The 65,178-nt window shown below is 45.0% G+C and overlaps 1 protein-coding gene and 1 long non-coding RNA gene across 14 annotated transcripts; both read left to right on the forward strand.

Annotated features, from left to right (window-relative positions):
* The first annotated feature begins 9,826 nt into the window (after positions 1-9,826).
* Positions 9,827-12,433, forward strand: LOC132467854 (uncharacterized). Of its 2 annotated transcripts, none has more exons than XR_009528103.1 (2): positions 9,827-10,088; positions 11,660-12,433. It is a non-coding gene; the product is annotated as an uncharacterized LOC132467854 (long non-coding RNA). The 2 variants fall into 2 exon arrangements; XR_009528104.1 differs by having other exon boundaries at positions 9,827-10,084.
* A 10,964-nt stretch (positions 12,434-23,397) lies between these two features.
* Positions 23,398-60,259, forward strand: LOC132467743 (trafficking kinesin-binding protein 1-like). 12 transcript variants are annotated; one of them, XR_009528062.1, is made up of 18 exons: positions 30,474-30,969; positions 31,727-31,921; positions 42,375-42,451; positions 44,374-44,490; positions 45,136-45,236; positions 45,841-45,949; positions 46,395-46,473; positions 46,815-46,945; positions 47,146-47,220; positions 47,731-47,868; positions 48,331-48,407; positions 49,124-49,369; positions 50,146-50,486; positions 52,463-52,996; positions 53,202-53,322; positions 54,946-55,057; positions 55,543-55,642; positions 56,435-56,452. XR_009528062.1 is itself a non-coding variant. In XM_060065268.1 (17 exons), the coding sequence occupies exons 1-17, from the start codon at positions 30,954-30,956 to the stop codon at positions 56,738-56,740; spliced, it is 2,775 nt and encodes a 924-aa protein (XP_059921251.1). In that variant the 5' UTR covers positions 30,470-30,953; the 3' UTR covers positions 56,741-56,880. The 12 variants fall into 12 exon arrangements, 10 of the variants coding, with proteins under 10 accessions (XP_059921250.1, XP_059921247.1, XP_059921251.1 ...); XM_060065268.1 differs by lacking the exon at positions 55,543-55,642 and having other exon boundaries at positions 30,470-30,969; positions 56,435-56,880; XM_060065269.1 differs by lacking the exon at positions 55,543-55,642 and having other exon boundaries at positions 30,473-30,969; positions 54,955-55,057; positions 56,435-56,880.
* The last annotated feature ends 4,919 nt before the right edge of the window (positions 60,260-65,178 follow it).

The raw sequence follows: 65,178 nt of genomic DNA on the forward strand, positions 1-65,178 counted from the left end.
TTTCTCCTGCGGTGGACCTCGCTGAGGCCTTCGACCTGTTCAGGGCCGGGGCCCCTGACCTGGACGACGACGGCGGTAACGTCGACGACGACGCCTCCCTGGACGACGTCTTCGGTGACTCGGCGGCCGGTTTTTCCCGCTCCCGGGTTACAACCGCCACCGTCGTCCAACGCGAGAAACCGCGCCGGATGGCCGATCTCTTCGGGGAGATCATGGGTGAGGCGGCGGCCATCAAGGGGATTCCCATGCCGGCCCCGCCTCCCACTGCGGTCAAGCCAGCCGACCCATCGAGAACGACAGTCAAGCCAGCCGACCCAGTTTTTTGCTGTACCTGTATACTAGCCATTACAGTAATGGCGCCTCAGAACTCGCCCCCGTATCTGACGATATGCAGGGCGAGTGCTTTCAGACTTTGGCTGTAGCAGTCATTCCACAGGTAAGTTATTACAGTTCTGTTTTAAATTTGATAATATATAAGTCTGCATGTATTTTGATAGTTTGACGCAAGATATGTTACTGTTCATAAGTTAATTTAAAGTGAGCATTAAGCCACATGGGTCCGTGCTGGGCTGTAAGTGGGCGGAGGGCTGCAGTTTTTCCCCGATTAAAATAACTAAAGTTAGGATACTAAAAAAGCGCCACCGTTAATCAACTGACGGCAGCATAGTATAACATGTTTTTGTTCTCTGTAAAACTTTTAGTGGCGACACTGAAGAAAGTTAGCGTGGCTGCAGGTGCAGTACGCTTTAAAGGCACCCAGTGCAACTTTATGTAAACATTCAATGAAAAATAAACATTCAATTTCTAGTCTTTTTTACACGTAGTAAGTTTCAATAACTCCATACCATTACATATCGACATTCAAGGAGCAAAGATGAGACGTCGTTGTGTGGTGAGAACTGATAGAAAATCGTAAACAACAACAATCGCCGGTGGGGAGAAGCCATTTTTCCATTGACTGGAAGCCTGCTTTATTTATTGTAGGTTACAAAAAATAAAGAAAATGGCGGCATTGTTGTTATCGATTTTGTATCAGTTCTCACCACACAACGACGTCTCATCTTTGCTGCTTAAATGTCGGTATGTAATGGTAAGGAGTTATTGAAACTTACTACGTGTAAAAAAGACTAGAAATTGAATGTTTATTTTTAAGCCTCGAAAGTTGCACTGGGTGCCTTTTTAACTAGTTTTATCAGTCACATGCGGGCTAGCCGATTTTGTGTCCAGTGTTGAAGGACAATTCCGGTATTTCGAACATTGAGCCCCCTTTCTGGTTGTTTAGGATGAAATAGAGTATTTAACACCGAAATATTTGAATATTGGTCCTGTCTCGAGTTGGCTAATTTCGAATCGCCCCTGGCTGCTTCACAATGGTTGTCTATCTGGGCGTACAAAATACCCCTAAACGTTCGTTTTTCAGCTGTGAAACTCATCGAGTGGTTAGTGGTGTTCGTTGATGTTCCTTATCAAGTATTGTAGCGAAATACGGTTTCTGTCGTGTTTTTATTTGGCATTTTGTAAATGAAATGGAAACTGGACCGAAACCGGAAGCCTTGTAGTCTTTTCGCTCGGTTCTAGCCCTACTTTTGATACGGAGAACCGAGCGAAAAGGCTGTGTCCCAATTCAGGGGACGCATCCTACGAAGGTGTGGCCTACCTAGGCCGAATCGAAGGCCGAACGCCCTTTGCCTTGCGTGATGACGCGGCAACGTTTCACAGGAAACAAAACAATGGAGCCAGACACTTCTAATCTAATTCGTCTAACGACGATATGAAAGTGTCTACCGGGAGAGATTTGGCCATATCGTTTATACGGAGAGAGAAAAAAAAAAAAAAAATGGCGGTGGATGGAACTGCAGTTCACTGCAGTTGCGCCACAACGGGCCCTGCAGCAAAGTGCTTAGCTGTAAGACATTTAACTATTCCCAGAAGAAGAAACTTCACCAGCCAATGTGCTTTCAGGTAAAGTAACCTGCACGTAATTTGAGGTGAGGAAGGCAGGAATCATGGCGGAGGAAAGTGAAAGTTTTGCCACTGCCTACCGAGCAGGCGGAGCCGGAGGCATCCCAATCATTGCAACACGAAGAGGAAGAACTCGTTTCTAAAAAGGGTGCGTCTTCTGTTTGGAAGTTCTTTGGATTTAAAAAGGCCGACAATGAACAGAAAACTATAGTTTGCAATACATGTCGCGGGACAGTTGGTGCCACGTGAGGAAATACAAGCAACCTCTTCCATCACCTAAAGATGAAGCACGCCCAGCAATATTATGAAAGCCAAAAAATGCGCGGCGCGTCCACCACTCCAAAAATAAAAGCAGCACCTCAAGAACAAAAGAAGTTGGAAGATTCGTTTGCAAAAGGCACGCCATACGACAAAAAATCCAGAAGGTGGAAGGAAATTACGCAGGCCATCTCGACACATGTATGCAAAGACATGGTCCCGATTTATACAGTTGAGAAGACGGGATTCAAAGAATTAGTCCGCACCCTTGAACCAAGGTATGGAATACCTAGCCGCAAACACTTTAGGGAGGTTGAGTTGCCACGCTTATATGGAGAACGCCGGGGCGCAATTGAAAAGGAGCTACGTAGTGTTCTCTTTTTTGCTACAACAGACATGTGGTCAAGCCGCACCACACAGCCTTACATGAGCCTAACGACCCATTATATTAAAGACTGGGCACTGTGCAGTAAGTGCCTGCAGACCTATTTCCCGGAGGACCACACGGGCGAAATGATCGCCCAAAACCTCAGGGAAGCGCTAGAGTCGTGGGGATTGCAAGAAGACCACCAAGTCTGTAACGACAGACAACGCCACAAATAACATCAAAGCACTCGAACTGAACGATTGGACAAGGTTACAATGTTTTGGACATCGTCTTCATTTGGCCATTGGTGAGTGTATTATTATTATAATAATAATAGAAAAAAAGCATTTCACCACTTCTGCTACTTCTACACATTTCCTACTACTACTGCAGCATTCATTTTAATTCAGAAACATATATAATTATATAAACAGAGGAAACATTTTACTGCACATGAGTACTTTTACTGACATTTAGCTGATATTACATACTTTGACTGCTTGTAATGCAGGACTTTTACTTGCATTTAATTTTTGTATTTTCACACTGGTAAAAGTACTTTTTACTGAAGAAAAGCATCAGAAAACTTTGTCCACCACCACTGATTGAATAATATGAAAATGATCATTTATATGCATAATGACAAATTGATAAATGCATGTCTGCTGTCCTTAATGTGTAATAATTGAATAATTTTCTTAATTAATCTCTTCCCCATTCTATGTTCACAGAGAGAAGTGTGAAAGTGCCACAGGTGGAGCGCGCGTTGGGGGTCTGTAAGAAAATAGTAAGCGCATTCTGCAACTCTTGGAAGAGAAAGCGTGAACTTGCAACTGCACAGGCTGAGCTGGGCCTGCCTGCACACCAGCTCATTACAGAGACTCCGACAAGATGGGGATCTCGGCAGCAGATGATCGAAAGGGTCCTTGAGCAGGAGAAAGCGTTTTCTCCTGCTCACAGGTCCTTCGAGCGGACAAAAAGACGATGCATTTGGCTTTAACATGGCAGGACATTGAGGTGCTTGAAGCTGTCAGCAAAGCGCTTAGCCCTCTTGTGGACTTCACTGATGCACACAATCTGTAGTTACTCCTTGATATACAAGATTGACATTTGCACAGTTTATTTTGAAAGTGTTTATTTTTCTTTAAAATATTTTTCATATTTGTATAAGAAGTTCAATGTTTACCTGCTATTTGCACAGCAGACAATTTTATTTTAGAAGTGTATATTGTATTTTTTAATATTTTTCATATTTGTATTAGAAGTTCAATGTTTACCTGCTATTTGCACAGCAGACAATTTTATTTTAGAAGTGTATATTGTATTTTAAACATTCTTGTGATGCTGTGATTTATTTTTTATATTGCACTGCACTGACTGAAGCAAGGCAGGTGTGAGACTCACCTGTTAACTTGAAAAAAAATCTCATTTGTATTGAAGAAACAGTTCTATTTTTACCACCAGCTATTTGCACAGCACATAACTTTATTTTATAAGTGTATAATTAGTATTTAAAATATTTGTGTGATTTTTATTTTATATTACACTGCACTGACTGACAGCCAGGCAGGTGTGAAGCACACCTTTAAAAAAAAGTTATTTGTATTGAAAAAACAGTTCAATGTTTACAAGATGTTTGCACTATATGACACTGCAGTTAATGACAGATTATTCGTTACTTACTCCTTTGTAAGCATAGAAATTCAAGTTCAAAATAAAAGAAAAAACGGATCAAATGTGAAGTATGGTTATTTTAAGCCATTTATTATTTTAATTTACTTAAAAAATACCATATCGTGATATATATCCATATCGTGATATAAAATTACTCATATCGTGATATAAGATTTTGTCCATATCGCCCAGCCCTAATTCATACATTGAGAAATAAGTTTTGAAAGGTTGAATATGTACTTACAATGTTTAGTCAGTTAATCATTTACATATTTATGTTACACAATTATTACTATTTACATGTTTACATATTTAACAGTCAGGATATTCTGTTGAATCTGCCTCTGATTCCCTCACGTTTACCTCAGGGAAACAATATCAGTCTAAATTCTAGCTTCTGATTGGTTAGTTCAGTCACGTGATGGGTCCGAACAAGGAAGTGTTACAAAATAGATTTTTAAAACTTGTAAATGTATTTTTTTTTTGTAATGTATTTTTTCAGAACTGACTTTTCAGCACTGACTTTTCAGAGATTTGACCACACAGGCGCAAGCTTTGAGTCACGTGAATATATGTCGCGCATTCGTTTTGAAACTCCTGACAGTCAAAGTCTGAAGAAAAAAATAAACGTTCCTGGGGAAGGGACCATTTAGCTCTAAACCTAATGGTTGCTCTCGGCTGACGTACATTCCAATCACATTCTTGTCATCGGCAGAGCACTGTCAATCACACACAGCCCGGTGAACGGCACATGTGATTGGAATGTACGTCAGCGGAGAGCAACCAATAGGTTTAGAGCTAAATGGTCCCTTCCCCAGGAACGTTTATTTTTTTCTTCAGACTTTCTTCAGACTTTGAAAGTTTTTTTTTTCTTCAGGAGTTTCAAAACGAACGGCGATATTTTTTTTATCGCGCGATAAAAGTTTCGTGTTAACGCAGCCGTTAACGCCGATAACGGCCCACCCCTAAAATATATATATATATATATATATATATATATATATATATATATATATATATATATATATATATATATATATATATATATATATATTGGGGAGCACATGCTGTTATGACCTGAAATGGTATATATATATATTACCATTTCAGGTCATAACAGCTCCCCAATGTACCTGTGCCCTATACCACAAAGCTCGCTGAACATACCCAGGCTTTCTTGGGAAAACCTGGCTCGACAGAGCCGCAACTCGCAATCAGAGTTAAATGGTACCACGAAGCTCACTTTAGATTCAATTAGTAGAACCAGGTTTTCCGCTTTAGGTTCAGTGCGCGTTCACGTGAAAGGGGCGTTTTTTCCGTCTATATGAGTATAAGTGAAAAGATTCTGCATATTGTGATGATTTAAAAATGCATAAGCAACGTCCATCCTGCCTTATTCTATCATTTAGGGAATTCACTTTAAATACACCCTATTTAAGAAATGTATCGCATGTTTTCGACCGCTGAGAGGTAGCGGCTGTAGCGTAGTGGATTAGTATACGAACCGAACGCCAGCGACCGGGGTTCAAATTCGTCTATCATCATGCATTTTACCCCCATAGATGTGGTGCCAGCACGGCCTTGAAAATATGGGTTCAAGTTCGAAATAAGCACAAAAATATAATTCCATAAGCTTTAGTGAATAAGTATTCCATTTGCATGAGAATTAGGACTTTTTAAGCTTCACATAAATTCGCGTCACTTGTAGTGATGGGAATTTCGATTCACTTAGAAGATTCATAGTCCTTTGAGTGAATCACTAAAAAGATCCGAATCTTTTGAGTCCTTTGAATCTGAATCAGTTGAAATTTTGTCGCTGAATGAGCCCAGCAGCCAACCCCCTAGTGCCTAATGCGCACGCTCACAGCAAACCACTGTAATGCAGTTTTGAGGATATCCAGGGGAAATACGCAAGAAGGACTTTCTCAGCGCAGGCCGAACATTATGGAACATATTTGAATATTAAAAAAAATGCATTGCAAACATCAGAGATGTCGCCAACGTGACTGCTATCTGAATTAGGAAAAAAACGTATGGATTAATTTTTTTTCTCTTCGAAGCTCGTCAAACACAGAAATATTCTGAGAGTTCACATAGTCAGCAAACAACTTTATTTTTAATAAGCCACTTTCATTTTAGAATACAATCTCTCGTAAAATAATGCCTTTGTAACAAAAGAGTTTAACGATTTACATTCAGTACGAGCCCGTCCCATTTAGTATGAGTCCGTTGAGTTGGTCTTTCACTCAACAGGATATGAGTCCGACCCATTCAATATGAGTAATTTGAGTTAGTCTTTCACTCAACCAGATACGAGTCCGACCCATTTCAACTGAGTCCTTTGAGTTAGTCTTTCACCCAGCCGGATACGAGTCAGACCCATTTCATCTGAATCCTTTGAGTTAGTCTTTCACTCAACCGGATACGAATCCGACCCATGAATTCGCTCAGTCTATGGATCTGGATCTGTGTACAGCTCTGTCTACAGGAAGTTCTTATTCAACCACGCAGCTGGCAGCTCCGGGTCCGTATGCTTAATCTAAGTTACTATGCAGATGAAAAACGGATGTGTTAATGTTGTTATAGACCTACAGTTTGATGACATTCGTGCATCGTTTTAATAATGTCGTCCGTAGCAGCCAGAACCGAAAGATTCGGGTTAATTTAGACCACAGACTCGTGACTCATGGGTGAATGTAAGGATTCGGTTCTTTGAATCCGATTGACTCAGATTCAACCATCACTAGTCACTTGGGAGTCGAACCCCCCGTGCAGAAATTCAAGACTGACGCGCTACCTGCACTCTAGCACTCTGTCACTGAAACACAATGCGCAACAGTAATCATTGTCTACATAAGGTCCAAAAGGACGATCAAACAACGAACACCCTCTGATGAGAATCTGTATCTCTCATGTAGAACCCCAATTTCGTTGTTTGCACAATGACAATAAAGTCTGAAATCTGAATATCGTCAGACAATGCCAAGGGATCGGTTCTGTCCCGTAAAACCCTTGTCTCCGGAGAGACGCCTGTACGAGAAGTGCGCCGGGGAACACCCACAAATGGTGACGCCATTGTCAGAGGAGGGGCTAGGAAGCTACGCACGCCGATTTAAGTAGCCGATCTCCGGCTAGACTAAGCCGAAAAACTGCTCCCGACCAGGGGCCGTATTCACAAAGCATTTTATCTTACCGCTAGGAGTGCTCCTAACTCGCGCTAAAACATTTTACGTAGGAGTTTTTTCTTAAAAGTTATTCACAAAGCCGCTGAGACCTACTCTTACTCAGGATAAATCACAAAGAGTGAACTAAGAGTGACGCGCCGTTGCTATGGATTACGTCAATTCTCGTGCACGAGTTTAGAAGCAGTCAGTTCGGTGATTGGTTGTTCAGACGAGCCCACTGAATCACCGAAAAACAAGGAAATAGCCTAGGCTAGAAATGAATTCCTATTAAGTAGTTATAGTGCAGTTAGCAGAATACACGCATGATGACAATTTTGTGCAGACCACGATAATGACGTTGTAGTCTGCACGTTCAAGAGAGAGAAAGCAAACAATAGAAATACGTAAAATAAAAAAATAAAAGAAAATAAATGTTATGAACTACACAAGTGTTGACTGATTTGTGTCAAGGTGTTTACCTAAAATGTGTTTTCAAAGTGATCCCTAAATGCCTGTCCACTCATCATCATCATCATCATCGTCTGGCTGTGGAATGTTCCTCCGCTTGCAGAGGTTGTGTAGAATGGCACATACAGTGATTACTGTGCTTGCCCTCTCTGGGGTGAGGCGTATTTCGCAGTGGATGACATGAAACCGACGTTTCATCTGCCCAATTCCTCTCTCCACAACATTTCGTGTATGTTTGTGTGCTCTAGCATATATGGAAGAAATCAGTAAACAATAATAAATATGGATTCAACAAATAAAAGGCGTCAAAGAGCCAATACGATGTGTTTTACGCATAGGACTAAGCGTAATCTGCGTAATCACTTACATGTTATACTTTAACTGTGCTCCCGGTTGTGGATTGAGGTAGGGTGTCTAGAGCCACGTCTTGCACGGATAGTCACTGTCACCCAGCAAGTGACACCCAACTGGTACATCTCAAAAAGCTGCCTCAGACCGCTCACCATTAAAATGCGCGAATCATGGGTAGCTGAAGATCCAGGCCACTTTGCAACAACATCCAGTAGGCTATGTTAAAATTTGCATCAAAAACAACCTGCGTGTTGATGGAATGCACTTTCTTCCTATTGACGAACACGTCCTCGTCTTTTGATGGCGCAATTATTTTTATGTGCGTCCTGTCAATAGCACCGACCACACCGGGCATACCTGCAATTGCCATGAAGTTGGCTTTGATCCTGTGTAATTGTTGAATGTCCAAAGGCAAGTTTATGGCACGGCTGACTGATGGTTGCGATAATTTTAAATCGTCGGCATTGCTGCATTTCCCCTGTTGCTAAATAACGTAGTGTGGCCAAACATTTTATTTCGGAATTTATCGGATTATTCCTGTTAGTCGGGGATGTTATTGCATCGCGCATTAACTCCACAACAAGTTGAATAATCTAACATTTCGTCTCGCAGGCATTTTACGATTCTTTGTGAATCGTTAAGCTCTCCTAGACTTAGGTGCTACTTTTAGGCCTAAAATACTTTGTGAATTGCTCTTAGTGAAAAAAGTTAGGAGTCCTAAATTTAAGTGACACGCCCATTATTTTTAGGAGTTACTCCTAAATTCGCCAGTTAGGACCTACTTTTAGCCCTAAAATCCTTTGTGAATACGGCCCCAGGTTTGGTTGCGAGCATAAGTCACCATGGTGATACAGCGACGCTAAAAGAGATCGACTTTCGTGGTACAACTAACCCAGGCTTGGAGCTCAACATACCTCGCTAACCCTCTAAGCGAGCTTCGTGGTACAGGGCCCTGGTGAGCTGGCTGCATTGTTGTGTTTACCTGCTTGTTTGTGTGTCTACCTGCTTTTGTGTGTGTTTAGCTGCTTGAGTGTGTGTGTTTACCTGCTTGTGTGTGTGTTTACCAGACAGGCCCCCCACAAAGGAGCTAGCCCAGGTCATGGGGAACCTGAAATTCCAGGTGAAGGGACTCAAAAAGCTGAAGGTTGAAGCAGCAGCCACCTCCCGGCTTGAAGAGCAGAAGCCTTTGGGCCGCCCTTCAGGCTGGAACCCCTTCCCTGGCCAGACCGCCCCGGACCGAGGCCAGACCGCCCCGGACCAAGGCCAGACCGCCCCGGACCAAGGCCAGACCGCCCCGGACCAAGGCCAGACCGCCCCGGACCAAGGCCAGACCGCCCCGGACCAAGGCCAGACCGCCCCGGACCAAGGCCAGACCGCCCCGGACCAAGGCCAGACCCCCGATGAGGGGTGTGTGTGTGTGTGTGTGTGTGTGTGTGTGTGTGTGTGTGTGTGTGTGTGTGTGTGTGTGTGTGTGTGTGTGTGTGTGTGTGTGTGTGTGTGTGTGTGTGTGTGTGTGTGTGTGTGTGTGTGTGTGCCACTATTGTCATCACTGAATACAGTGTTATTAATTTCTGACAACCCCAACACCAGGGAGAAGACTCAGGCCCCTTAGTGGCCTGGCTGCCTCCGACAGCAGACCGGCCCCCCAGGAAGGACCTGGCCCAGGTCATGGGGAACGTGAGGGTCCGGGTGAAGGGACTCAAAAAGCAGAGGGTTGAACCAGCAACCACCTCCCGGCTTGAAGAGGAGAAGCCTTTGGGCCGCCCTTCAGGCCGGAGCCCCTTCCCTGCCCTGGACCCAAGCCAGATCCCTGATGAACCTGGTGAGTTTGTGTGTGTGTGTGTGTGTGTGTGTGTGTGTGTGTGTGTGTGTGTGTGTGTGTGTGTGTGTGTGTGTGTGTGTGTGTGTGTGTGTGTGTGTGTGTGTGTGTGTGTGTGTGTGTGTGTATTTTGTCAGCTATTTTAGATTTAGTCTTAGTCTTTTGACGAAAATGCTTAGTATATTTAGTCACATTTTAGTCATTGTTTTCCTTTGTAGTTTTAGTCTACGAAAAGTCCTTACATTTTAGTCAACTTTTAGTCATTACTTTTAGTCCAAATGTTTTCTCTTTTTAAACGAGTTCAATTAGGCTAACCCTATATAGGCTATATGGACACCTGCTAAGTTGTTCCACTCAAATACAGTACTAAAGTGAAAACGTTACGTTGTCCTGGCAACCGGATTTTCAGTTCTAAACAACCGAACGAGAGATGGCGTTCTCCATTGCTTCCATGTGTTGTTTCTTTCAAAATTAAAATAAATCAATTTCAAGAGGTGAAAATCACTACCAATCGAAAAATGTCGAGGCGTTCATGTATTCCCCTGGGGTATTAAAAGGAAAAGTTTGTAAACGTTAGTTTAGTTTAGTTTTTTTTTTTTATATGAAGACAATCTATTGTCAATATTACTTACATCATTGGTAAAGCAAACTCGCAAATCAATTCGCAAAAAGATTGTTCCTTTTCTATAAAAGGTTTGTGTGGCATAGGATTTCCCCTTGTTAATTTGGTTTGTGTAGAACCTAAAATCTGTTGCTCTCGAAACGTGACGTCACACTTTAGTACTCTTGTCTGTTCAGCCTTCAAAACGATATCTGGTAAATTGTGAAAAATGCATTAAACTGTCATCAGAAAACGCGGTTATATGCTATAAACCCTATAGTATCTTGGGTATAAAGCCTCGGACGAATTTCAATGTCCACCTTATGTTGAAGTATAGACCGTGGCGATTCCCATTGAAACGAATGGCGCGGTGATTTTCTTCAAAAACGAGAGCCGGTAAATTGTGAAAAATGAATTAAACTGTAATCAGACAACGCGGTTATATGCTATAGACCCTAGTATCTGTGGAATAAAAGCTGGGAAGAATTTCGAATCATGTACAATGCATAACGTTAGCTCATAGCTGAGTGGACCATACCTCCCGTTGCCAAGTCGTAGCTAGGTCCGTCCTATTTACTGGAGGAGTGAACAGTTGCATAAGAACCTTACGGGAGTGTAGTGATTGGAAAATATCGTGCATTTTGAATGTCCAAATAGCACACCAATAACATTTTCGTCCTGTCTCGTCTCGTCAACGAAAACAAAATGACATTTCGTCATCGTTTTTATTATCACAGATCTATTTTTAGCTCGTCAACGTCTCGTCTTAGTCACGGAAAAAAGGTCGTTGACGAACATTTTTCGTCATATTTTTCGTAACGAAATGAACACTGGTGTGTGTGTGTGTGTGTGTGTGTGTGTGTGTGTGTGTGTGTGTGTGTGTGTGTGTGTGTGTGTGTGTGTGTGTGTGTGTGTGTGTGTGTATCTTTTCAGTTTTTGGTGTCGCCATATTCACGAAACATTGACTGAGCGGCTCTCTCACCGTCTCGCCCAAGAAAGGACCGGGTCCGGTTGAGGGGACTCAGAAAACGGAAGGTTGAACACTTACCACCGCCCTGCCGGATCAGGAGGATGTGAAGCCTTTGGGCCGCCCTTCACGCCGGAACCCCTTCAGACGAATTAAGATGGCCTGGGCAGAAACCAAGACTGGCATCGCCACGACGCCCCTCTAAACACCCCTGAACAGCAAGATCTCATCATTGAGGCTGAGGAGGAAGGTGAAGCCACACAGCAGGCTGAGGGGAAGGGCCTCAGGCCTCGGTTCAACCAGTGGCTGAACCTCAGGATGAAGGACCTGTCAACGTTTGCTGCCCGGTTCCAGTGAGTGGCGTTTGTCCTGTAAAAAGAAAAAGAAAGAAAAAAAAATAGCATTAAAAAAACATAACGGCACCAAAAAATGTATTACGGCACCATTGTACAGACAACGTATGTACGTCAAACATCTGATGGCACCCGACCAAGTCCACATCGATGTGACATCACACAGGAGTGAAACCCCAGCTTTGTCTGAGCCCGGGTGAATTTAAACAAAGTAGTCAAGCATCTGATGGGACTCAACCAAGTCCTCATCGGTGTTACATCACACTGAGTTGTGTAATGCTTTGTTTGAATTCACCTGACCAAGCTGTGGTGTCACTCCAGTGTGATGTCACATCGATGTGGACTTGCTCGGGTCACATCCAATGTTGGACGTACATACTTTGTCTCAATTCACCTGGGCCCAACTGCCAATTCATGTAAATAAAATCAAATACAAATGTTTGCCGAAATCTTCGTCCTCTTACGTCTGATTATAGATGTATAAGTATCTATACTTAATGGCAGAAACACACTCTATGACACGCATGTTTGTGAGCGTGCGCACACACAAACAATACCATGTGGTGGAAGAAGAACCTGAATGCCATACTTGAGTAAAAGTAGAAAAGGGCCCTGGTAAAAGGCACCCAATAGAATACGACTTGAGTAAAAGTCTTCCACTATCTGATATTAATTTGGGATTTTTCTGATATTATATGTACTTAAGTATTGTAAGTAAAAGTACAAGTAAATAATAAAAGCAAATGGGGGGGGGGGGGGGGGGGCAGTAGGGGCCAGTCACTTTCTGGGGGTGGCACTTGTGACTTGTGTGAATTAATTCGGATTATGATCGCCTTTTCTTTGTATGGATTATGCATAGATACGGCATATGGAATGATATTGTGGGGGGACTGGCCCAGATGTCCGAGCGACAGAGCCAGGTGCAACACGCACAGAACGAGGTGCTCAAGGAGCTGGCCCAGTCCTTGGCGGCTGATCAGGCTGTTCTCCGCGAGCTCCTTGCATCCGGAGGAAGTGTTGGTGAACCCAGAGGGGTAGGAGCCGTGGCCCACATCCATGTCCTGAAGATTGGGGAGGCGGACGATGCTGAGGCCTTCCTCGAGACCTTCCAGGGAGTGGCCGAGGTCTCGAGATGGCCTCGTCAGGAGTGGGCTCACCGTCTCCTGCCACTCCTGACGGGGGAGGCCCAGCTTGCAGCCCACAGTCTGCCGGCCGGGGCCCAACGGGACTTCGACACCGTCGCCAAGGCCATCCGGGACCGGCTTGGCCTAAACCCCGAAGAACATCGACGCCGGTTCCGCGCGTTGACGTTCACCGAGGGGGACAGACTCTTCGCCTATGCCCAGCAGCTGCGGGACCAAGCGAGGAGTTGGCTGGTCCCATACCAGAACATGCCGGAGGAGGTCGTGGAACAGGTGACCCTAGAGAGGTTTATCGAGGGGCTTCCCGCCAGAACCTCCGCCTGGGTCCGGTACCACCGGCCCGAGGGCCTCGCGGCGGCGGTCGACCTAGCGGAGAGCCACCTGGCCCCCCCTTCGACGGCCTAGCGACCACCAACACTGGTGCAGCCGCCCTGCGGCGGGACCGACTAACCCCGGCGCCGAGGGCAAAATGGGGGGCCTCCGGTTCAGAGCAGGGACGTGAATCGCCATCTCCTGCCTCTCTGCAGATGGGCGCTCAGACGGCAGGGGAGGGGTGTTGGCGGTACGGACGGCCTGGCCACTTTCGGCGGGAGTGCCCTATGATGGAGGTGGGTCAGGTCGTCCGCGTCACCGGTGCCCCGTCCATGGATTAAAGTTCTCCGTCGCTGCGACGGATTTCCGTCATTTGGAGTTCACAGAGGCCACTTGTGAGATCAATGTAGATCCGAGTTTTTTTTCACATCTCCGATAACGTCGGGACAAATTTACAAACAGGCGTCATTTGGATAAACTAATCGCATATTAAGGATCTAAATAGGTACTTTCTCGCATAAAAAAATATTAAAACTTAAGAAAGTGATGTATTAACAGCACTGAAGCGAGAATTAAAACAGCTTTTAGCAGCTTTACCGCTACCGCTGCCGCGAAATGCATTCTGGGAAACTTGCATACTGTATACTGCGGTGCAGTCGGTCTGCTGTATACTGCATACTGAATCCCACATTCAGTATGCAGTATACAGTACATACTGCGCAGTATGTAGTCGGCAGTACGGTAGTATGCAGTTTCGAACATGGACATAATACACGCGTGTATTATGTCGTCATACGTCAACGCCGGTAAAATTGTCAAATTATATAGTGAGTATTTAAAAGGTCTACCGTTAAAATTGACTGAAAACACAAGCATTTTAATGTACATCCCGATTATATATTAAATATATATTAAATATATTATATACAAATGTATATATATACACACCATTTTCGCGCCACATCTTACGTCTCTTTGTTGTGTTAGTGTTGTATGAACTCCCTTATAATGATTGACGGCTCTGATGTATCGGATATTGATAAAACACAAAAAAATAAATGGAGATGGGCATGGCTGACGGAAACGGGGAACGATGGCAAGCCTTACGGTTCATGGTGCAAAAAAATTCAACAACCAGGTGCGTGTTTTTGTGTGATATGCAGGTGTCAAGTAACCTAACCTGGAACATGTTTCACACACTGCACGTGCACGAATACAATTTCAGTCAGAAGATTTTTTTTCACTTTAATCCCTGCCCGTCTCCTCCCCACGGTCCTGGCGAGGCATACAGTATCCCGGTGAGGATATAACGGAGTACGTACCGGGCGCTGTCTGATTCGGGCTGCATGCAGACCATGATCCATCAGTGCCTGGTGCGATCCGAGGCATTGGTGGAGGCATCGAGCGTTCTGGTGAGGTGTATACACGGGGATGTTCACGAGTATCCCTTGGTCCCCATCGAAATTTGTTATGGGGGGAAAAAGCATCGAGTCAAGGCGGCGGTTAGTTCGAGCCTCACGCATCCCCTGATTCTAGGGTGGGATTGGACTGGGTTTCCACAGGGGGACTACGGGGGTGCGGACACGACAGGTAGGGACATGTAAGTCGGGTGCTGTGTTCTGTGCCGATGCAGGAGCGTCCAACGCTGTTCAGGGACCGGGGGCGGCGGGGGATCCTCAACCTGAGGTCCCAGCGCCGAGGATTTCCTCCTCGAGCAGTCTCGTGACGCTCCCCTATGCTCAGCCTACGACCAGGTGATAGCCGTTATTGGTACTCGGGTACAGCCAGACGTAGTGCTGACATACCCATACTTTGTGGTAGTTAGGGATACGCTTTATCGGGAGGGTCGTGACACCCAGAGTGAGGAGATTGTCACCCAATTGCTGGTACCGAGGAGCCGGCGGGAAATGGTTTTACAGGCGGCGCATTATAACCAAATGGCAGACCATTTGGGGTACGATAAAACACTCAACCGGATATTGGCTCGGTTCTATTGGCTAGGGATACGGGCAGAGGTGCGCAGGTGGTGCACCTCCTGTCCCGAGTGTCAGTTGGTGAATCCCCCTGCCGTCCCCAGGGCTCACTTGCGGCCCCTCCCCCTGTTAGAAGCCCCATTCGACCGTATTGGCATTGACATTATCGGGCCATTAGAACGTTCCGCACAGGGGTATCGATTTGTGTTAGTCCTGATCGACTACGCAACCCGATACCCCGAAGCAATTCCGTTGCACGACATCTCCGCGAAGAGTGTTGCGCAGGCGGTGTTTCATGTCATATCGCGGGTGGGAATCCCGAAAGAGATTCTCACTAACCAAGGAACCAATTTCATGACACGCACGATTAGGGAGCTCTACGGGTTATTGAAGGTCAAGGCCATCCGCACGAGCGTCTATCACGCTCGGCTTGTGTGAGAGGTTTAACCAGACGTTAAAGTCCATGATCCGTAAATTCGTACACGAGGATGCTCGAAATTGGCATCAATGGCTAGACCCTCTGTTGTTTGCAGTGCGGGAAGTGCCTCAGGCTTCCACAGGGTTCTCCCCATTTGAGTTGCTCTATGGGCGCAAGCCCAGGGGCGTCCTGGACCTCATTAAAGAAAACTGGGAGGAGGGGTCCAGTGACAGCAAAAACGAAGTACGGTACGTCATGGACTTGAGTGCAAAGCTTCACTCACTAGGGGTATTGTCCCGTGAGCACTTGTACCGAGCCCAGGAAAGTCAGAGACGCCTGTACGACAGAGGGACTAGATTACGCAATCTCACACCAGGGGACAAGGTCCTTGTACAGCAGCCCACCTCTAGCATCAAATTACTCGCGAAGTGGCAAGGACCCTGTGTGGTCATACGGCGAGTCGGGGACGTGGATTACGAGGTAGCGCGGTCAGACAGGGGCGAAAACAAACAGATATACCACATCAATCTCCTTAAGAGTTGGAATGACGCGTTCACGACGACGCTACCGGAGAGGGAGGAGCTCGGTCCGGAAGTCCCTGCTCCAGGCCCCACCACTCCGGCCGGTCGATGGGAGGATCTCGGTGAGTCAGGTGGAGGACGTTGCCAGGCTGCAACGCCAGTTCGCCGACGGGTTTTCGCCTCTGCCCGGTCGCACCCCGTTAATCACTCATGACATCGGGACGCAACCCGGGTTAACGGTGCGTACACCCCCCTACAGGTTGCCCGTCCTCGAGCAAGACGTGGTGCGGCGCGAATTGGCCACAATGTTAAGAGTTGGGCGTGGTCGAGGAGTCCCACAGTGACTGGTGCAGCCCAGCCGTACTTGTGGGGAAGCCGGACGGGTCTGTCCGGTTCTGTGTGGATTACCATAGGGTGAACGTGGTGTCGAAGTTCGATGCCTACCCAATGCCTCGGATCGATGAGCTGGTGGACCGGCTTGGCATGGCCACCTACTACACGACTGGACTGCACGAAGGGCTACTGGCAAATTCCGTTGTCTCCAGCAGCCCGGGAAAAAACGGCCTTCTCCACTCTGCTCGGTCTGTATCAGTTCAAGGTGCTTCCGTTCGGGTTGTTCGGGGCCCCGGCCATATTTCAGCGTCTGATGGACCGGGTGTTACGGCCCCACGCTGCGTACGCTGCCGCCTACATCGATGACATCGTCATCTATGGTGACATGTGGGGGCAGCATATGCAGCGGTTGGCGGCCGTCCTTCAGTCGCTGAGACGGGCGGGGCTCACGGCCAACCCGAGGAAATGTGTGATCGGGCCGAGGGAGATTCAGCATCTGGGGTACCACCTGGGTGGGGGGGGAAGGTCCGGCCGCAGGTCGGTAAGACCGCGGCGGTCGCCGCCTCCCCTCGGCCCAGGACCAAGAAGGAGGTGAGGCGGTAGGTCGCATTGGTCGCTGTGTTGATCGCTCGTCTTGCTGCTTTCAGTCGCTGTGGTCGCTGGCTGGCTTGGTCGCTCAAACTAGTCTATGGGCGGTCGTTAATCAGTTAATTAACATGTTATTAACGTTTTTTTTGCGACAGTTGAAGTACCAGAAAGCCATGCTCTCTGGCGAAAGCTACCTACAGCTCTTTACGCCTCGTTTCCACATACGTATGTTTTTCGTATCCGTGCTTCCGTAAATTTACGGAAGGAGTCACTAGTGTTTTACGTACGGGCATTACTTTATTTACGGACAAAAGATGAAGGAGTTCAAGTGCCTCGGGGTCTTGTTCGCGAGTGAGGGTACTATGGAGCGTGAGATTGGCCGGAGAATCGGAGCAGCGGGGGCGGTATTGCGTTCGCTTTACCGCACCGTTGTAACGAAAAGAGAGCTGAGTCGCATGCAAAGCTCTCGATCTACCGGTCGATCTTCGTTCCCATCCTCACCTATGGTCATGAGGGCTGGGTGATGACCGAAAGGACGAGATCGCGGGTACAAGCGGCCGAGATGAGTTTTCTCAGAAGGGTGGCTGGCGTCTCCCTGGAGACCTCGGGGAAGAACCAGGACTAGGTGGAGAGATTATATCTCAACACTGGCCTAGGAACGCCTCGGGATCCCCCCGTCAGAGTTGGTCAATGTGGCCCGGGAAAGGGAAGTCTGGAGCCCCCTGCTTGAGCTGCTCCCCCCGCGACCCGACCCCGGATAAGCGGATAGGAGACCGGTACTTTGGAACATGAGGATCGACATATGCAGAGATAAAAACAAACCAACCAGGCTTGGAAAGAGACCGCCGAGGAGTTTGGCCTGCCAGGTACTTAGCCTACAAGTTTTGTGAAAAACATAAAAACTTTCATACGGTATCTCCGTAAAACGACGGCGAAAGTTCAATTTTTTTAACGTATATTACGGACATACCGGACAGAAATTTTACGGAGGGGAGGAGTCTCGGAGGAAAAACGGACATTACGGAGAATCACATAGGAATGAATGGACTTTCGGTCGGAGACGGTTGAATCGCATACGAGAATGTACGTATGTGGAAACGAGGCGTTATTGCTAATATTATTTTTATATTTTTATATTGAAGTGCAGTTTAAAATGATGAAATCGTTGGTCTATCAGTATCAATAAAATATATTATTTGTAATTTGGGGCGTTTTCAGATAATGTATTTGTTAGGGTTAGGGTTTTTTGTATTTGTTTTGTTAAATGTCATTAAGCCTAATAAGGTATATTATGTACAAAGTTCTTCGTTATAGAGTGATATATTAGTTGTAATTTGGGGCGTATTCAAATAATGTATTTTAGATATTATATATAGCCTATTTGTTTTGTTAAATGTCTATAATATGTCCATGCGCTAGATTGACTCGTCCTAGATGCGCAATAATGACGCACTTCCTGTAAACGCTGTCTTTTTCATTCATTCCCATGTTATTCCCAAGTATTAACGATATCCTTTTGTTTTCTAATCTATGAATAATAATCTAATGTACAAAGGTTGATCAGATAATATTTGTGGCTTTTAGATTGATGGCTAACGTGAGCTAATAAACCTTAGGGGTGGGGGTGGGGGCTTTCATCAATATAGGATTTGTTTTGTAGGTGATAATTACTTTAACATGTGAAAATAAAAAATATACGTGTAACCGAGCGTTTTATTGATACCTATACTTGGGTAATATATAAAAGAAGAATCGGTTAACTCCATTCACTGAACGGGGCAATCCACTTTAAATCCAGCGCTCACAACAGAGTCAAAACAGCTACCCACACGCAGACACTTCCGTTCTGCTCCTTCAGAACAAGAGTCGCTAACAGGAACTGGGTTGCATATGCATTCATCAGTGCTTTTAGACGTGTTTCCAATGGCATTGTTTGTGCGAAAGAACGGGCTGCGTTCAGAACAAAAACGGATTGAGCCTTCTTTTTATGTCCATGATTGAGCCCCGTTGATAAACAACACTTCCGGGTTTTGTCCGTTGGCCTGTGTCCCATATAACTCCAGCCAGCCTACAAATGAGGTAACGGATTTTCCGAAGTGTATCTGATAGAAACGCGTGTCTTTCTATACTTCATACTTGTGGCTTGATGTACACGTGAGTTTCCTCTTTTTCTTTATCGTTTTCACTGATAATTAAATACTCATAAGTACTCTCTTGAATACTTTTAACTACTTGTGGATCAAAGATCACATTAACTACGCCTGTGCGGAACGTGTCGGACGCTGCATCTATCCTGGACTTCGTCCTACATTTATTTCCAAAGGACTATTTTGCACTGCATAGACTCCTGACTCCTGTTGTGACTGCTGAATTGGTAAGATGCCCTTTACAGATATATCCATCCCATGTGAATTATGCTATAGGTATTAGTTTGGCAGTTGCGTACTGTAGGGGGACACAGCAGGTGGAAATGACACCGGCTTGCTAGAAAAAAAGCACTAACGTTACTTTTAGTGTATGACACTTTAGTTATTAGTAATAACATTACACCTTTGATTTTCCTCTTTATTTTAACATTTCGGTCTCATGCGAAGTTTTGAAATGTATACTGTGTGTGTCCAACTTCCCTTTTCCTTGAGTAGATCAACGTTACTGCTCTCAAAAACATGTTGGAAGTATTATTTCGTTATAAACCTTTTTTTGCATGGCTTTTGCATTTTATGTATTTTTTTGTGTTTTATTAGATTAAAGTCAACTGGTTATTGAAAAGCTGCACTCGCACACACAGGAAACAAATCTTCAAGAAAACATGAAATATAATTCTGAACTTACTGCTTTACATATACCAGAGAAGTAACAGGAGAAAACAAAGGAGTGAGATGATTTGTCCATTTTAACCAATGGAGGCTAGGTTCCCATTGAATCTCTCAGTCCTTGTCTGGCTATTACAACGTGGATGCATTGAGTTGCACGTTCAGTGTGGCAATAATGCATTGCCTTAGCTATCTGACCGGAGACCCAATACAATCATGAATTACAAGCTGCTGAGTAATGTGGTTACTATACTGAAGTCTTCACCCCCTTCCATCCCTGAGGACGAATTTGGTCCACAATATTGTGTTCTGTGTTGTTTATCCAGTATATCTACAAACATGCTCTTGGATGTACTCTGTATTGTGATATTGACTCATAGCTTTTGGATAGAGTACCCCCTTTGGCATGGTGAACGATTTAGGAGTGCATATGTCAACCTATTATTTGGTGCCAGCAGACTAATCCACTCTAGGATTCATTGTGTGGGGGAAAAATGACTTAACACTAACTTAATCTGTCAAATTGGCAATCTATCATGTTTAAATGTCTCTAAGCAATCCAACGATTCATTGGCAATCATCTGTTATTTAGGCCTTTAGAGGGGAGGACTAAATTAGTCTAAATTATGTCAAGATTACGTTACTACTATTATGTTATGGCTGAACTTCTGGGCAGAGTGCCTGCATCTAACCTGGGTCGGAAACCAACAATTGCAAACTAATTAGGATTAGATAAACAACATTGTTCAAAATAGATGTGAATCTAAAGAAAGTGAAACACCCAGTTCACCCAGATTTGAGCTTGTCTGCCATTAGACTAAATATATGAATGTAAAGTCTGACTTGTGAGATGAATGAAGCATTTACTTGTCAATATAGAATCCATAGTTCAAAGGGCACTCCATCCCTTGAGATCACACAAAGGCTTTTAACCCATCACGGCTGCCTCCTATCCTTGACCTCCTATCTGGTTACCACTCTCTATCCCATCATCGTCACATCCTCTTCAGCCTATCTTTTACTCTGAAATTGTATCATGTTTTTCATTAAAAAATGCTAGAGTATGTTAATAAGCCGTCAATTAGTCAATGCATTTTCAAACTGTAATTCGATTACTACAAATATATGTAGTCTATCCTTTGACAAATCAAAATGAGGAGTCCTCTCTGAATCCTAAACTAAAGTATTTAGGATACCTAGGCTAATTCTGATAGATGATTTGAGTCAGTAGTGCCCTCTTCAATGTTCTTTCCTAGCCTACTTAGGCCATGTTTCTGATGAGTGCACGTTATTGATCCTATATTGATCGCATACGTACTTGAAATTAACAGGATATTGAGAGACTCATTAGATCAATTGTACATTAATACATTTTGTCTGACCTTCCTCTGCTTGGTACTAATATAAAAGCAGGATAATGGGAAGATACAGGCAGCGATTTAACAAGCATATTGCCAATGTTACGATGGGTGTACATGATTCTTAGCGGAAACTTTCACATCATCGGCAGTATAAACAAAGGAACCAAATTGAGGGGAAGTGACCATCGTGGAGATTTTAGGATTGGCCATGGCTGAAGTCAGCCATGGCAAGAGAGACCAAATTAATTTGTTATACCTTACGGGTGAAGTTGTCATGTCTGCAAGGCTGCAAGCAAGGCTGCAAGGCAGTTATAGGTATCTACACAACAAGGAATTCAGTACGATTACTATTTCCACGAAACTAGGGTAAGGAAAGGTACAACACACTGATTAATCCAAACCAATTATTTGTGTTCAAAGTTCAGATTCCTGAAAGTGAAAGACTATTCGAGATAATGTTAACCTCATAAAACCACATAGAACCTGCCAAAGTTAGATTTTGGGCTCGATTGTTCTTGGTGTGAAGGAAATGCTGGTAATGAATGCCTTTGCGTTTTGTTCATAATTGTTTCTGTTATTCCCAGTAACAACAACTGTTTATACATACTTTACAGTGTGCTTACTCCTATGGTCGTGAGAGACTGTCTTGGATAACACTGGTTTTAAAACATTCTTGGTTTTGTCTCTGTATACAATATGACAACATGTTGTGGTCATATTCAGTCACTCTGAAATAACTCACTCAACGTACCAACAAATACTCCATTAGCCACGCACGCACACACACACACACACACACACACACACACACACACAATGCCAGGAAGCCCTTCCTTGACATTGAATGCACTTATTTTTTGATAAACACAATGGATCGTTGGATCAGGGTTTTTCAACTTGCATGAGGGTACTGTAGGTGGTACCTGGGATTTTATTCTGCCTTGTGGTTTCCGTCCTAAATTTTCCACTGGTATGTTTTTTGATTTCTGTTTTGTGTTGCTTTGTGTTTGCTAAATAAACACACTTGGACCATAAACAGCATTTTCCACTCATTTTGTCTTCTAGCAAGTCTTAGGGGGGACTGTCACTCTTTGCTCAGTCACTGTATGTTTATCTATTTTTACTGTTGGAGGTGGTCCATTAAAGGTCTAGATGACAATATAATGGTCCACCTCATGTCGAATGTTCAAAACCACTGAGTTAGATAATAGCAAACTCTATAATGACCAACGTTACAGGAAGCATATTCATATACATTTTTCAAAAAGTCCTCGGTAAATTATTAAAACACATTTGCTCACCTATCCTATCCTGTACTTGTGAGAGCATTGTAATAATTGTGTTTGTTGGCGATGTTGGTGGTGTTGTAAAATGGAGTAGTAAACCCTAGTCTACGTGGCACTGGTGTATAATGTCTCAAGAATGATTTGGTACCGGCTGCTATAATGCAATGGTTAAAGGTAAAGGTTTTACTGTTTCATCAAATCATACGCTTTGGGGGGCTGACACTACTTTTGGCCCACGACCAACAAAATATTTGATGCCTAATAAGCATTACATCTCCTTACAATGTCAAAAATATATAATTGTTTTTCTAGGGGTGCTGTTCATGGTTACAGTATTCCCCTTTTCAGCCTTCAAATATGCAATTGAAGTGTATTGTGGCCATGATCTCGTGAGTGACCCACTGTGTCCCCCTACGACCCGCAGTTTGTAGTTTGTTGACCACAGCTTGTCATGTGGGCATGGATCAAACCATACAGTAGGACATGACACGTGTTAGTGTTTAACAAGTGACTGATCATTCACTAGACTTCTTTTCCTCTTTTCAGATGTGTGACTTCTGGACGAGTGACTTCTGGAACAGCTTCTTGTTCCAAGAAGGATATCACGGGAAACACTCACTGACCCTCTGACTTTCATAAATGGCTAGTGCTGCTGTCGATCAGTGACCAATCGGTGCCAAGCTGGACCTGCACGCTCCGCCTCCACCCACCTGGTCTGGCTCATCGACCCCGCCCCCTGAGCGGTTCTGCAAACACAGGCTCTGGCTCTCTAGTCCAGGGCTCAGCACGGCCAGCTGCGAAGAGCAGTATGTCGCTGAGGCCACGCCCCCGGAGTGCACAGCCCAGTACAGAGACGCTGAAACGATTACAGGTAAGGTCAAACACTGTCTCCTTGTTCACTGACACCCAGCTTATGTATTACGGTTCTGATATTCGGGCGAGGTTGTCAGTGAATCAATTAATTAATTGCGTTAAGTTGATTGGTGCGTTGAACAACATTAAAATGATGTTGCATGGAATGTGCCGAGACATATTCCTTTCCCAGACACAGTATACGACTGTTGTGTGGACAGTAGACACACACCCCCAAACCACACACACGCGCATGTGTGTGTGTTTGTGTGTGTGGGTGTGTGTTGTGAGAAACTGACCTTTCCCTGTGACCCCATTTATATTTGCCTCCTCTCCCGAGAGTTCTTGGCAGAACTCTTGGGAACATCCCACATCATCCACATCGGATACAAATGTACTTTTTGTTGTCAATGTACATAGGATACAAGTCTTCCTAGGGTTCTCTTTTTTCTCGTTTTTCCTCGAATGTAACTCCCTCTACCTCAAGATTTGGCTGGAGATGACCTTATATTATGTTTTGTTTATTGTTATTTTTATTATATTAAAGGGTGCCTTTAAACTCTCAATTGTGGTTTAGTATATTATAATTCGTAAATTTACAACACTTTTAGATGGTCAGCGTATATTCTGGGCATTCCTGTAATGAAGGCTTATTTGACAAGACATGGATAGCGTAACATAAGTTACTGATGTGTTATTAAGTAATTAGTGCCATCTGCTGGTACCTATTTTGTTCCTACAACAGTAAAGTTTAATTTATACTGTGGAGATCATTTCCCTTACCGCTCGCTACAATACTATATTCGTCAGACTCTCTCATCTTTGTCTTTGCGAGTGCATATGTGTTTGTGCGTTCTGAAAAGTTTAATGGATCAATTCTGAGATTAATGATGATAGGGGGTTGGGGGGAAATTTGCTGTGGTTCTACCAGTGGTAAAATAAAGAATTGGGTCAGTAGTACAGTTGGGAAAGAAGAGTTCTAATAAATGCAACACACTGTGTGTGTGTGTGTGTGTGTGTGTGTGTGTGTGTGTGTGTGTGTGTGTGTGTGTGTGTGTGTGTGTGTGTGTGTGTGTGTGTGTGTGTGTGTGTGTGTGTGCTTGGGGAAGACTTTCTTTGTTTTTTTGCAGAGAATTTCATGCAATTGTTTTGACATTATTTTGTCCTAGATCAGTATAGTACAGGCCTTCAGTGTTATTGGCAGAAATTCAGATTGAGTCAGAGTTTGAATTACCTAATCAGCCTTTCTGTCTTTTACTCATTCCCTAATGTCTCATGCAACTTGCATTATACATTAACATAACCCGCGAAACAGGGAACCCTAGCCCTCAGCCTAACCTGACTGAAAGGCCTAATGTTACCCTGTAGTGGACATATGGCACAATAAATGCATAAGTGTGCCGCCGCATAATCTTGTATCTCTGCTGGAGTGAATCTCACTCCATGGCCACTTAAAGGCCCACTATGCAACTTCGGGCATTTCTTCTTCTGTTTTCTTGGTTTTGGCACGCACATTTCTCTACACAACGCCCCCTACAGCTTCGTAGTAGATATTTCACAACACTGTCGTAACAACTCGTTGACGACCCTTCCCCATGCACTTCTACGCGAGCCATGTGCATTTGTTTTCAAATAAGCCGGCGAATGCGTGGAGCCATGTCCGAAATAGATGTTCATAAAGTGTAGGCAAGGTTATACATTTTTAAAAGGGTGTATTTGTATTGCAATAAACATAAATCCATCCTTTTTTATAGTTGACGGGGAGAATTTATATCCTAGATTATAATTGTTTTATCTTCGGTTGAACAGAACAATCAGTGTAAAATGTTTGGCCAACATAATAATCTAAATAAACAAGAACCTGGATTTGGGGATTCAGTCTGTATCTGGGGGACGAGACAGACGAACAGCAAAACACCCATGGAAACAAAGGTGTTTATATGGTTGCAACCAAGCAAGCTAGAAACATACAGGGCTCACAACAAAACGGTCGAGAAAACAATTTTTACAGGGCTCACAACAAAATGGTTGAGCAAACACATTTGTACAGAGACTATCAACATCAAGAATACCACGAAGACAAAGGCCACCCAAGGGTACTTTCAATTTCAAAAGCAACACGGCCGAGTCGGCGTCTGATTTGCAGTCTTCTTTTTCTTTCAGTTCACACTATTCCTGAAAAGCTTGCCCAACGTTTACTTGTGTCCGGCCTCTCTGCCGGTCAGTCTCCCTTTTCTCTTCTTCTGTTCCTCCGACCTTGGGTTTCTCTGTCTCTTTTTAGTCGGCTGATCTATGATGAATATAACAATCCCTTAGTGACTTGTGTTTATATCGCGCCGGTTCCGTGTTTGGGGGTCTGTGCCGTAAAGCAAATCCCGAGACTCCCGCGAGAGTGGGCGGCGGGTCGCCGGCAGAAACATATTCCTTTTCTCCGCCAAGATGCGCAAGGGTGAGTCGAAACAACGAACAATCGAACAAAAATGTATAATAGAACCATCGCAATGACTCTTAGCCTGTTATATTAAGGTAAATCAAGCCAAAAAAGTTGCATAGTTCCCCTTTCACTCGTGTCTGATCTCTTTTCTGGTCCATTCTTCTTTTGTTCCACCGACGGTCGCCTCTTGGGTCCCTTATCAGTCGATTTATCCATGATGAATGCAACAATTGCCTCGCAACTGGCTGTTTATATCTAGCCGGTGCCATGTTTGGGTGTGTGTCTGTGCCGTAAAGCATTTTCGAAACTACAATCTGACTACATTTTCGAGGATATCCGCTGCGTCACATCCGGATTGTGTCGGTCCGAACAGAGCAAGTTGCATATGCGCTTTTTCACTGGAGAGGCGACATGGGTAAATGACACACCCACCAATCGACCCAGAAATGGATGCAGAACCATCAGCATAACTCTCAACCTGCATACTTAATGTAATTTTGGCTAAAAAAGTTGCATAGTGGGCCTTTAAATGGGTACACCTGCCTGCTGTGTTGTGGCTTCAACTCAGTACATAAAGCATGCACACCTGGTGAAGACATCGTTCAACCAAACTAAGTGTCTTCCACAGTGGAATGATTATTTGTCAAGATGGTTTCAGCGTCTAAGAAAATAATGATGTCTCTTTGGATTTCCGCACAGCAAAGTCTCGAGAGTTTCCAAAGAAGCGCATGAATACGGGGCAAGGATAGTCTAGTGTTTGACTTCCCATCTGAAATCCTTTGGAGGGTACTTGTGCACATCCTTGTGATCCTACCTGTCTTATTTAATGCTTTTTTTTTTTTTAAAGCGTCTGCTAAATGATTAAACAACACAAATTGTGTAGTTTAAATGCTGATGTAAGGGATGGCATATTTGTGCTTACAGCATGGATCGACTCAGCCATCCAGGCTGATCGCCATAGTGTTTATTCAAGGCTCCTCATACCAAGTCACAGTCATTAGAATGCCAAAAGAAGGAGAAGTCCCCCCCCACTCCCCCCCCTCACCATCCAGAACGACACAGTGTCCACTGTCGATTCCTTTAGGTTCCTAGGTACAACCATTTCACAGGACCTAAAATGGTGTCCCCACATTTATTCTGTCCAGAAAAAGGCCCAGCAGAGGTTATACTTCCTGCGACAACTAAGGAAGTTTAATCTGCCTAAAGAGCTGCTGACCACCTTCTACTCAGCCATCATCCAGTCTGTCATCTGCACCTCGATCACTGTCTGGTTTGGGTCAGCCACCAAACGGGACAGGGCCAGACTGCAACGGACAATACGGGCTGCGGAGAAGATCATTGCAGCTGACCTTCCCACCATTGAGGACCTGTACCAGTCCAGGGTCAAGAAAAGGGCAACAAGAATCGCCCTAGATCCCTCACATCCTGGTCACAAAATGTTCAACCTCCTACCCTCGGGCAGGCGATACAGGTCACTGTTTGCCAAAACCAGCCGACACAAAGTCAGCTTCTTTCCCCAAGCAGTCTCTCTGTTGAACGCTCAGAATTAGCCCCCACCCTCTATTTTATTATATTATTATAATTATTGTTATTTATTGTATTGTATTGTTATTCTGTATACTTAACCGTTTATTTATATTTATTTATTTTTTTGTACTGTTTTCTGTTTTGTGTTTTTCTCTTTTTTAGATATTAACAATAGGTTGTGTGTTGTGTAGGTTAAGTGTTGTACATAGAGAGCTAAGGGACCGAAGTCAAATTCCTCGTTTGTTCGCAAACCTGGCCATTAAAGCTGAATCTGAATCTGAATCTGAATCTGAAAGAGCAGCAGAGTATGATTGAAGTCTCTATGTGTGCATACATTTATGGCCATGGTCTTTCCGTTTCCCAATGTCTACTGGAAAATTCCATGCATCATCGCCTCGATATGGCATTTGTTGCACCAGTGTACCTTGAAGGCCGTTAAAGCCACCATATATCATCACCTGTTGCTCTTGCAGTCGCCAACAGGCATTTCTACATGTAGAACTGGATCTAAAATTGAACTTGGCATAACCTGAGGTATGAATATCCAAGATGCCACACCTGATATTGTTTAATGTGCTGATTGAGGGATTCCTTTTGTGGCAGTTTCCTTTAAAACACATATGACACTTTACAATGTCCAAACAGTTGGGTATCATTGTGTTGCGTGACACAAGTTATCTTAAATCACTTGTTTTTGGGAGAATGCAACAGGAAGTTTAAGTGGCTGGATCGGAGGCTCTTTTTCAAGTACTTCCAGTTCTTGAAAGGCGGATTATGAAACAGTTAACTGTGCCTTCGGGCCAGCCGTTACTTGTGTTTACACAACCGTAGAGAACAGGGAGATGGCTGGAAGAAGAGGGAGGGAGAGAGGGGTTGAGAGGGAGAGAGAACAGTAAAGTTTGTGTAGCTGTGTTGGGAGAGTTCCAGCTGTGAGTATGTGTGTATATGTGTGTGTGTCTGTGTGGATGTAAGAAAGGGAGAGAGAAAGAGAGAGGGGGGTTGGGGGGGGGGGTGGCCAAACTGGGCGGCCCATGTGAGTATCGTCATCGGCATGTCAGGCATGGCCAACTAGTTTGGCCTGGGTCTCTTCTCCTACTCTTTCTCTCGCTGTGTTAGTGTCTCAGCCGCTCTAAGGCTCCAGCTGCCTTGTATGTTAACCGATACATTGAGCTGTATGCCTCTTTCTACATTTTCCTGCCATGTTATGAGCAACTTTGCTTCTTCTCTGGAGCAAATGAAAATGTAACTGGAAGACTGGCGAGGCTGTTGCTTTGTCTGGGCAGAAGCCACAATGAGTGAGTATGGAACTTAGCATGGAGGTTTGTTAGCTTGGCGCTAGTATACACATGGGATTATAAATGCTCTGCATGTGCCTCTTTTGTGTCTCTCTGTCTCAGCTACGACCTTTTAACAAACTATCATGGGTGGTTGATGAGGTCATTCTGTAGTTCAAATAAGCTCTTGGAAAGGTTGGAAACAGTTTTTCAGAGACTACAGTGTCACGGTTGGCAAACGTTAAATTAGTCTCATGATCTATTGCTGAAGTTGATCAATGTTACTCTTAGTCTACTTGTATGAATATTATTATTAGTTATATTGGGTCTTAAATGGTTCTGATGGAGGTTCCAATAAGAGGGCGTATACTTAGGTATAAACCCAGGTCATGACCTCTGCTCTGTCTATGTATTCCTTTTTGACTCAATCTAGCGCGAAAACATGTTTTTGGGAGAATGTGGTCTTTGAGCCCACGTGGATGATCACGATAAACCGTATGCATAACAAACTACCTCGAAGGCACACAGACTTGGCCTAGTGGACCACCGGTCTAGCTAGGTCTTGTACCAAACGTTTGTTCCAGTCTATAATTACACTTGATCTTGAACTTGTCCTACTCATAAGGTTTACTGCTATAAAAGCTGATCAGCGTCGTGCATCTGTCTTTATACCTCTCAGTTATTTAATTGGTGCTTAACTTTAACTTTCATGAGACGGTCGGAGTTTGTAGTTGTTTTTTGTTTGGGAAAAGATTGAGGTCATTTGAGGATTGTTTGGTTAAGTCCAAAACAGCTGACATTGTACATGTGTTCTGTTTGTTTATCCTTTTTCAGATTGTCTTGATCTTCTAGTTTTGTTCAAATATACACATACACACAGTACAGAGTAACCTACTCAGGATTAAGTCATTTCCCATTTTGCCAGAATGTTTTTATCTGCTGCTGGAAATATCTTTTCTTACTTGCCTTCCCTTGCCATGTAGATACAATAGAAGGGAAGTGAAGGAAGCATGTATTGCCTTGGGAACTTTAATTCCTTGAGTGGCTGCACCCTTATGTATAAGCAACAACACAGTTACTATTAGCAACTAATGCTTCTTTTAAGATCTAGAGTAGAACAGTGTTTCTCCATGCCTTAACGTTTCTCTTCATTATTTACCGTATTTGCAATCCAACCTCATAGACTAAATGTGCTCCAACCTGGATTAAAGTGTAATCAAAATACTCTTAGGGGAAAGACCACATATTACCCACCCGCGTTCTTGCTCTCATTTTTTCTAAGAAGCCTTTACCTTAGAATAAGGGTTAGCTCCATTAGACTTTTAACATTTGGGTGTGCCAATGGGCATGTGCTGTTCTCGGTCAGTAGAAACGAAACTCACAATTATGTAAACATACATGCACTTAACAATCGTAGTGCTATGCAAAATCTGGACGGGTTCACCCAGTTTCCCCCACTGCCTTTTCCAAACACCGGCCTCTAACCAAAATCTGGACTCGGCTACCTAATCACCCTGTTGTTACAGTGGCGTTTAAAAAGACGCTGTTGAAAAGTAATCTTCTTGAGTATTTGCTGTCGTAGACATTATATTCTTCTCCTCGAATACTTAGTAGTCTCTCTGTGTGTGTGTGTGTGTGTGTGTGTGTGTGTGCATTTCCCTATCTCAGCACAGTCATTGGGTCTGGATTTAGATCAGTATGAGAGACAGCATTGTTAGAGACGGATAGACGGAACAGATGGACCAACAGAGGGAAAGGGGCAGGGAGAGAGACGGGGGCAGAGAGAGACACATACAAGTATAATCTCGCTTTGTGTGTCTGCTAACGCCGCCCAACTGAGGAAGTGGCATGTGTAGCCTAGCGTGCTAGCTAACAACTTTAAAAACAACGGGTTTTTTTTAAAAGAACTTCATTGAAACCAAGCTTGAGTATGTGATTGATGAGGGGGTTTGCGAAGAAAGAACATTTTTGTCTCGCAATCTGGCATGCAGTGCGGCAACAAGTGGTGAACATCTACCGGCAGACGGTGTTATGAACTAGATAAGGGACTTTTATTCATCGAGTAAAGGCTATATGGGAGCAGGGAGCATCGCTTTTGAAGGTACTACACAGATGAGTGTCACAGGGAGGTTCTCATGGCTGAAGAGTTGGGTAAGAGGATGACTTCATTTTCCACCACACTGCTTGAGTCACGGCACTCCTAGCTTTTATCCCAACTCCACAGTTTTAGTGGAACCCTTTTAAGGAGTTCCCAGGAGAAACAGCGGTTTAGGTCGGAAACGTGGTTTCCATAGAAACCTTTTTTTATTTGTTGTAGCTTGTAGCTGGTTTTGTTTCGCATGGTAAGGATTGTACTAACCTTGTGCTTCACACAGTGGGTCTGGTATGATTTATATTACAAAAGATTTGAAGGAATACATATTCTACTATATATATAATATAGTTTAGTTATGACTACAGCATGATTATATTGTACATAATACAATGGTGTTAATTATAAGCTTTAAAAGGAAAATACATGTGTAGTTCTCCCATGCTCCACCTGGGGGTGTCTTGTACCATAGTCTGCCCCAAAGCAACACGCCTTCTGGCTCTCCAATAGGAGACGATTCAGGTCTTCCCAGTGAAATGTGTTTGATTGACGTGTTGTACAATGTGGGATGACTGATGAAGCTGATGAGTAGAGCCAAAAAATGATGGAACATTTTGTTCAAGCTTACAAGGGGAAAGAGAATGATCACGGACAATATTAACAGAACAATTAATTATAGAGCAACGTCAATTACTTCTTCAGTCGGCACAACAAAGTAAAAACTGAAACTGTTTTACGCCTGATTGGTATTTTAATGCAAGCAGTTAAAGACTATTTCATTGACCCACCCGATTTTTCTTCTTTTCTTTTTTTCAGATGTGTGTAACAATACTGACTTGCCCGAGCTCGAGATCATCAGCCTATTGGAGGAGCAGCTGCCAGTCTACCGGCTGAGGGCGGACACCATCTTCGGCTATGAACAAGATGATTGGCTGCACACGCCGCTCACCACCCCAGACACCGCCCTGCCACTCACTACCGAACAGATAGAGGAAACCCTCAAGTACTTCTGTGAGTGACTTTACGTTTTAAACACCTGTGCTCCGTACAAAGCCATACTGCTGGGTTTAAACCGATGCTACATACTGATTCTGCCCTCGGAAGACCTGAAAATCCAAACCGGCTCTAGATGCTTGATTGATTGAGAACTATATCACGGACTGGCCACTCACATAGCGGAGCGGTCAGGGTTTTAAAAGGGGACTGGGTTCAATCTCTAATGTCCTTTGCATCCAAGTGTCTGCTTGATGACTAAAAAGTTTGGTAAATGACCGAACAGTGAACATTATTGTTTCTGTCATACAAGCATGGACTTTAACTAGGTGAAATAGTTGAGGATTAAAGGTGAGGGGGCTACAATTACAAGAATGACACTCACCTTGAGACGGTGAAGGTGTAGGGTAACGGTGAGAGGGAGAGATAGTCCACATCACGTGGCAGCCACCCACAGTTGCCACAGCAAACACTGCTGTGAGTGAGCGAGAGACCTTCTAGGTCCCTCTCTGTCTCACTCTCTCTCACTCACATCTCACTCTGTATCACATTCTTTATCACATTAACTTGTGTTCTATGCCAGTTGGCAAGATGAAGCTTATGTGTGGTATATTGGTTTATGTAGGTGAGCGAGTGTCTGTCTGTTTGTGCTTGCAATTCAAATGCATGTGTGTTCTTGTCCTCAACCTCATGAGCTGTCCGCTCACTTGTCCTTACATGAGGTGATGGTATATAAACATGCTGTAAAACAGATGCACACACACAAGAATGTGAAAAAACTGTTTGTCCGAGTAATTATTCAGCTCTGAGTGCATTCTAAGATCTGCTTGCACAGGGTAAGGAAAAAAGGTGAGAAAGCCTAAGTCTAAATATAGCTTTTAGTTGGGGGAAGTATGTTGACCTCAACGACCCTATTGTCAACATCACACATGCCTTCAGCAAATGCAAAGGCCACGACACAAAACTAAACAATGTGTACTGTACAGTGAGTTGTTCAGTCAACAATAACAATGAATCTCTTAGCTTCCTTTTGGGCCAGTACATGTACTGAATTTTTTTTCCACTCTGTGTAATTTGTACTCTTGGTACAATTCACATTTTGAGATGTGTAACTGTTATGATTTTTTTGATTTGATAAATGACACTTTAATTTTCACTGGGAGCTGGCCTACGATATGAAACTTAGGTTGAGAATCACTCAGTATCTTGCGTTGATGCTTTGTTCTGATGAGGTCCTATTTGAGAGCTATGGTGGTGTCACATGCAAGAAAGGTTAGATGTCATATCTGAACTTTCCTCATTTTGAGGAATAAGTCTCAACATTTGTGTAAACTACCATATTTATTTTAACCCATACACATGTGTCCCACTAAACACAAAATCCCTTGGGTCAACTAGGGCAGTGTGAATAGTGCCTAATGGACACGTGTTGATTTATGTTGAGGAAGAGTGGTCGGACATCTCGAGGTCAGGTGACAACGTGAGCCTCACTGTAAAGCGAACTACCGGAAAAACCCATGTGACTGGTCTCTGATATTAGATACGACGAAAGCTACGTGTGAACCGTGAAGTGAACAAGCACCTTGACTCTTTAAATATCTCCACATTTGGCAGTGTCCCCTAAGGTTTCTTGAAAGAGACAAGGGTATCATATAGGCTACACACATGCATGAACGCAACGCACTGTACGTATGACACACACGTACAGTATATAAATCATTCACAACGTACACACACCCAATATCAATGGCATCAGGGAACAGATAGAAGGGAGAGGGAGACAAGAGGAGAGTCAAGCAAACCAATCAGAGAGCAGCATTTTATCCATGTAGCGTGTTGTGATGATGTCACGGCCACATGGCAGGGCGTGTCAGCATACGGAACAGAAGCGTATAGTACTAGTATTACAAAATGTATATATATATATATTTTTTTTTGTTTATTGTAATCATGTTAAATACCAATATTGCTTACCGCTCCCTAAATCTATTTTTTAATGTGATGTTGAAATTGTCGTTAATGCAGTCAAGGAGTTGCACAAGCTGTTTCCAAACCCAGGCTTTACTGCTTCTGTTGTAAGTGGCGGAAAACTTAAATGGGCAGTGAATCCTTAGTTAGTATCAGCCATTATCGCTTCATAGCTTATAAAACAACATATGTATAAAATATGCATTTAAATTTGTTAAATACATTTTCAATCATATAGGCCTGCCGGACATCTTTAAAGTATGCACAACCCAGGGCTTGGCTGCAGCTAGATTATTAGCTTTTGCTTGCTAGTGGTAGCCATAGTTCTCCTTTAATGGGCTATTCAGCACATTTTACCCATAACATACATAACTGCAATTAACACATTCTCTTATGAACTACAGACATTTTCCAGCCATATAGGATGCATTGCATGCATGCCTTTGATCATGTGCCTGCTAGGGAAGTGCACGTGATTGCAATCCTGTGTTGCATCACTTCTGCCAACGCAACCTTTTGTGTGCTGGCAACGGCTTTCAGCCATGCTGGAGTCAGAGCCTATCGCCATAGCAACCATGCACAAGGACGAGGTAGGGGAGTTAAAAGGGGGAGGGGTTTGTGAAGCAAACATGCGAAAGGAAGGCAGAGCCAGACTGTCACCGGTCAGACCCACAGCCAACTCCTATTGGCTGTGTGTGCTATCTAAACCCGCCCACCCCTCTTAGTCATGAACAGCATCATTTCTACTGCAAAACCCGTGACTGCTGAACCCACCCACCCCCCTTTCTCTCTCTCTCTCTCTCTCTCTCTCTCTCTCTCTGACTCTCTACAGTTATTGAGTCACTGTTAGGGATGCGACGGTCCATGTGTGAGGCACTGTGCAGGGTGTTATGAAAGAGCTCACAGCCCTTGATAGCTCAACTGATGTACCGACTGCAACGTACATCAGAGGAGAGGATTCACTGCTGGGGAAAAAGAAAAGCTGGACCACAATATGAATCACAGATGGATGTAAGGACTGATGAGTTGGACCAACACATTCTTCTGAAGAGCAGAGAAAACACTGGAATGGTTAATGTAACAGCGGCTGATGTTGTCTGAGGCCAGCTTGCGTCAGAAGAGGGGAAGGCAAGTGGACAGGTGAACCGACTGTGAGGTTATCGAGGATATCTGCGCCCTGTGACAGCCCATAATGACCTCAATTACCGCGCAGAGTGTGGACGTAGCAGCATCCGTATGTTACCGGGATTAATATGCAGCGTTCACTGCCGTCCAAAGGGTGCCTCGCAAAAGAAGGGCATACGCTATGATGGCACCGTTGCACAGTGATGCATGTGGGACGGACCCCGCGTCTACCAGCTGGTAGCTGCAAAGCATGTTGGGATTGGTGAGGTTCCCACGAAGGATCAGCTGGCTAATTGGCGCCACCAGAAGGACGGAGCCCCAGAGACGTCCGGTGGAAGGGGAGGGGGATGTTCCGACTGCAGCAGGCAGGGATACTGCTGAGTGCCATGTTGGAGCTGGAACCGGCATAGCGCCCATCCAAACCAGTGACCATGAACAGGCGGGGTCAGGCGCATGGGCAGCGGTTCGCCAAGGCGGATTACTACGAGTGTGACTGGTACTATGAGGAGTCCACTGATGGTAAGGGCAAAGAAAATGGCTCTTCTTCAGGAGGTGAAACTCCAACCAGGCGTTTGCCTGGTGGAAACGAACTGCAAGGTGTTTAGATTCTAACTGGAATGATGTGACTCTGCCGGGGTTGTTGATTCTGTCATAGAGCTCTGTAGGAATGATACTTGCATGTATATGCTGGTGATTACGACCTCATCAAGTCATCGATGGGACATATACTGACATTGGCATTCCTGTTGTCAAAATGTTCACAAGTCCTGAGCTTATTGTTCTTGTGACATTGCTATTTTCAAACTTCAGTTGTACCCTTAATTTACCAGAGCAAGATATACCAAACTTTGCTTCAACACTGGTGTATGAATGTGTCTGATAGATCTATGAAATCAAATGAATACAGCATGCATACGAAACATTGCACATTGCAAACATACAGCAGATCAGACTCGCGTATTGTGTGTGTGATGCTGGATCTTCCAAAACATGGTCGTTACCACACTAAGTTACAACACAGTTATACACCTTGCTCTAGGATTTCCCTGCAAGCATAATTGGTTCCGATCAAACCTTTCTAGGAATGGGGCGTCCGACACTTCAGTTGTTTGGTTATAGTGTTTGTTCTGCACATCAGGGACCTTTGTAGTTGGATAGATGAGGCTTCATGACCAGTAGTATGTTAAATCATAGTGGGCGCTTTATAAGGTTTGTGGTTTATTCATCACGTCATTGGCCCAGGAGCTGGAGGGGAATGTCTGGAGAACGGTTGCTTGTTAAAAGCTTTGAGGTGTCCCTGAGTAATACACCTTTCCCAAACTGCTCCAGAGGACCTGGCTATCGCCCTGTGTGTTTGACACCACTTGTTTTAGTCCTGGAGTTCACTCAACATCATATTGCTATGTAGTTGTTTGCTTGGTCTTCATTATAGTCAGTCATAACTTTTTATTAATGACTAACACAGAGTATTTTTGGAGTTGTTAGGTCAATTAATGTCATGTCAACATCACCCCCGGCTGGCCAACTTCTTAACTCTATTGGTGCTGTTCATCTTCCCTGTCCCCCATCTCTCTTCTGCTCAGTGAGTAGGATAAAGGTTTTAGGCGCTGCAACTTTCCCTAATTTGCTCTTAATTTCTTTCATTTTTTCAAATTTATATCATCAGGTGTGTATTGTATTATAGTCATCATCAAATAAATTTGGCCATTTATTAAATTGATTGTCGGATGGATGGAAATAAGTTTCGGGAATTATTTTTAAAGTTATCAATAATATATAATATAATGTTCTCCATTATGTATTGGAAGTGTTCAACGGATGAATGATGGATGACTCGGTTACCGGCATGTTGCTTTGACTTTACCAATGATGACGTTACACAATTTTCACTGAGCTATAGAGGAGAGATCTGGAAGAGGAGAGGTGCATTCCTGACCACAGGAAGGAGTTTCATTGGTTGGCTTAATGTTGACATAATCCAACATCTGTGCTGGCCGGGGGCTGCGTTGCCTCTGGGAATCATGTGGATGCCCTAGTGGAGGACAGAGAGGGGAATAGCAGGCAGCTGCTGGCTGGTGTTATTTTGGGATGATAGGAGATGTGGGAGGGGCAGGGGGCCGTTGGAACTAGGTTGTCATATATTTAGCCCATTGATTTGCATGCTCCTCTAACCCTGCTCTTGTCCATAGCGTGTCCACTATTTGTGTATATGTTTTAACTTGTCTACTAAGGAATGTATAACGATGGTACTAAGAATGATATTGTTTGCTGTTATTATGGTATTATTTTCAAGGAGAGGGGGAGGGGCTTTCCAGTGTCCACATGGCCGCTATCAGGAAGCTTAGCTTTCGGCTTAAAAGTAATCCAGAGAAGCCAAAGTAAAGGCACTGACAGGCACTATGGCGATGTTTTAATGGGTCTTTAATTACTCCCTTCACTGGGCAGCGTAGGAAGTCAAAGGGACTGATGTGTAAAGCAATGGCTGAGGGGTTGGGTCACTGTGTCTTGCTTTGTTTGAAGTGTAACCACAACACCATGGCAGGAAAGTCCCTAGTTGGCATTAGTTTTTTTCCAACCAATTACATGAATTGTGTATCGGCTATTGTTGAGGTGTATTATTAGCCCTGCCTGATCCCATGTGACTGGATCCTACATAAACAGTAAAGATGTACAGCATACCATATTGCCTTTGCAAACAGGCATTTCTGTTTCAATCAAACTTTTTGGTGAATTACTAACGTCATTAAGAGTAACTTCAAGCTAGCCTACTTCTGGACCACCTAAAGACATTACAGTATCTCTCTGCCATAAGGAGTTTTGGACTTTTACCTTTAGCTAGCAACACATGCTCACTGGTCAAACGTTACCGTTATGCTTCATATGCACAGCTTTGAGCTTAAACGCACATGGCTACATTGAATCTGTGGTTTTATTGACACAGTAATGTGATGTTGAACAATAAAGAGAACCACGAATAGGAAATATAATCGCTGTAGCGAGACACAGCACACATCGCTCACCGAACGACAACAGACTAAGAACCATACACCACAATACTCCATTGTCACGGGCTATGCTTCACCTTTGTCCCCCTCCATGCAGTGCATGCTCCTTCCTTCTCTTTGAATACAACAGGCGTATCACCTGTCCCTCCGTCCTCAACGGGCAGTGGTGACGCTGGCCCGAGCCCCGCCCTGAAGGGAGCAGGTGTACACTGTGTATGCTGCCTATCGTGTTTTGACTCATGCTTGTTTTCCGCTCACCTTGTTGCCATAGAGGATTCATCAGACTGTGCCTTTGCCAATACAAATGGGAGGAAAGTGCCTGTGCCTTAGACTCCGCCCCCCCTGGCACAGGTGTCTGTATAAGTTGGCTCTGCTAACAACTGTTAAAGGTCCTCCCTGGGCTGTACCATGTGGACTTCATTCAGAGGGTGGTGTGAGGGGAATGGACATGGAGTTTTACACACTTGTAAGTTAGATCAATAGATATTTCATTCAAGGGTGTGAATCTTTAATAAATCTGTGAATTTCTCCTTCAGAGTGGCCTTATTTAAAACTAGTTATCAAATACTTCTCACAAGACTGGAGCCTCATTAACAGTTTCCCCCTGTTACCCGCATTAGAGTTCATTAGACTGATGTGTGGCCAATCAGCAAAGAGAGTGGGAGGAGCAAAGTGAGTCTGTAGTCTGACATGACCACCACAACATAAGACGAGAAACACGATAGAAACATACACTGAATGAATCGCAACTTAGCAGAGCTGCTTGACCATTTGGATATACTTAAAAGGAGACACAGGTTGAGGCACAGTATTTGTAAAGGTTGTAGAATGACCTACCAGCCACCTCTTGATGGCTCAAACATACTTGAAACAGACATACACCCTTGTAAACACACAAACAGCCACAATGACTGGGACTGGAGTCCTTACGTTGTACCGGCATGCAGTATGGATTAGCTGTTAGCAGCATTGCCAATTTGTTTGCATGACGATGCCCACTTCTCCTGGCACTGAAGACCGCCTGGAGTGCTCTTATAAGGGGGATGAGCTGGAAGAAGAGGAGGCAGATGAAGGAGAAGAAGAAGGCGGAGATGAGGAGTATGTTTGTCTGCCCCAAAATGGAAAGACAGAAGAGGAGGAGGAGGAAGAGGAACAAGTTTTGTGCGAAGGTAGCCTGCATGTAAAAAACAAACTTGAGAAATTGCTTCTCATATTCCAGGGATAAGTTGTCTTGCCCTGTTCATTCTGGTCGCACTGCTGCTCTTAAAATATGATTCTGTGTACGGCACTGTACTGTTATCATCGCTTCTTATTTTGCTGCCGTATGCAGGTTGGTGCTGGCCAGAACATGTAGTCCAAGTGTACACACTTGGAAGATACGGTACACTTACCCGCTTGTTTCACGTGTTCAAACATGGGCTAGGCCTTGTCTCACCAGCAATGAGGCCAATGTGTTGCACATGTAAAGTTTAAGGCGGATGTGTTAAAACAGTACAGGGCTGATAACAGTTACTGGGAGTCCATTGCATTGACATAGGACCGTCAGTGGCACTGTTTGCAAGGAGAAGTACCCTCTCGGTATTATGCGACCCTATATGTCTGAGCACGGTCCTTGAACTTGTTTCTTGTCGGTGTTGCTTAGGAGCCAACAGAGACACCGAGCAGCCTGTAACTCTAAACCTCAGGTTTTATTGGGCATCTTTCAGCTAATGAAAAGCGGGTGAAAAATACGTTACTTTTCCACGATATGCGGCCTCAGAGGGGCTTGTTGGAAGTTTACTTGTTCATCGCAGCATCGGGTGGCAACAGGGAGACGTGCAGACTTGTGGGCAGCAGACTGAGGAATTTGGTGCTGCACCTCCCTCTATTCTTTATCACCTTCGGGCTGATCAAGAGATTGGCAAGGAAGAAAACGGCTTCCTCCTTCCTTCAAAACATTTAACATGAGAATTTCAAAATCCAGTAATTATTTTAAAACCGCTATCAGGAAAAGGGAGATATCAACAGAGCACCTGATTATAATCAACAGTTTCAAACAAAGCAAACCCTTATTCAATTGTTAGAAATTAAATTGACCTTGATTTGAGAGCAAATAAACACTTGACGCCTAAAATATCGTCAATTACGAGTTTGGTGAGAATGGAACGACCTCGGTAGCTAGAAAACAGTGTATTAAGCCAGTATAGCTCGCCCATTCTCCAACATCCACATGGCCATTACCTCCTTGTCCATTCTTCAACACACATGAATTTACGCTCAATTTGACACAGAATAGTCTATGCAACTCCCAGGCTTCCTCTTACTCTTGTTGTTTACCTTGACCAGTATTCCAGACTCAAGCAAGAGCTGGCATTCCAATTCACTTTTTGAAAGGCGATTATAGTCCCGTCCAAACGGGTGTGGGCCGACGTCCTTATGTCTGTTAACTTTTATTATCATATTAGCGAAACGATGCATTCATGTGTGTGGATGCACTTCATGCAAAATATGTTGTTCAAGGGTAGCAACAAAGAGGCGGTTATGCTTGTGTGTTTCCTGTTAATGATCCCTCCGTTTAGTTTCCATGTAAATATATGTCACCCCTTAACACACCCAGGAGAGATAAGTGCTGGCGTACATGTGTGTGCGTGGGTGTGTGTGTGCGTGGGTGTGTGTGTGCGCGTGTGTGTGTAGGTTGCAAGGCGATAAACTGTTTTATTTGCCTCTGCATCATCATCACAACTTTCATGGACACTTTAATAATAACGAACCTTTCTCGAAATTGTATTCAGTATATTTGTCACAAGTAGTCAACACAGGTACATGTTGCTTTCAGCAAAGAACTTGACCAAAAAGATCCAGCGATTTTTTCTTATGTTTTCTATTCTGTTGCAACATGCTTGTATCCCTGAAGGTTCCTAACTCTCCCCCTTGGGTTTTTTGAAGTACCTACCTTCTCGTCTGAGACTAAGGGATTGGGTTAGGTGAGGTTGTCAAATCGAATTTGAATGTGGGCTTATGGTCACGATAATGAATATGTCGTGACTGAAGGGTTGGCCAATAATTCAAAATAATTAATCCTCTGGTTAGTTTTGTAAAAAGATTATATTGGCCCATTGCAATACCTTGTTCCAATGAATTATGATTGAAAACATGCCCTTTCAATAATGGTTTCTCATCTTGGCGCTTTATGTGACACCTATTTTTCCCTATCGCCCCATTTGAGTGTGTTGGGCCCTTGGGAGCTCATTTGTGTTTTGAAGTAGTTAGCATGAAGCTATTGGAGGCACATGGAGCATACTCTGCAAGGACCTGGAAAATAATAATGATCCAGTTGCTAAAGATTTTAAATTATTCAAAGCAGAAACATTTTGGGTTATCAAAAGTTACCAATCGCCTTTTTCATCTATCTACTATCATCTCTTTAATAGATAACATTGGAATGATTTGCATGGTACAGCTCTGCTTTACATTCTCTCCACCCTGTGTGCTATATATGCCATTTTTTAAGAATGTGGGACAAATAGGGATTCGCAATATGTGTGAATACTTTTTATTTTACTAGGATATAGCCAGACAGACTGTCTGCCCTTCAACATACTTTGTTGAAGAAACATCAAGTCAATTGCTGGCCTATGATGAATATAGACGGATATTACATAACAGGCAATCTCATGTGGGGCATTATATTTGCTCTAATAGGCTTATTATAGGTGTGGTTAAAATCACTGGTACTCAGTGCCCTATCTTCTCGAGTTGGCTGTTCCTTAACAGGTGAGTTCAGCTGTGTTTGTGTCCGGGCTTTAAGAACATGCATGGGTACAGGGACGCTGCTGGGAATGGTGTTGGGCCTATGGCTTGGTTTGTGCCACATGTTGACACATAAAAACAACTTTATGCATTAAAGATTTGATCGCAAAATGCATTGCTGACCACCAAAATAGTGACGAATATGAAATGCTACCTGTTTCTATGCAGTTTGGATTTTTTTTTTCTCTTGCATTTACCTCCTAGCATTGTCAAATGTCAGTCTGTGACCGCTTTTACCTGCCCGTTTTCCTTTATTTTGCCATTGCGCATACATCTAGCAAGAGGGGTGTGTCTGTGTTTCTGTGGGTGTGTCACTCGCCTCAGTTCAACTTTACCAGCCTGTCTTACTAGCAAAGAGAAAGAAAACCTCCAAATCACACATTACCTGGGTATGAATGGTATATGTCTTAATGACATACAATTCAAATTATGCACATAAATGTTTTTTGATGGTTTGTGTTTTAAAAAAAAATATTAATAACATCCTGTATGGTCTCTCTCTCTCTCTCTCTCTCTCTCTCTCTCTCTCTCTCTCTCTCTCTCTCTCTCTCTCTCTTTCTCTTTCTCTTTCTCTTTCTCTTTAGTGTTGTGTGCTGATAGAGTGGGCCAGATGACCAAGACGTATAGCGACATAGACGCCGTCACTAGGCTACTGGAAGAGGTACGTTGGCAAGAAACACATGCACGCACGCGCGCACGCACGTATGCGAAACAAACAAACAAAACATGGAGCACATGTGTCACCATGGGCATAACACTAAAACGACAGATCCGTTTTCTTTACTGGTTAAGAGGATATGGTGACAGGCCATACCCAGCAGACTGTGTTTCACTATGGTATGTTACGCTGTATGCTGCTCATGGTAGGGTGGAGGGCCCAGTGGTGGGGCTACCTGGAGACATGGAGTCTGTTTGCGATGCCTCGGAATTACTTGCAATGGGGAGAAATGTTGCTAATTGGATCAGCGAAGGTGATGTTGATTTGGTTCTTGGACCGATTTGCCAGGGTGGAGGAGCAGACTGTCCTCCCAGTAAGACGTACAGAACAGGTATATATATAAACCTAAAGCTCACAGATGAAAGCCTTTGCATTATTTCAGTATTATGAATGTTAATAACCTGGGTGTCGGTGGCAGCACTGTTTGGATTTCATCATTTGGAGTTCATCGCCAAAGGGCTCGCCAAAAAAAGAAACTTTGAGATTGCCAGTCTAAGCATTTGGACACAGGCTGCTCTGTTCAGCTACAATGCTGACCATTCAAAACGACATGGTCGATAAAACCATATCATAAAACTGAATTTGACATTCAAATGTGTCCCGCGTGATGGCCAGCTACTCCATCTAGACATCCTGATGCATGGTGTCCTTTTAAGGTCAGCTTCCTGGATAACCAACCTCATATTTACTCTGACTTTATCCCGCTTCTTTGATCTGTTGATCTTTAATTTAACTGCATGGATGTTGCGGCCCTGCTGTATTCTGTTGTATTCATTGACTAACAGAAACACAGACACACATGCAAATGAAACTAGGACACATGAAACATGATCTGCATCATATCCTAGTACAGCAGTCTCTTTCCGTGGCACTGGGGACTGTGGTGTACGTGACATATCGCTCGTTCCTATTTGTGTGGGAATTAAAGAACTCCTCACGAGACTCGAATTTTTATTCTATATATGTTATGCAGTCATGAGTGGTTAACAAACTAATTGGATAACAATGGTTCAAATGCTTCTGGGTATTGTAGTTCCTGAACACATTGCTTCTGAATTATAATTACCGTGGAAGTATTTATCTAAAACAATACAGCACACAATTATAGTGATTCTCAACTGGTGGGTCGCAGCCCAATGGTGGGCTGCGACCCATAGCTGGGTTGCGAAGGGATTTTTAGCATAGATCGGCTAAATCTTAAACCCATGAATTAACTATTATGTCAATGTTAATTCATGTTTCAATGACTTACTATTTCATTGAGTTGACCAATATTGAAAATATAAATAAATATCATAAAGTTCAAAAATACTATATGATGCAGGAAAACCCTATAGTCATTTTGTACTGCATTGTTAATGTACACAAGTACAATTGGACGTACCTGGAGCCTTCCTGAGAGTGCTTAGCATACCTGTAATTCGAGCAGAACGCCTCTAGTCTTTTGTTCCAGGATGACAGAAATATTTCCGCAATCCTTTGTGAGCCCACTGTGAGCTTTAATTACATATCAGTGGGTGTCTTTGTGTTACATATTGTGCTCACATTCAGCCTTGTTTGCTTTAGTGTTGACCAAGCAAAAACGTTGTTTGATCGGGTGATTCCATTATTTTGGCCCTCTTTCTTCAATCTTGGATCCTTGGAGTTTTTCATATGCGTTCTGGTCCCACTATTACAAGCTTATAAAATAAGATACACAGAATATAAACTGCAATAATGTGTTTCACCAGAGATGGCGCTGTCGCTGAGGTTTAATTGCAATGGCAACAATTCACAAACTCCGTTTTGAAGGGAATTCTCCTCATGCTTGTAACTTGCTGTTCCCTTAACGCTGACCGGTGTGTTATTTCCCTCTGCCTGTGCAGAAAGAACGAGACCTTGAGCTGGCCGCTCGCATCGGCCAATCGCTGCTGAAGAAGAACAAGACGCTGAGCGACCGGAACGGCGTCTTGGAGGAGCAGGTGGAGCACATCCGAGAGGAGGTAAGCCTGGAACAGCAGCTCTCCACAGGCTCTTATGTAACGCCAGAGCTGTTGCGCTGACGGCAGTGACGCTTGGTGATGTGACGCCGTTGGCAGGGCTCACCGCTGGTTTAATGATACTCCACCTCGTGCGAAGGGGACACGTTGTTGTTGTAGTGTACTGTTCATGACGAGGAGCTGTCGTTAAAACATAACACAATGATGAGATGTATGCCACATCATTTTCAATCGTTGACACTAATTGTGAGGAGGGTTATTATTATGATATCCCTCCTGATTTAATGACGTACCCTGATCAGAAGTGAAATACCTATGTGAAGTTGTTTTATTTCTCTCTCTGTCTGTCTGTCTGTCTGTCTGTCTGTCTGTCTGTCTGTCTGTCTGTCTGTCTGTCTGTCTGTCTGTCTGTCTGTCTGTCTGTCTGTCTGTCTGTCTGTCTGTCTGTCTGTCTGTCTGTCTGTCTGTCTGTCTGTCTGTCTGTCTCTCTCTCTCTCTCTCTCTCTCTCTCTCTCTCTCTCTCTCTCTCTCTCTCTCTCTCTCTCTCTCTCTCTCTCTCTCTCTCTCTCTCTCTCTCTCTCTCTCTCTCTCTCTCTCCCTGCCCTCTCTCTGTCTCTCTCTCTCTCCCCTTCTCTCTGACATGCGTAGGTCTCCCAGCTGCGTCACGACCTCTCCATGAAGGATGAGCTGCTGCAGTTCTATACCAGCGTGGCCGAGGAGAGCGAGGGCGAGTCCACCACCTCCACACCGTAAGACCCACCCTCCCCTCCCTCACCCCCTCATCACCTCTCTCCCCCTCTGGCTCTCCCCCCACTCTCTGCCCGACAGCTCCACACAGAGGGAGGAATATATGATCTTAGAGCATGCCAATGACCCCTATAGTGTCATTCTAAGAGTAAGACCGGGACATGGGAACAAGCTGAAGTGGGGGTGCGTTGCCCTACATACTGGCACAAATCCAAATTGGATATTTAGGATTTCACATCAATATGATTTGTAGACACAATTTGTAGATTGATTAATCTCTGTAATGTCGAGTTGATAGGTATAAGATCCCATGTGAATGATCGGATTTATGTTTTTAATACATTTACTGTAATTGTTATAGTATTTTAATTATAGATTAGCATTAATACAGCAAGTAGCCGAGTTTTCTTTGTGTTCCTTCATTGTGTCCCATTGAGCTATCTATAAAACATCCAAATGACATAATCAAAAAGGTTTCTGGTTTGTTTTCTCTGACTGGATGTTAAACGCATCGAGCTATAGGGGAATAGGAGTGTATATCATTAGGATATTGATCGATCTGTTTCTCCTGCTCTATATCTTCTTCCTCTTTTGGGCTGTTTCCAGGATACGGCAGAGCGATCCAAATGTCACCGTTCCCACTTACTTACCTCTGGACTCCCTGCAGAAGAAACTCAAAGACCTGGAGGCAGAGAACATATCTCTGCGATCCGAGGTAGAACACGCACACACGCACACGCACGCACAAACACTCATGCATGCACATACACACATGCACACACACAGATCACAGGCTGAACAGTTAGATCAGTGAAACTCAGGATAGAAAAAGAAATACTTTCTTCATTCTGGTATATTACTATTATTATTGTAATTCCTAAAAAAAAAAAAATCAGTCAAAGGTCTTTACAGTGGAGCCCTATTCACACTCACACAAATACACACCCACACACAACTATATATCTTAGACTTCTACAAGTTCATTAGGAACAGCTAGCAGGGGGTTAGGTGTGTTGCTAAAGGGTACCCTGCCATGAAAGCTGCAACCCTGCGGAGCTAAATGCGTGGTTGCTCAAGGGCAGCAGCCCTCCTGGGCTAAAGTGATGAGTAAGAAGGCTTGTAGGTGAATGGTCTCCATAATGTGAATGATGTCCATTCAGGCCACTCATCTGGAGACGGAGACCATTTCCTACGAAGAGAAGGAACAGCAGCTGGTCAATGACTGTGTTAAAGAACTACGTGAGTATTGGACCAGGAAGGACTTGTTATTTCGTATTGGATTACTAATTCATAAGTCATTCATTCACCATTCAATCGCTGTTGTTATTCATTTACTGTTTGTAAAATATTTGCGTAGTTTATCGACGTTTTTGCAGATGTTTGCAAACATTCTTGATGGGGAAGTGGGATTTGGGCTTTAGGAGTTTTTAATGTGTGTGTGTGTGTGTGTGTGTGTGTGTGTGTGTGTGTGTGTGTGTGTGTGTGTGTGTGTGTGTGTGTGTGTGTGTGTGTGTGTGTGTGTGTGTGTGTGTGTGTGTGTGTGTGTGTGTGTGTGTGTTCGCGCATGTGTGTGTGCGCAGGATGTGCCAACATGCAGATGTCGAGCCTGGCCGAGGAGCTGGGGAGGAAATCGGACGACGCCTCCCGCCAGCAGGAGGAGATCACACACCTCCTGTCCCAGATCGTGGACCTCCAGAAGAAGGCCAAGTCGGTGCGTACACACCGGTTATTTTAAAATATTTGTCAATATTTTTAAACATTTTGTATTTTTTTTCTCAACATCTCGAGGTTGAGAATGTCCTTGAACTACTGTAAAGAGGAAGGGGTATGGTATAATAGTGATGTTTATTTTGTGTTGTGTGTGTTGTGTGTGTGTTGTGTATGTTTGTTGTGTGTGTGCGCTGTGTTTAGTATGCTGTGGAGAACGAGGAGCTGACGCAGCACCTAGGAGCTGCCAAAGACGCCCAGAGGCAACTCACTGCGGAGGTACTAATAAAGAATGTAGTGCGTCGTTGGCCGATTCTATTAGAGTACATGATGCTAAAGGCAGCGCCATGGCTATAGCAGTTGGGGTTTCAGATTTGCCAAAATATGGACACATTCATACCTAGTCTAAGTGCAATATCCAGCCAATTTAGCGTGAATATAGTTACATGTATGTTACTTTGTATATGTACATGTATATGTACATGTTTACACATGTACATGTTTGTGTATGAATATGAATGCATAGATATATATATTTTTTTAATAATATTTGTAACGTTATGATTACAAAAATAGGAAAAATTCCCATTTTGCATCTATTTTTGATAGTTTTTTTCTTACAAGGAACAATCGTGATTTGGAATTAATTATTAACTCTGTCTGTCTGTGTGTGTGTGTGTGTGTGTGTGTGTGTGTGTGTGTGTGTGTGTGTGTGTGTGTGTGTGTGTGTGTGTGTGTGTGTGTGTGTGTGTGTGTGTGTGTGTGTGTGTGTGTGCGGGCCTCTCTCAGCTGCGGGAGCTGGAGGATAAGTACGCAGAGTGCATGGAGATGCTCCACGAGGCCCAGGAGGAGCTGAAGAACCTGAGGAACAAAACGCTGCCGCTCACCACGCCGCGACGCTTCCACTCCCTGGGCCTGTTTCCCATGGTACTGACCACGGCGGCTTAGCTTAGCCAAGGGCCCTACCGTATGGAAGGCCTTGTGGAGGTTTAAAGGTCCCATGACATGCCACCAGGTGTGAGTGTGATTAGCCGTTACAAGCCGTTGTGAAAATCTGCCCCTCATGACATCACAAGTGGGCGTGTCGACCTAGATGTGTGACGGATAGATGAGCAACGTTTGCCACAGTCCACTGGGTAGGCTGGTAGACTGATAAATCCAGCACACATCTAGGTGTACACGCCCACTTGTGATGTCATAAGGGGCAGATCTTCCAAACGGCATGTAAGGCTAATCACACTCACACCTGGTGGCATGTGATGGGACCTTCAACTAACTATGGCCACTCGAGTGCCTCCCGTAGCAACTTTGGATCAAATGCATGACACACGCAAAGAATGTCCTTTGTCGGTTTACATTTTTTTTTTATTTTTTTTTTTATGTATTCAGGACTCCTTGGCAGCGGAAATTGAGGGAACTATGAGGAAGGAACTTCAAATGGATGATCCAGATGTTGAAGAACAAAAGTATGTCCATCGTGCGTTATATAAAAAAAACAGCTACGTTTTTGGCAAGTTTTCAGCGTGGATGGGCTTAGTTTTCCAGTGTTATCATGCTACGAAATGATTGTTTACATTTGAGGTCAACGTAAAATGTAACGAATTAATTATAAGTTCATGAATTAATGTATTCATCGTTTACTATATAAATTAGTTAATTAAAGAGTTAATTTAAGAGACACGGTTAAGTTCAGGAATGTGTCTAGTGTCTCGAAGGTCAAAGTAAGGACCTGGCCAGCCTTGTTAACCCAGCATCTGCGTGTCACGGCGCACAGCCGGAAAGAAACAACCACCCTGATGCCTATCTCCCATACCATTTAATTTGCATGCCGCGTGTGTGTGTGTGTGTGTGTGTCCGTTTGTGTGTGTGTTAAGGGCTGACTATGGTTCCACGTCGTTCACGTAACGCAATGACCACGCAGACGCTCCGACGCAATCGGAACCTTTTATGGTTCTGTGTCGGGTTTTAATAAGCGGCGCGCGTTGACGGAAGGTTCACATTTTTGGGAGGCGCACGTCAGGCCTTTGCGGTGGACGCAAGGAGGGTCCGCAAGGACGTAAGGGGTCCGTAACCCCCTTGCGTTGTGTGAACGTGGGACCATAATCAGCCCTTTAGCGTCGACATACATCCCGCCTGTCCATAACGTCCCGCCGTGCCCCTCCTCCCCCCTCCCCCGTCCCAGGCTGCACCCCAAGCGGGTGTTCCAGACGGTGAAGAACCTGAACCTGATGCGGCAGCAGCGCTCGTCGCTGGCCCCCTCGCCGCTCAACATCCCGGGCTCCAACCAGACGTCCTCTCTGACGTCGGGCCGCTCCAGCCGGGTGGGCACGCCGCACTCCTGCTCCACGTACGGCGGCAGCGAGTCGGGCAGCGGGCCGTACTGCCCCGACAACAAGGCCGGCGGTATCCTGGAGGCGCACGACGACGGGTGAGCAGTATGGCCGGGCGATTCATCGAAGTCTGATCGCGATTCAGATTTTAGCGTCAAACGATCACAAAACTAAAATAATCGAGTTTTCCCGATATATTTTTTATAGCTGGATACATATCTGTACTTTATTTTAGATTTGAACATGTTCTTTTTGACCCTTTTGTGTATTTTTTGTAAGGCAAAATTTCAAAGTTCTCAGTTACAAATTGTTTTTTGGGAGAGACAGGCTGAATAAATACATCATGTTTTCAAACTCAAAAATCATCGTTTGAATAATCATGACTCACCCAGCACGTAATTAATTAACTTGGTCTTTCTCTATTGTTTCATGAAGTGGACAGGTCAGGTTTAACCTTTGTTTGTAGGCTGGGTGTTTAGACCTCTGCTAAGCTGGTATTACCAGGCATCTTGCATGACAACAAGGCAGACAATGGCCTTGCTGGGTTTCACTGTTGTTAGCTAAAACACAGCAGAAACCAACTTTATTGTTGATGACAGTACAGCGTGAGAAAGAAGTGCTCAGTCTTTGTTGCTGAAGGAGACACCTGTCTTCACTGAGGGTGTTTTGAACTATTCATTTATATCATATTATATTATTTATTTATTATTTAATTAGAGTGAAACCAATGCTCTTTGCAATGGTGTACAATAAGTATCATCTCCAGATTAACACAATCTTGTGACTGAACCTAATTTGAGACTGGATTAAAATGTATTTTCTCTCTCTCTCTCTCTCTCTCTCTCTCTCCCCCACCCTCCCTCCCCACCCACAGGTCAGACGACTCCAACCGGCGTCCCGTCGGCACCCCGGGGACCCCGGGGGGGCGGGACCTGGAGGCGGCCCTCCGCCGCCTCTCGCTGCGCCGCGACAACTACGTCTCCGAGCGGCGCTTCTTCGAGGAGGAGCGGGAGCGCAAGCTGGCCTACCTGGCCAAGGAGGAGCAAGGGGAGGACGGGGAGGAGAAGGGCGGCAGCGGCGGAGACCCCGGGACCCCCACGGAGAGCCTGCTGTCGCTGTACACGCACCCGTCCCTGGGCAGCATGTGGTCGGGCTACTCCTTCACCTCGAGGTCCTACCTGCCCGAGAAGCTGCAGATCGTCAAGCCCCTCGAAGGTGAATATCCGCCCGGGAATCAAAGCGCTCAGAGCGGCCGTGCCCCGACAGCCACGCCCAACACTTCCGGTCAGACCCCTCCGCGGGACGACGGCGCTAAAGTCCAACAGAGAGCGCAGCAGCCCGATCAAGACCCGTCCCTTCAGATAGCCCCGGGAGGCCTCGGCCCCACGCTGCCCTCGACCCGGCAGATCTCTAACCCGAGCTCCCCTCCGGCTCGCAGTGGTAGTCCACACCGGGGCTTCCAGGGGGCCAAGGAGCTCCGAATCTGTGAGCAGCGCGCGCAAAGGGCCGGCCCGTCCCGGGGCAGCTCCAGGCTGCTGGTGTTGAGTAGCGGTGCCCCCCAGCCCGCCCCCCTGTCCCCTCAGCCCAGGCTCAGAGCCCCCCTGCTCCCCCTGGTCACTGGGCTACTGGAGATGCTGGAGCAGCACGAGGAAGGGTTAGCGCTGCAGCACTCCTTCTACTTCAGACACACACAGCCTCGCTGCTGGTTTGAGATCTGAAGTAGTCTTATCCTGGCGTCCAAGCCCCTTCCAAGTAGACTACTCGTATCCTATCTCCTCACGAGAACAATACCCACAACCTATCACCTCCAAAGTGCACTACTCAATTCCTAGCTTCTCCCGAGAACAATACTTACATCCTAGCCCCTCCAAAGGACAATACTAACATCATAGCCCCTCCCGAGATCAATACTCACACCCTAGCGCCTCCCAAGTACCATAATCACATCCTAGCTCCTACCAAGTGTCATAATCACATCCTAGCTCCTACCAAGTACCATAATCACATCCTAGCTCCTACCAAGTGTCATAATCACATCCTAGCTCCTACCAAGTGTCATAATCACATCCTAGCTCCTACCAAGTGTCATAATCACATCCTAGCTCCTACCAAGCACAATACTCACACCCTAGTCCCTCACATGGGCAATTCTGACATCCTAGCCCCGCACTATAAGGCTTTAAGGAGATGTCAGTAGGTGTCTATGGCACACCCTACTGGTGGGATTTGAAACCAAATAATAAAAATGGAGTGCCACAATATTTACAGAGGACAAGGTGACCTACCAATTTGTACAGATAACCAATTGGTGTTTCTTAACATGTTATTTTCCCTGCTGTTGCGTGTCATTATCCTGCAGCACTAAAGGATTGTAACCTTTTCAGAAAATACTGGAATAGTTGTAATAGTTTGTGACACTTGAATCATAATGGAACTCAAATGCTCTATATTCTAGTCGACTTGTTTTGCCTAATTCGGGCAGTTAGTTTGCATTAACATAGCGGTGTAAACATTTGCAAACATTTCTACCTAACCTGTCCCATTGCCATGTTGTTGCCTCCTTTTCACTTCTCTCTTTTCCTGTGTGTGTTGTCTTATTTTGTTAGATAAAGCTATGTGAATAAAAGGGTTCACTAACTTTTCCCATTTCCTTTTTCTTTCCTTACTCTTCCTTTTTTATTGTTATTATCTGCCATCCAATTTACATTAACACGCTCACAAAATCGTTAAAATCTATAACCCACTTTGTATGATGTTAACATACTGAACGATTGACAAACTGATTTATCATAAGGTGCCAACAGCATCAATTCAGATAGATTTAATTTGAACAATTTAATATTTTAAACAATTGAACATGTGATTTTTATTATTGTGACAAAAAAAAAGATTGTTGATTAGAAACCGTGGCTGATTGATATTTCCAACTAATAGAGTACAGTTCATAACTTCCTCAACTATACTCCCACTAGTTAATTCAATGCATGTTTAATAGTTTTATACAGATTGTTTCAAGTATATGTACAAAATAAGCTGCATTGCATCATGGGTGATATCAAGGTTCGACCATGCATTGAATCACACTCTCCTGAAAGACATCGGCACTGTGCTCCGAGAATCCAGTTGGATTCCTACAGCAGTGGCCCACATCCTTTAACCTTTGACCTCCGATCATATGCCCCTCCCACCAGGCTCGGCCACCCTCCACGCGTGGCAGCTGCTGGCCCAGCCCCACCTGGGGGGCCTGCTGGACCACCGGCCGGGCGTGGTCACCAAGGGCTTCCGCACCCTGGACCAGGACCAGGACCCTTCGGAGGCCGGGGACTGGCAGCTGGACCAACCCGAGGAGGACGACGAGTCCCTCTGCTCGTTCCCGGGCCTCTCCAGTGAGGACGACCTCCCCGTCTCCCGCCTGCCCTGGGCGTCCACGCCCGACCTCCGCCACGCCACGAACAACGGCGGCGTCGGCGTCCACCGGAGCGGTCGCGACAACAACAAAGACAACGAGGACAATAGCCTGTTGGAGTCGCTGAGGGGCGCGCGATCGGGGGAGGCGTTCGGAGGGAACGACGGACCCGCCCTCGACGGCCTGCCTTGCACTCCCTGCTCCATCCGCTCCTCTCCTGTCTCCGTCGCCGTGACGACGCCGTGCGCCGACGAGAAGGCCGGCGGCGAGCCCTTAGACTTCCCGGCCCTACCAGCCGGAGCGCCGGACGGCTTGCCCGGTGAGGGGGTCTCACGCGCGGAGCTCGGGCCTTCGTGACACCTCGCGCCCCCCCGCCCGCCTCCCTTTCCCCCCCCCCACGACGCATGCACGCACGCACGTCGGGGAGGGGGAGAGGGGGAGGCGTAGGCAGGGGGGGGGGGGGGGGGGGACATGTCGCTAATCCCGTCCCTGCCGAGTTCTTTGTTTAATCCCGTCCCACCCAGCTGTCGTGCACACCTCCATGCTCATCACGCGCACGTACCTCCATGTCCAGGTGCACGTCTACCTCCACGCCCCACCCCTTGTCCGGCCCCGTTTGCCACCGTCATCGTGCCATAAGTCAAAGTAATACAACGTTTGGATTACTCCTCTCCCCCTCTGAAAGACAGCTCTCCAGCAGTCCTTCATTCATTCCCTTCGGGATCCTTTTGAGCTGCATGTGCTTCTCGTGATGCGACACTAGAATCAGCCCTCCGGATCTGCACCACCTCTGATCAATCACGTGTCCAAGCCTCCCTCCACCCAGTGGAAACACCGTGACCAGCGGGTGGTGCCGGGCCCCGCGGTGTGATTCTAGTTTTCCGTCCAAACACTTCTCCCACTCATTCACTCTGGCCTTCCTCCAACTCGGCACCATACTGCTAGCATGCGGCCTCCAGTGTTGGGTTGGTTTAGAAACCTCGTTTTCCATTCGCATTTCCCTTGCAAATCATTTCCGTTTCAAATCGATTCCCTCTTGCGCCGTCCCTATGCTTTGCGTCCTCCCCTTCCTCTGTGTTCTCCACATCCTCCCAAATCTGCTTCACCAGCGAGTTTAGCATATAAATCTCTTAAAGGGATCCAAATGTATTTTATTAAAAAATGATTTTTTTGCTGGATCCAAGGAAGAGATAATCTGTGGAAGCGTCAGAAAACCTCCAACAGTTATACAGTTAAACGAAAATAATAAATGCTTGCTCTGGGGCAAGGCACCAGCCATACAGGCAGATATCTGGGCTAAACACCTTATGTGTAGCTCGGGTGACACCATCACAGCTGCCAGGATCACATGGTCACATGACATCACATGCCTGGTTAATATTAGAGAGGACCCAGAGTGGCTAAAGTATAGAGTCACCTTCACACTCTCACACACACACACAGACACACACACACACATGCACACACACACAAGCACAGGGCTTTGTTGTTTAATTTAATCAATTCTTAAATGTAATTCATCTGATTAATGTTGCAGCCTCTACTTGGTTACGACACATCACTTTCTTAAGTTTCCTATCCCTCCTCTGGCTGAATGCACAATGTATCCCCTATATCTGTCTACTCTCTGCTTTTGGTTTCTAAATATTGGGGGTATTCTATGGTATAATTCCAGGATCTTGCTCCACCCCTGCACTGGTTTAATGGATCATGTTAATGCGCTAATTCAGATGGCTGATTCAATATACTGTATGTGGTTGGTGGTTTACCTTCTAAAACAAGAACTATTACCTTTCGCGAAGCCTCACCGCAATCTCTTGCTATCTGGGCTCTGGGAAATGACTTGAAACACAGACCATGCACAAGCACAACCACACAAACAGGGGTGCTTCTCTGACTTGCCTAATGCTCTTTGTCCTAATGGTGTTTTAAGGCTGTGGTCAGGCCAAAAATGATCACTGGGTTAGCAATTGATCATATAGACAGTCAATTAATTAAACCCTGGGTATAGATCCTGGCTTACTGCAAACAATCCTGCATTTGTTGTTTGACAGACACAGCATGGGTAATAACCCATGTTTAGGAAGACATAAGTTGGCTAGATCATCACTTGCTGATCCAGCAAGTGATAGCAAATTATAATGATGAGTTGAACTTGGTGACGTATTGCAGTCATCAGCCCCAGTGTGACCACGGCCTGAGTGTGTTCTCACAGTGCTGCCTGTGGTCTCCATACTAACCTCTAACCCTTTGGCCCTCCCTCTAACGGTACCCCAGCCATCTTCCCAGGGAAGTGCATGTCCCAAACCAGCTCCACCTACACCTTCACCACCTGCAGGATCCTCCACCCCTCAGACCAGCTCACCTCCGTCTCCTCCAGGTAAGAACGGCACTAAGTGCATCCGCCTGCTTGTAGTGGATCACAGGGTGTACTGTACATCAATGGAGGGTATGGTCATGTGGAGTGCGTAATTAAATACATATAGTGATACCTGATGTCTGATCTGTTGCTAAATAAAATGTATCAGAAGACCCGGGCAAATTCAAATCTGTGAGAGTGGCAGAATCAGTGACACCACTCACTGATTTAATAATGAGAGCAAAGCAAGCATAACGATGATTTTTTCATTCAAGACTGGTATATTTGGTAGAAAGTCAAGTCAAAATACTGCATAGATTAACGTCTCCTAGATTTTGGTTCCAATAGTGCTTAAGAGAGGGGATTAATCTATTTTTTAGATTGAAACCTTTTTAAAAATGTGATAATAATTAGATATGCTGTTATATCTCATGCCAACCAAATACCGCTGATTCTGTTCCTCACGTTACTCGCTGTTGACGCTGCCGTCTGATTGGCTTTGGCAGGTCACATGATGAGGAAGACAAGGGAGGCCTCTATCACATGGTAGTGATGGCTGGCGTAGAGCAGGCCCACTGAGCGTGCTCACAGGAGTGCGCAGTGTGGGTGAGACTGCATGAGAGTGTACTTTGTGTGTGAGGGTGCTTAGAGCACGTTAACCAGAGCTAGCTTAACCTGCCTAAACTCACTCCCTCACTGGCCCTAAATCTAAAGGACACTTTGACGCACAGACACACTATTAGACGTAATGACACATTATGTTAAAAAGTGAGGAGGATGCAACTTAAATTCTTACTCGCTTGAGTAATATTTGAATTATCTTACCTTAAGTATGCATTTTGTCTAACCTACTAAATGTGTTAATATTTTAGTGATTTTGGTGCATGTTCTACAAAGACAACGGTGCTCTAACATCTCTTATCAAACCTGGCTATGGACGAAATAACAAATGTTGAACTATAGTGTGATAGACACACTCGGCATGGATATGAGTTTGCCCGCCCTCTAAAGGAAGTTGTGAAAATCACAGCTGTACTGTGATTTTCATCATGGAGGACAAATCCATCGGAAAAATATGCAAGTGATGATGTACAAAACCATGAAGGAGACAAAATGAACTGTTCTTCTTATCATGAGCATTGATTTTTTACTTTGCACTGCCATCTATCGTGGCTCATGTTATACAGCAGTAAACTCACCAATGCGGTCGGTTTGATAAACACTAATTTCCTTTTCCCTTCATTCATTGGGCCGTCGTTCTTTTGCTACGTACCTAACGTTTACATCATTCTCCTACTTTCATTCCCTCTTCTTCATTTCTCCTCCCTTCCCCCTGCCTCCCAATCCCCCAAACCCACCCTCATCCCTACCTTATCCCCTCCCTCTCCCTCCCCCCAGCCCCAGGTCGGCCTATCAGAGCAGCCCTGGCGTGGGCGGGGCCGCGTCGCCCGTCCCTTCGCCGCTGCCCCAGTTCTCCGACCCGGCCACGCCCTCCTACACCACGCCCTGCTGCACCCCCCGCCGCCTCTCCCTGTCCCAGGCCGAGTCCTCCACCAACCGCCGGGACAACACCCGCACCACCAGCACCTCCCTGGGGCTGGTGCGCCTCCTGGTGGAGCACGGCATCTCCGCCTCCGTCTACGACCCGCGCAGCTGGGACCGCGGGGGTCCGGCCGCCGGGGGGGCGCTGGAGGCGGAGCCTGAGGAGGAAGGGGAGGAGCTCTGGGAGGATGAGGACAGGGGAGAGGCGGGGCGCCCCAGCTCCCTCCTCTTCCTCCCCTCCACGCCGCCCAACTCGCCGACCCGCCGCTGCCGCTCCAGGTCCATGTCGTCCTCCCACCCCCGGGGGGCGCCACCACCGGCACCGCCGCCGCCGCCGCCGCCCCCCGGGGCCGGCTTCCAGTTCAGCCCGACGGACGAGCCGCTGTTCTACGAGACGTTCCTGGCGTCGCGGCCGGCCCAGACCATCCTGAAGGAGGTGCTGGCCGAGTTCGAGAAGGAGCCCGCCCTGCCCGGCTCGTACCAGAGCCGGCTGGAGGCCACAAACCTACGGCTCGTCGACAAACTCAAGCGCTTCCGCACCCTGGGGCCTCCGCGGGGGGGGGCCAGCGCCGCCATGGGCGGGGGCCTTGGGCCCGTGTTGAACGCGGGGCTCCGGAGGAACCGCAGCTACCCCGCCATGGTGGGGGCCAGCATGGCCATGAAGGACCCCGGAGGGCCCCCCAGCAGCGCGGAGCTGTTCCTGGGCCACGCCCTGTCCACGCAGCACGCGGACGCGGCGCACGTAGCTCCCACGCGGCCTCTGGAGGAACGGACGCACGCGGCGGCGGCAGCGGCGGCCGGCGTACCAAAAATAGTCTCCTACAGACAGCCCTGGCCGGACGACTGAGTGGAGGGCATTCGAGAACCGTACGGATTAAAACCACGCCATGTTCCCCATTTCAAGATCAGCGATTCGGATTGCCCAGTACAACCGCTTGGATGTCCTCACAGCCCCCAGCTAGACGTGCGTCACTCACAAAGAGAGTTCTCCTCCAATCAACACCGCTCCACCGCACAATAAGCAGAGGAGTTGATCTGGGATCGACAGCGTTACCTCTGCACCGACCGGAGCCCGAACAGGGCCGGCATTGTGACCCACAAACCAAGTCCGACTGTGGAGCTGGCCCAGGGCCCATCGAGCAGTCGTCACTTTAAGTTCTGCGGTTCATGCTGTACCTCCATGACATAGGGGGAAGGAACAACGAAATGCTGTCTTACCGGCACCTATTTTTTAAATCTGTATTGTAATTTAAATCCATGGATTAAATAGGGCGTACACATGACACTGTTAACCATCCGCTGTTCTAAATGGTCTGTATAAAAGTGTGTGGATAGAGAAAAAAAAGAGTATATTATTTTTCGAAAAACAAAGTTGTGTGATTGTGGTTTTAATCCCGCAATCCCGCAATCCTGTCCTCTGGCCGATGACTGAATGTTGTGCAGTCCTGTGTCTGGACACGGCCAACCTACTGTAGCTTCCGGGGACACGGGCGCGTGCTCCTCACAAAGCTCTATTGAATTCTCTATTGAATGCCTTATCGGAAGGTGGGAGCGAGCCAGAGTATGTGGTGCCAACTAACCTTCCGAGATCTCCTCTTGTATAATTTTACTTCCCGTCTGTGTGTGTGTTTTTTGTCATTATTTTTCATGCAAACTCCCCGAGTTCTGATTTGAGGGGGCTATTTTGTAGTCGTTCGAAAAGGAAAAAAATTCTGCATTTGAATTTGACAACAAGGCCGTTTTTAGGAAATTAAAAAGTCATCCCCTTGGTGCTTTTAAGTGAGCTTAGGTTTAGTCGTGGAATGAGGCCCAGTCCGCCTGACACTCCGTTTTAGCACTTTAGCCGCGGACTACTGAAGGACCTGTCCCTCGTTCTCTCTGTCGCTGGATGTCTCCTCGCCCCATCCTGTCTTGCCCGCCTGATGCTTTTTGTTGTTGCTTTTTGTTCACTTCCGACCAAATCGGGCCATGGGTAAAAAAAGTACAACCTCAGAATCCTGCTTTGCCTGTCCCTGTGTGTTGTCCTTTAAGAGACTTGACCATTTTTGTGAGTTTCCTGCTCTTTAGACATTTACATTCTGTCAGTGTTATGGTCACAACTAACGCTAACTGCTTTTTTATGCAAGCAAACTATTTATTTGGGATAACACACCCACCCCCCCTAAAAAAGAACCACAGAAATGTGTGTGTTTTTTTTGTCAGTGTAACTAACTATTCAATCGACCAGTAGAGGGCAGCAAACTCACAAATGGGGTCGAGTTACTCTTCAAGAAAACAGAACACCGATCAGAGAGAACGCAGAACTGAATGAGGGTGGATAGAATTAGCGGTTGCACAGTATCTCAGCTGATCAGATTGGTCAGAGAGAGAGAGAGAGAGAGAGAGAGAGAGAGAGAGAGAGAGAGAGAGAGAGAGAGAGAGAGAGAGAGAGAGAGAGAGAGAGAGAGAGAGAGAGAGAGAGAGAGAGAGAGAGAGAGAGAGAGAGAGAGAGAGAGAGAGAGAGAGAGAGAGAGAGAGAGAGAGAGAGAGAGAGAGAGAGAGAGAGAGAGAGAGAGAGAGAGAGAGAGAGCGCGAGAGCGCATGAGAGCATGAGGCCAATACAATAATGAAGGAGTCCTTTTTGTGTTTGACCCATATTTCCAGACCATATTTATAACAAAATTGTCATTTTTCTGACCTATTTTTATGATTGAGACTAGAGAGTGTGCAAAGCATAATGAATCAATGTGTAGCCAATGTTGTGCCAGGTGTTCCTGTTATATAAGGGCATTGAAAGGAAATGCAATTATGCAACAGTAGGCCTACTGTAACAGCCAGAGTATGCCCTACACACAGGTAATACCTTTATTTTTGTACGATAAGAAAGGGATTTCACCGGTTTCTTTTTTCTGTTCCTTGAATTATTATTTTTGCTTCATGCGAAATACACACAGTGCTGAATCGATACTAAAAGTCGCAGGATCGAATGCAGTTTAAATCAATGATCACTCACTACTATACTTTTATACCTAGTTTAATCTGAGAAGCACAGAGACAGTTAATCATGCACTACATTTGTTTCGATGAAGGAGTCTCTTTTGGGTTGTTGTTTTTGTTTGGAGCTGTAATCGTTCATCATCCAGTTCAAGTGTCATTATGAACTCCATTATGTCTGGGACAATGGGTGAAGCGAACTACAAGCTAACAAATTGTCTAGCAGCCACTAACTGTTGCTATGCAATAATGAAAAGGTATTAGGATTTGTTAGCTTTAGTGGGATGGGGGGGGGGGGGGGGGGTTCTGATGCAGACACTGGCTAATGTACAACATGAGGATTTTTGTTATAGCTGTGTATGTTTCTGTGTGTGTGTGCGCGTGTGTGTGTGTGTTGCACTACCTGGATCAGCTGAATGTATGCTCCTTCAGTTTGCTGTAGGTCCATGCGTGTGTATGTTGGTTGCCCTTGTGCGATGTGTGTGTTGAATCTGAACAGAGCTTGTTATTATTATTATTATTACTGCTCTATATGCCAGACATGGTCTGTATGCAACAAATCTAGACAAGCTAACTTTTTGTTTGAAAATAAACAAAAACGGGATAATGAAGAGTGGTATTAGGATGGGTTGTTCAGCCTGAATCTGGAATATACGAGAACTTGTTGTTCAAGGGAAAATGTGCCTGTAAATAAAATATTAATATTGATCTATAGACTCATTTGTTTGTCAGAATAAAAGGACCAAGATTATATCAGAATTGTGTCCAGATTGCGGACAGATGAGTTCTTCATGCAGCAGATCAGCACGCACGCCAGGAGAGAATGATCGATAGATTTGCTTTCCTGTGACAATAAACTTCAATATCAAATCGTAGGTTGCCAATTTCCAACAGTGGTCAAGAAAATATTACTGAATCTTAATAACACAAACCTTTGTCATGTGTATCATGTATTCAATGACTCAGCACTAAACAGGATTCTGTTTATGTCTGAAATGACTCAGCACTAAACAGGACTCTGCGTATGTCTGAAATGACTCAGCACTATGCAGGACTCTATTTATGTCCCTCACATTATTTATAGCCAGTGCAAAATAGATTACCCCTAGTGACTAATATGTTACACCTACCCTGGTGGCCAGATCATGATTAGTTCACTCACATTTAAGAGTCTTGTCTAATACAAGGAAAGGCTTGCGTGCCTGAATATATGACCTAAAATCATAAAAAATAATATAAAACATGCTGTCGTTACTGCGTTCTCCACAAGATGTCAGTGTGTCACAGATGAACAGCATACAACATGAACATGGTTGGCCTCTTTGAAAAGATACTCAGAAAAAGTAAAAAAACATCCAAAGAACAATCTAAACTGAAGTCACTATATGGATGGACTAGGCTGCCTCACTAGTTTCTGTCAGGATCTATGAAGGCAGGCCACAATGTGTTTAAAATAGTACTGAAATAGAAGGTGTACTTAGCTTGGTTTGTAGGTTCCTTTAGCTTCCCTCAAGGGAAAGCTCTCTGAACACAAATCTGCTTTACCCCTAGCCATAAAGTCAAAGCTGAGTGGCAGACTGCATAAGGACTGTTTAATATAATTTACTGGTTGCCTGTGTGTTGAGAGGGTACTCTTCATGTCTGAGCACTCTCGTTTACATTGCAGACCTCTTTCAATTCACTTCATGTCTGATGCAATCTTGTTTTCATTGCAGACCTCATAATCGCATGGTACAAATTCCTTTTTTATGTATCCATTTATCCACGACAAATCTTGTGGAAGTGCCCTTAACTCAACGTATGAGTTGAAAATCTAATTTTGAATGCTTTTGTTTTTAGTGGTGAAATTATGCAGCAATCCATCCGTTTCACTTAGAATAGGGGCAAGATTGAGGAGAAGGAGAGAGTGGAGCAAAAAGGATTTCAGGGACGAGGTATAATGAGCTGAGTGGTCCCCGATGTTGGCAAGATCCAGCAAAGGATCCACATTAAAACAAATTGGCTCCCCTCCCAATACCGGTCCTCTAAAGAAGATGCCATGCCTGATAGATAGATAGATAGATAGATAGAGAGAGAGAGAGAGAGAGAGAGAGAGAGAGAGAGAGAGAGAGAGAGAGAGAGAGAGAGAGAGAGAGAGAGAGAGAGAGAGAGAGAGAGAGAGAGAGAGAGAGAGAGAGAGAGAGAGAGAGAGAGAGAGAGAGAGAGAGAGAGAGAGAGAGAGAGAGACATGGATCACTTTAATGCTCCTATAGCCTACACTGTTTTTTGACAGATAAAGACATATGAAGGAAAGCTTATTGGATGCATATGGTAGAAGTACAAGTGAAAAGATGACACACGATAAAATAGATGCAAAGAGCCAGTGGGGGAGAGAGTTAGGGAATGGTCAGAGAGTGAGACGTATCAGGAAGGGTAGGCAGCATCGGCTGGTTTTACAGAACTAGCTTTCATAATTGTTATTTTATTTTGTGTTTTTGCTAAATGATGTCTGGTATGCTTGGTCTAGAGGGGAAATTAAAACATTCTGATGGGCTCAGTCACTAGCAGTGGAAATGGATAAAAGTATTTAGTGCGGTATGCGTGTCTTTGTGTATGTATGTGTGCGTGTGCGTGCGTGCGTACATGCGTGCGTGTGTGTGTGTGTGTGTGTGTGTGTGTGTGTGTGTGTGAACCTGATAGACAGCTGGTCCTGTCTGGGTATTTCGCTCAAATTTCTCAGTGATCTACGTAGGTACTACGTAGGCAGGAATTCAAGTAAGAGACAATACATTTGATCATTTATCGTTTAATTTATAAAAAAGTTATTACGTTTTATTGGTGGGCAGAATCCAAACGACAGACATTTCCTATTTGATGATCGGTATCCGGAACCGAAGGGGAAATTGTCTTAGTGTCTTAACATGTTAACTGTGCTATTATAGATAAGATACTAATGTATTCATTTTTCAATGCAAAAAATGTAAGAGATCCATTGACATTAGCCTACTACTTCTGCCCATCGAGGAGATCTCAGTTTTTCTCCCATTTTGTATGCATCCATTCAATATCTAAACATGTACTATCTAATCATAATTCAACGACATAACACTGCACTGGGGACTAACGGCCTCCTATTTCATTTATTTATTTGGACAGTGCACATTAATCTACATTTCTGTAAACGTGCCAGTGTTAGCCAGCAGGATAATTTTCCACTTAGTCCTTTGGCAAGATATTAAGCTATGGACACAGGATGGCTGAAAAGTAAAACATATTAAATATTACGCACAGGAACAGATAACAACAATAACATGAGGCCAATAGACTCCATTAATACATATAAAAATACAATCATTCAACCAGACATGACATGAGAGCTAAAAAAATACATGGCAACAGACAAACATGCACTCCACTACTATTATAGCGTAGGGCTAGTGAAGGACAACGTATTCTTCCCTTTGCCCTCCCTTTTAGTCTGCTCTGTCATGTCTTCCTTTCACTAAGTCAGGCCTAATGAGGTATCTTAAATAACCCTCCAAATGAGGGGAGGGAGGGAGGATAGGAAAGGAACAAGGACAACGATTATTTTTCGATGATTAGTGAAGTATTTCCTTCATCCCGGGAATACCTGACGTTGTTAGAGTATGAAAAATAAATGATATGATTAACAGGATGATTGTTGTTTGTATTGGAAGAATAAGGGGGAATGAGTGCAGTTAATATTCAGTGCACTTTTCCTCGAGAGCTGGTTATGGCTGTAATAGCAGCCAATATTAGCCGCACCCGCAAGGAGAAAATGATGGACTATAAACTGCGGTAGGCAAGGAGAGACCATCTTCTCAACTCTCTTCCACAAATATCTGCGCCCTCATTTTATTCTCTTTCCTCATCGTCATTCGAATCGTGTGCTCTTGCTTTCACTGTCACGTGGGGAACTTCAAGTCTTTGGTGTGTAGGAAAGCCCTACCGGTTGGCACGGCAACATGAGCCGATGCTAGGAGGCCAACAGAATTCAGAGGATCGTAATGATCATGCTAGAGTGCTTCTTCCGCAGTGGTCCTTGGCAGGGTAACACAGTGGATCGGGTTTTCGATTCCCAGCAGAAAGGTTCGGAGGTCGGTCCCTGTTTAGCGTCCTTGTAATATACAGTATTAGCATTTACTTTAAGTTATTCTGGATAAAAGTCTCCCGAAAGAACATATCCATTAAGCACAGAGTTTATCCCATCTGTTTGAACGCTATTTGTTGTTAAGAGCCATGTTTTAGAGACTGCCGGCCCGGATCCCAGATGACCATACAGGTGACTGAAAGAGTAGAGAATGTTGTGTTTGTAGCTATCAGAGGTAAACTAAACCTGTCCACTAAACAATTGTACCAACTGCACTTGACTTTGTCTTTAAAGCACCGTGGATCAGTAAGAAAGAACTTCCCGAGAAAGTTAACGAGAAAGTTGTGCAGCAGCATGAGTTGGTAAGGGGCGGGGCCAACAGCAGCAGGAGAAGGGGGCGGGTCCAACAGCAGCAGTTGGTGGAGGGGGGCGGGCCCAGGAGCAGCAGCGACCATGAAGACATTCCTGCTGAGACCTACTGGTCCCCACTATAAACAGGAGCCTTTCTGCAACGGCATCGTGACGCCAAGACACCCATCAGGTCGGCCTGACATAGGGAGGGGGGGCTCCACAACGTGTGTGTGAGTGTTAGTGTGTGTGTGTGTGTGTTTGTGTGTGTGTGTGTGTGTGTGTGTGTGTGTGTGTGTGTGTGTGTGTGTGTGTGTGTGTGTGTGTGTGTGTGTGTGTGTGTGTGTGTGTGTGTGTGTGTGTGTGTGTGTGTGTTCATGGACCTGTGTGGTGTGTATGTGTGTGTGTGTATGCATGCACCTGTATGGTGTTTGATGTGCATGTGTGCGTACATTATTGTGCCACTTGTGTGTGCCCGCGCCCATGTCTGTGTGTGTATGTGTGTGTGTCTGTGTGTCTGTGCTCTCTGTTTCTGTTTCTGTCTCCGTACACAACGTGTTAACAAGCCCTAAAATAACACCATTTGAACTCAAGTGTGGATGAATCCTCGCACCACCGACTGAATCAATAGCTAACCACGAGGGGCCCTGCAAGGGTCCTTCTAGTCCCCTGTTCTGGGCACACACAGAGGTGGCAGTCTGTGGTCAGGGTGCTGCGCGACAACTCAAGATAGAAATACACAGCCCGGACGAAAGCTCACATGCATAACATACCCAACATGTGTTCCATGGTGTGTTATTGGTGTAGGTGCTGTAGCTGGTAAGCAGTCTCTCAGAGCGAAGGCAACTAGTTTACTAAAAAGGCCCGTCATAACCCGGTTAAAGTAAGGCAGTAATGGTACACTGAAATTCACTTTTTCCTAGTGCGAGGCAGCCCCTCTCCTGATCCAATTTGCCGTCTTTCTCTTGGTCCGTCGGCTGGACCCTGGTGCTATTCCATGATTGCGACCCTACTGAGTCTGTGTCTGAAGATGGTATGTGTGTGTGTGTGTGTGTGTGTGTGTTTGGGGGTGAGCCAGTGTGTGTCCCTGTTTGCTGTTTGTCTAATGGCGTATATAACCCTGAGGCAATGTTTGTACTGGTTTGATGGTTATTTGAAGCAGAGATTGGGAAAAGGTGAAGAAAATAAT

Source organism: Gadus macrocephalus, chromosome 11, assembly GCF_031168955.1.
Source record: "Gadus macrocephalus chromosome 11, ASM3116895v1".
NCBI lineage: Eukaryota > Metazoa > Chordata > Actinopteri > Gadiformes > Gadidae > Gadus > Gadus macrocephalus.

Excerpts from the sequence above, each read along its gene's own strand:
- LOC132467743 (XM_060065263.1), top strand. Across the intron at positions 44,491-45,135 it reads TGGAGCACATCCGAGAGGAG|GTCTCCCAGCTGCGTCACGA; the intron begins GTAAGCCTGGAA and ends TGACATGCGTAG. Across the intron at positions 48,408-49,123 it reads CCAGATGTTGAAGAACAAAA|GCTGCACCCCAAGCGGGTGT; the intron begins GTATGTCCATCG and ends CCCCCGTCCCAG.